This window comes from Aquarana catesbeiana, linkage group LG02 (genome assembly GCF_042186555.1).
Source record: "Aquarana catesbeiana isolate 2022-GZ linkage group LG02, ASM4218655v1, whole genome shotgun sequence".
Classification (NCBI taxonomy): Eukaryota; Metazoa; Chordata; class Amphibia; order Anura; family Ranidae; genus Aquarana; species Aquarana catesbeiana.
This window is the reverse complement of record NC_133325.1, coordinates 689142411-689203696: the sequence shown is the minus strand read 5'-3', so window position 1 is coordinate 689203696 and position 61286 is coordinate 689142411. Positions and strand designations below refer to the sequence as shown.

Genomic DNA, 61286 nt, shown 5'->3' with positions numbered 1-61286 from the left:
ACAGGCCCCTGGCGGGCTCGCTACGCTCGCCATGCTTCGGGCGTGGCCTCGCGCTCGGCATTTTAACATTCTAACTCTATGTCCACTTGGATGGTGGGGCTTTAACGTGGACTTAGGTTAGAATGAAGTGCGCAGGCGCCGTATACAGCTGACGATTAGCTGTTCTTCAGGATTTTTCGCGGCTCCGTAGTCGTTCGTACTGCGCAAGCACAGTGCAGGGGGGCCCTTATCTGCCGGGGAAACTTTCTCTGCAAGCCACCGGCCTGGAGTGTGTGAATGAAGACTTTCCACAACTTTAGAATCACCTCAGATGTGGTAACTTAACGTCCAATGGGCTCTCCGCGGTATAAAACATACATTATATAACTAGTAAAGACCACACAAAGGTATGAGCCATTGGACGTCAATTCTCAAAAATACAAAAACAAAACAACAAAAAAACACCAATTGCGGGAAGTTCGAACGTTTTTATTTGCCAGGCATTAAAAGAATGGGCGGGGCATACCCCGGTAGTGGCGGGGATTCTCCTGATACAAATCACAGAGTTCTCAAAAGGAGGTTTGTCCCGGGCGGGGCCCGTAGTGGGCGGTCCTATTATTATATAAGAGGGATGGCGGGGAGGGCTGAGCTCTGGGGATGAGATAAGCCGGAGATCAGAGTGTACTAATCATACAACAACATGGCCCCCGTCCTCCTCATCCCCGCCATAGTCGTGGCGCTGTACATCCTCATCTATTACAACTTCATCCAGGGGAGACAGTGCAAGAGCGAGCAGAGACTGAGGGGGAGGACAGTCATCGTCACCGGTGAGAGGAGGGGGGGGGGGGGGCATGGATTATAGTGACAGCAGCAGGAAGGGGGAGACATGGAGTTAAGTGACATCAGAGGGGGACATGGAGTTTAGTGACAGCAGAGGGGGGGGGGGGGGGGGGACATGGAGTTTAGTGACAGCAGAGGGGGGGGGGGACATGGAGTTTAGTGACAGCAGAGGGGGGGGGGGCATGGTGTATAGTGACAGAGCAGAGGGGGGGGCATGGTGTATAGTGACAGAGCAGAGGGGGGGGGCATGGTGTATAGTGACAGAGCAGAGGGGGGGGGGGCATGGTGTATAGTGACAGAGCAGAGGGGGGGGGGGGCATGGTGTATAGTGGACAGAGCAGAGGGGGGGGGGGGCATGGTGTATAGTGACAGAGCAGAGGGGGGGGGCATGGTGTATAGTGACAGAGCAGAGGGGGGGGGGGGCATGGTGTATAGTGACAGAGCAGAGGGGGGGGGGGCATGGTGTATAGTGACAGCAGAGGGGGGGGACAGGGAGTATAATGACAGCAGCAGGAGGGGGGGGGGGTCATGGATTTTAGTGACAGCAGAGGAGGGGGGGACATGGAGTATAATGACAGCAGCAGGAGGGGGGGTCATGGAGTTTAGTGACAGCAGCAGGAGGGGGGGTCATGGAGTTTAGTGACAGCAGAGGAGGTGGGGGACATGGAGTTTAGTGACAGCAGAGGAGGGGGGGGACATGGAGTTTAGTGACAGCAGAGGAAGGGGGGGGGACATGGAGTTTAGTGACAGCAGAGGAGGGGGACATGGAGTTTTAGTGACAGCAGAGGAGGGGGGGGGGACATGGAGTTTAGTGACAGCAGAGGAGGGGAACATGGAGTTTAGTGACAGCAGAGGAGGGGGGGGGGCATGGTGTATAGTGACAGCAGGGCAGGGGGAGCATGGAGTATAGTGACACCAGAGGGGGGGGGGGGACATGGAGTATAATGACAGCAGCAGGAGGGGGGGGGGGGGCATGGAGTTTAGTGACAGCAGGGCAGGGGGAGCATGGAGTATAGTGACAGCAGGGCAGGGGGAGCATGGAGTATAGTGACAGCAGGGCAGGGGGAGCATGGAGTATAGTGACAGCAGGGCAGGGGGAGCATGGAGTATAGTGACAGCAGGGCAGGGGCAGCATGGAGTATAGTGACAGCAGAGCAGGGGGAGCATGGAGTATAGTGACAGCAGAGGCGGGGGGCATGGAGTACAGTGACAGTAGGGGGGGGCATGGAGTACATTGACAGTAGAGGGGGGGCATGGAGTATAGTATGGAGTATAGTGACAGCAGGGCAGGGGGAGCATGGAGTATAGTGACAGCAGGGCAGGGGGAGCATGGAGTATAGTGACAGCAGGGCAGGGGGAGCATGGAGTATAGTGACAGCAGGAGGGTGGGACATGGAGTATAGTGACAGCAGCAGCAGGAGGGGGGCATGGAGTATAGTGACAGCAGGAGGGGGGGCATGGAGTATAGTGACAGCAGGAGGGGGGGGCATGGAGTATAGTGACAGCAGGAGGGGGGGGGCATGGAGTATAGTGACAGCAGGAGGGGGGCATGGAGTATAGTGACAGCGGGGGGGGGGGGCATGGAGTATTAGTGACAGCGGGGGGGGGCATGGAGTATAGTGACAGCAGCAGCAGGAGGGGGGCATGGAGGATAGTGACAGCAGCAGGAGGGGCATGGAGTATAGTGACAGCAGGAGGGGGGCGGCATGGAGTATAGTGACAGCAGGAGGGGGCGGCATGGAGTATAGTGACAGCAGGAGGGGGGGGCATGGAGTATAGTGACAGCAGGGGCGGGGACATGGAGTATAGTGACAGCAGCAGCAGGAGGGGGGCATGGAGTATAGTGACAGCAGCAGCAGGAGGGGCATGGAGTATAGTGACAGCATGAGGAGGGGGGACATGGAGTATAATGACAGCAGGAGGGGGGGCATGGGGTATAGTGACAGCAGGAGGTGGGGGGGGGACATGAAGTATAGTGACAGCAGGAGGTGGGGGGGCATGGAGTATAGTGACAGCAGGAGGTGGGGGGGGCATGGAGTATAGTGACAGCAGGAGGTGGGGGGGGCATGGAGTATAGTGACAGCAGGAGGTGGGGGGGCATGGAGCATAGTGACAGCAGGAGGGGGGGGGGGCATGGAGCATATTGACAGCAGGAAGGGGTGGACATGGAGCATAGTGACAGCAGGAGGGAGGGGGACATGGAGCATAGTGACAGCAGGAGGGGGGACATGGAGTATAGTGGCAGCAGGAGGGGGGTGGACATGGAGCATAGTGACAGCAGGAGGGAGGGGGACATGGAGCATAGTGACAGCAGGAGGGGGGGACATGGAGTATAGTGGCAGCAGGAGGGGGGTGGACATGAGCATAGTGACAGCAGGAGGTGGGGGGGGGCATGAAGTATAGTGACAGCAGGAGGTGGGGGGGGGCATGAAGTATAGTGACAGCAGGAGGTGGGGGGGGCATGGAGTATAGTGACAGCAGGAGGTGGGGGGGGCATGGAGTATAGTGACAGCAGGGGGGGGGACATGGAGCATAGTGACAGCAGGGGGGGTGGACATGGAACATAGTGACAGCAGGAGGGAGGGGGGCATGGAGCATATTGACAGCAGGAAGGGGTGGACATGGAGCATAGTGACAGCAGGAGGGAGGGGGACATGGAGCATAGTGACAGCAGGAGGGGGGGACATGGAGTATAGTGGCAGCAGGAGGGGGGTGGACATGGAGCATAGTGACAGCAGGAGGGGGGGGCATGGGGTATAGTGACAGCAGGAGGTGGGGGGGGGCATGAAGTATAGTGACAGCAGGAGGTGGGGGGGGGCATGGAGTATAGTGACAGCAGGAGGTGGGGGGGGCATGGAGTATAGTGACAGCAGGGGGGGGGCATGGAGCATAGTGACAGCAGGGGGGGTGGACATGGAGCATAGTGACAGCAGGGGGGGTGGACATGGAACATAGTGACAGCAGGAGGGAGGGGACATGGATCATAGTGACAGCAGGAGGGAGGGGGACATGGATCATAGTGACAGCAGGAGGGGGGGGACATGGATCATAGTGACAGCAGGAGGGGGGTGGACATGGAGCATAGTGACAGCAGGAGGGGGGTGGACATGGAGCATAGTGACAGCAGGAGGGGGGTGGACATGGAGCATAGTGACAGCAGAAGGGGGGTGGACATGGAGCATAGTGACAGCAGGAGGGGGGCATGGAGTATAGTGACAGCAGGAGGGAGGGGGACATGGGGTATAGTGACAGCAGCAGGTGGGGGGGACATGGATTATAGTGACAGCAGCAGGACGGGGGGGACATGGAGTATAATGACAGCAGGATGGGGGGACATGGACTATAATGACAGCAGGAGGGGGGCATGGAGTATAGTGACAGCAGGAGGGGGGGGCATGAAGTATAGTGACAGCAGGAGGGGGGGGGGCATGGAGTATAGTAACAGCAGGAGGGAGGGGGACATGGAGTATGACAGCAGGAGGGGAAGGGGGACATGGAGTATAATGACAGCAGGAGGGGGGCATGGAGTATAGTGACAGCAGGAGGGGAGGGGGGCATGGAGTATAGTGACAGGAGGAGGGGGTGGACATGGAGCATAGTAACAGCAGGAGGGGGGGGGGCATGGAGTATAGTGATAACAGGAGGGGGGGGCATGGAGCATAGTGACAGCAGGAGGGAGGGGACATGAAGTATGACAGCAGGGGGGGACATGTAATATAATGACAGCAGGAGGGGGGGACATGGAATATAATGACAGCAGGAGGGGGGGACACGGAATATAATGACAGCAGGAGGGGGGGGGACACGGAATATAATGACAGCAGGAGTGGGGGACACGGAATATAATGACAGCAGGGGGGGGACACGGAATATAATGACAGCAGGAGGGGGGGCATGGAATATAATGACAGCAGGAGGGGGGGCATGGAGTATAGTGACAGCAGGAGGGGGGCCATGGAGTATAGTGACAGCAGGAGGGGGGGCATGGAGCATAGTGACAGCAGGAGGGGGGCATGGAGCATAGTGACAGCAGGAGGGGGGGCATGGAGTATAGTGACAGCAGGAGGGGGGCATGGAGCATAGTGACAGCAGGAGGGAGGGGGACATGAAGTATGACAGCGGGGGGGGGGGGACATGTAATATAATGACAGCAGGAGGGGGGGACATGGAGTATAATGACAGCAGGAGGGGGGGACATGGAGTATAGTGACAGCAGGAGGGGGGACGTGGAGTATAGTGACAGCAGGAGGGGGGACGTGGAGTATAGTGACAGCAGGAGGGGGGTAGTGGAGTATAGTGACAGCAGGAGGGGGGGGGGGGGGACATGGAGTATAGTGACAGCAGGAGGGGGGGGGGGACATGGAGTATAGTGACAGCAGGAGGGGAGGGCATGGAGTATAGTGACAGCAGGAGTGGGGGGGGGCATGGAGTATAGTGACAGCAGAAGGGGGGACATGGAGTATAGTGACAGCAGATGGGGGGGCATGGATTATATTGACAGCAGGAGGGGGGGCATGGTGTATAATGACAGCAGGAGGGGGGGACATGGAGTATAGTGACAGCAGCAGCAGAAGGGGGGACATGGAGTATAGTGACAGCAGAGGGGGGGGGCATGGAGTATAGTGACAGCGGGTGGGGGGGGCACGCAGTATAGACAGCAGGAGGGGGGTCATGGAGTATAGTGACAGCAGAGGGGGGGGCATGGAGTATAGTGACAGCTGGAGGGGGGAACACATGGAGTATAGCGAGTGGGAGGCCTGACAATGTCTAGTGATGGGGGGCATGTACAATATACTGACAGAGGGGGAGTCGGGAAACAAACTCCCACACAGGTAGAAAATAATGACAGATTGGCACACATACAGAGTATAGTGACCGAGGAGGACGTGTACAGCCCATGCAGAGTATAGTGATAGGGAGGGACACTTACCTCTATTCTATACAGAGTATAGTGATAGGGAGGGACACTTACCTCCTATACAGAGCGTAGTGACAGGGAGGGACACTTACCTCTATTCTATACAGAGTATAGTGACAGGGAGGGACACTTACCTCCTATACAGAGTATAGTGACAGGGAGGGACACTTACCTCCTATACAGAGTATAGTGACAGGGAGGGACACTTACCTCCTATACAGAGTATAGTGACAGGGAGGGACACTTACCTCCTATACAGAGTATAGTGACAGGGAGGGACACTTACCTCCTATACAGAGTATAGTGACAGGGAGGGACACTTACCTCCTATACAGAGTATAGTGACAGGGAGGGACACTTACCTCCTATACAGAGTATAGTGACAGGGAGGGACACTTACCTCCTATACAGAGTATAGTGACAGGGAGGGACACTTACCTCTATACAGAGTATAGTGACAGGGAGGGACACTTACCTCTATTCTATACAGAGTATAGTGACAGGGAGGGACACTTACCTCTATACAGAGTATAGTGACAGGGAGGGACACTTGCCTCCTATGCAGAGTATAGTGACAGGGAGGGACACTTACCTCTATACAGAGTAAAGTGATAGATGGACACTTACCTCCTGGTAATAGGCAGACCATTATATATTTGTGGGTTATGAAGCTCATTGAAGTGTAACACTGAAGGACCTCTCTCTGTTTTCCAGGTGGAAATGTTGGAATCGGGAAGATGACGGCTCTAGACATGGCTAAGCGGGGCGCTCGGGTTATCCTTGCTTGCCGGAACAAGGAAACGGCAGAAGCTGCTGTACATGACATCCGCAGAGTGAGTGTAAAACCCGCACATGTCTGCTATATTCAGTGCTAACCTAAATATGTCTGTGTGTAGAGAGGCTTACTAGCATACAGTTCCTATGCTGGCCATATAGAATCTGATTGGCCAATCACTTTTAGATCTGCCAACCACTATGTAACATAAGCGCCTACCTGACTGGATACAGACGGCATGGGTTGTATAGCTTTGTCTTCATATTGCCTCATTTTTATGTAAAGCCAAAGGAGATGTACAGAGATTGTACAATGGGACTGTATGGTCAGCTTTACTTTATTTATTTATTACTGCAGTGAGTGGCCATTTTCCCAGATATCATTACTCCTTTTGGAAAGGCTTTATAAATAAGAGGATAACCATTGGAAGGGTTTTTTTTGGGGGGGGGGTCATATCGAGAAATTGAGACAAAAACAGAATTGTGTATTTCACACAGTGCATTCATAAGCATTTCCAAATGTTGTCATAAAAGCAGCCAGATCCTCAATACCCTTCTAATATACACACACAACCTGTAGGCTGCTTATCATTTTGTAGATAGTCTCTGTTATTTCAAAAACACAAATTAAGTGCAGCGCATATGGTATACAGTCCATATATGAGGGAAACAATTCTCCTGAAGTACAATATTCCTTCCTATTATGGGAACACCACGGGATCTTCTCCACTAATGTGCATATAAAAATGCTTACCAAATGGAAGGTTATACAAGGCATAGACACCAGAATCCTGGATGTACACAGCTCGGATCCTCCAATGATCTTCGCTTATTCCCAGCAGAAGTCTCCAATGAGCAGATGGACCATCCAACGTGTCAAATCTTTCTCAGAAGATAGGAACACAATGAAGACAGGATCCTCGGAAAGGTGAGCAGGAGGTGCAGTATCTGGAGGTCGGCTTATTGAGTAGACCCTCTGGCTGAGGAAGTCTATATGGACGATACGCGTGCGAGGGGCTCTGACGTCAGTACAGCCACCCATCTGGTTCGATTTTTATATGCTTCATACTCCTGCACTGGGAATCAGTGCTATCCTTATTGACTTTTGGATACTGCAAGTGGACCTCCGTCTTCATATTAACCCTGTGGAAGGGAATGCATGAGTGACCTTGCTGTTAGCGCAGAAGGTCTACTCAATAAGCCGACCTCCAGATACTGCACCTCCTGCTCACCTTTCCGAGGATCCTGTCTTCATTGTGTTCCTATCTTCTGAGAATGATTTGCATGTTGGATGGTCCATCTGCTCATTGGAGACTTCTGCTGGGAATAAGCGAAGATCATTGGAGGATCCGAGCTGTGTACATCCAGGATTCTGGTGTCTATGCCTTGTATAACCTTCCATCTGGTAAGCATTTTTATATGCACATTAGTGGAGAAGATCCCGTGGTGTTCCCATAAAAGGAAGGAGTATTGTACTTCAGGAGAATTGTTTCCCTCATATATGGACTGTATACTATTTGCGCTGCACTTAATTTGTGTTTTTGATATGTTATATGGGCTTGGTGTTAACCCTTAGTGTTCAGCTTGCAATATTATCATCATTATTATTTGTTTGCGCTGATTGCTACCAAATTTTGCAGTCTCCTGTTATTTGCCTGACTGGTGCTTCTCTCCTAAGTTCCCACCTGCCCAATATATCATCTTTTCATTTTTTAACGTGGTTGTAAACCCTTCCATATACCCAGTAATGTGACTGGACTCGGGAGATACAGATCACACAAATCCTTCTACATAAGTTGTACCCATTTATCTGCAGTGTTCTCTTCTCTACAGCCATTCACAGTCCAGGATTTATAAAGCTTTTCTGAGCCATGAAAAAAAAGGGGCAGAGCTGAAATTACACTCTGCAGAGCTCAGTGAGCGCATACTGGAGGGAAGTGACACACCCCCAGCACACAGGAACAGAGCTGAGGCTGTCAACCACAGGCTGTGTGCTGGAGATCCCTCTCCTGTCGCCTTTTTTCTAATGGTGTCAGGAGTAATTCATGCTTGATGGTAGAAATGAAGGCCACAGACAGAAATGACACTTTGTGCTCTGGACTGAGACAAGTACACACAATGAAGGTATATGCTTTGTTCATATTTCATGTCTGAGGTTTACAACCACTTTAAGGTTGCCCAATAAACTAAAGGGCCCGTTCACACTAATGCAGTGGCTGGTATTTTTCCACACTTCAAGAATGCCAGTCACCGTTCTCACTACAACACAGCCTGAGCTGTGACATGAATGAGGTCACACTTCACCTAAGCTTACAAAAAAGGAAAATATACATAAGCCGCACATCATGAAGCAGATCCATATGCATGATGAATGGCCTCCTCAGCCCAGGCTCCAGCCAGGCCACACCCCCAATGCTTTTCACTCCGCCCTTGGAGCTTAATCATAGGGTTCCCCATGATTAAGCTCCAAGGGGCAGAGTGAAAAGCATTGGGGGTGTGGCCTGGCTGGAGTCCAGGCTGAGGCTGCCATTCAACTCACTTTATGCACATGGGTCTGCTTCTTGATGTGCGGCTTATGGATCTTTTCTTTTGACATTGCTGCTGCTTGGAGCTGACCAAAAAAACTTTTTTGTTTGTTTTTTTTCTTAATGTTCGGTCTTTTTCTTTCTTTTTAGGAAAAAAAGAATCCAGCAGTGATTACATACCATACAAAGAAATGTGTATATGTGGATGTAAAACCACCACCAAACTTGCGCAAATGACAAAAAACAAATATGTGAAAAATATAAGAATGTAATGTAAAGAGATTAGTAAGAAAGGAATGAATTAGAAATTAATTGGAAATTAATTGGAACCGCGCTCTCCCAAAAATGCTTTTTAAAGTGCAAATGCTAAAATTGCATCAGACAATATCAACAAACACATGCATATAGTGTAAAAATGTGTAACGTCCACATATAAATTTAGTAAAGTGTCCAATCAAAAATGATCAAAAATGTGAATCTTCCAATTTTTGGTAAACAGCAAGGAATAGATCTTCCATCACCTGCCACACACTCTACTCACCAGAATCCCATGACACCCATTACACGTAGTCATATGCGCCTGTGGATAATGCCACTGGAAAAACCTCACAGCCACAGCTCCAGTCCAGGCAATCAGGATCCTACGGCACCTAGTGCAGGTCCTCATAAACACTTGTAGGAAATTCCAATGTAGAAATTTTCATAACCACAGCATCAATCCAAACAGGTATCCAAGGATTTAAAATAGAAAAAAGGGCTTCCAAGGTGAAGTATATCAAAAATGTATTCAAAAAATGTAGTTTAAAATGGGTTCAAATTAAATCTCCATATCAGCTAACACAACCATGTGTTGGAGACGCCGTTGGCGTTCCAGCTGCATCGCAAACAGCCGAAGTGACGTATAGCGCTCAATTCACCCTACGCGTTTCGTTTTCTGACGTCATCAGTAATTTCCAATTGATTTTTAATTGATTCATTTTCTTAGTGATTAAATACCACCAAAAGAGAGCTCTATTTGTGTAAAGAAAATGATTAAAAAATTATTTTTCGGTACAGTGTTGCATGACCGTGCAGTTGTCATTCAGAGTGCAACATCGCTGAAGCTGAAAAATGGCCTGGGCATGAAGGAGGTGAAAGTGCCCAGTATTGAAGTGGTTAAACGCACATCACACCTTTTCCTGCCACATGTCACAGCAACCTAAAATGTACTGCTCACCGCACATTAAACTGCTCCAGCTTGGTGTGCAGGGAAGTGTGAAAAAATAAAAGGCCCAGGCTGCAATACTCTTCTCTGGTGCTGTACTTTGCAGTAATTCCTTTTCACCACAAGATGTCCTTAGTCGTCTGTGTTCAATGACACCTAGAAGCCTGTCAGTGCAGGGTATTATGGACTCCTCTTTTATATCTTTGGTATAAGGATGCAGAGAGCGGCACAGATGTCATCACCTCAGCGCCACTTTCTGCATCACCAAGCAAAGCCTCACTGACAAAATCAGAAGTGGAGGAAAACCCTGTTCATCACATGACTGAGCTGAAGATATCTGGAAAAGGGAAGCATTTAAAAAACAAACCCTTACTGAAATGCAGGAGATCCTCCAGGGGGGAAAGAGGTGGTGGGGGAGCCAAAAGTAAGGCTTTAAGATCATTGCACACATTATAAAGTGACTGTAAAATCGCCTTTTAAATTTTCCAAAATATTGTAACATAAGGACCTACCCAGATTATCCATTGAGTTTATATCTGGTCACTCTAGTCTTTCCACTACATAGATTATACAGTCAGATTGTAATCTGCTTTGTCAGCTTTTTGCAAAGGCTCCAAAATGATTCCTGTCAATACACTGCCATTGTACTGTTATTTGTGGGGCAGTACACAGAATACGGGGGTAATTCAGCTTTCTATTATGCTGCAGATGTTTTATTCAGTCTGTCTAACCCTTTAAACAAGAGCAGGCTATCCGTGACACTCTACTCCATAGTGAAAGTAGCAGAATTGTCTCTTGCTTGTTGTGATTGGCTTTCAGCGCAGATGGAGAAATGGAAGTCATTAAAGGCACAGTCCACCCTTTACAAAATTGTAATAAATGCACCCACAATAATATAATAAAAGGTGCATTCACTACCTTCTTGAATTGAAGCCTACAAAGCATTTCAGACCTGATCAGCGCATGTGGGGGAAATGCAAAGGCTGCTGCAGACTGTTTCTCCAGCCCCGGGTCTGTACAGAGGTAGAGGTTTTCAGTTTTGGGGCTGGAGAAGAAAACAGTGGACTACATGAGCTGTGATCTTGCCACAGTTGTGCTCCATTGAGATCTGCAAGTCCCTCTGGGGCAGTGGCAGATGAGACTTGTAGTCCCTCACAAGGTCTTGTGATTGGAATATGTGGGTGAAGACTTGCATAGCTGTGCCGAATTCAAGACCAAACAGGTGTGTGTACAGGGAGAGGGAAGGACCCAGAAATTCAGGAAAGGGGGAGGGGTTGGACGGTTGTGGGCTGTGCAATGTAATCATGTTTCATGCCACACCTCTATTCAGGGCAAAAAATCAAACATGCTCAGAAAGGTGGAATCCTGCTTTAAGTAAGGCTGGGTATTCACAATCTGAATACTGGCCGGTTCAGCAGGAACCAGCCGACACTTGGACAGTGTGTACAGGTACCTGTCTCACAACCGGCTTCTGTCAATCTTGCTGGAAAACAAGCAGTTGATCAGCGCTCGCAGTCAATGGCTGAGAGTGCTGATCGGCGTGTTCTGGCTGGGGGATGGGGTAGTCAGAATACAATAGCACAGCGGCGAGATTGCTGTACTAATCTGTGATCTTAGTGCAGTAATCAGGTTTTTTTTGTTCAGCACGCTGAGTTGAACAAAATAAAAAAAGTGTGTGTACTGAGCTTAAGTATCCTGTCGCATGGATTATGACGAGATGAACCTCTAATAAAGATACAATTTGAACCGTCTAAGGGAAAACACAGGTTCTCCTAATAGATCTGCTTGCATTCAGTGTCTATAAGCACCTTTATTAGGTTGTTGGTTTTTGACATCTGCAGTAGCAGTAACAACACCTCTAATTTATTGGACTTGGTAGCTGTTCTTGTTTTATGGGCATTTTGGAATACATATCTATGAGCTTTGTGTTCTACGTGATTAAGCAGAACAAAATAACTGCAGCAGCTTCTCAGTACAGAGAGGGTAGCCAGGAAGATAACACATGCAGCTACGCACTCCATGTCACATGTCTGACTGCTTTAATACAACGGTCATGCCTTTCTTTCAGCGGGCGGGTGTGGCAGTGTATACAGTGATTGCGTGCCTTCTAATTCACATGGTTACATGATGGTTTATATAAACGGGGTCTCTCTCCTGTATATTTCTTGCAGTTATCTGGGAACAATGAAGTGCTGTTCATGAAGCTTGATCTTGCCTCAATTGCATCCATAAGGTCATTTTGCAAAACATTCCTTGATAGTGAGCCACGGCTGGATATACTAATCAACAATGCAGGTAAGGAGATGTACACAAAGGCCTCTGGGTAGAACCAGAACATTCTATTCATTACTGATACAGTGTTGTTGGGTATAAGTACTGTGTATGTCCTAGTGATTAAAGCCTAGTACCCATGTGGATATTTTCGATGGATCGAAATTTATTGGGTTCAAAATTTCCATGTGTGTTTGCCAAGCTTTAGTAACGGGTGGGCATTAATATATACAGTATCTCACAAAAGTGAGTACTCCCCTCACATTTTTATAAATATTTTATTCTATCTTTTCATGTGACAACACTGAAGAAATGACACTTTGTTACAATGTAAAGTAGTGAGTGTACAGCTTGTATAACAGTGTAAATTTGCTGTCACCTCAAAATAACTCAATACACAGCCATTATTGTCTAAACCGCTGGCAACAAAAGTGAGTACACCCCTAAATGAAAATGTCCAAATTGGGCCTGATTAGCCATTTTCCCTCCCTGGTGTCATGTGACCTGTTAGTGTTACAAGGTCTCAGGTGTGAATGGGGAGCAGGTGTGTTAAAATTGGTGTTATCGCTCTCTCTCTCATACTGGTCACTGGAAGTTCAACATGGCACCTCATGGCAGAAGAACTGAGGATCTGAAAAAAAGAATTGTTGCTCTACATAAAGATGGCCTAGGCTATAAGTAGTTTGCCAAGACCCTGAAACTGAGCTGCAGCATGGTGGCCAAGACCATACAGCGGTTTAACAGGACAGGTTCCACTTGGAACAGGCCTCGCCATGATCCACCAAAGAAGTTGAGTGCACTGCTCAGCGTCATATCCAAACGTTATCTTTGGGAAATAGACGTATGAGTGCTGCCAGCATTGCTGCAGAGGTTGAAGGGGTGGGGGATTAGCCGGTCAGTGCTCAGACCATATGCCGCACTCTGCATCAAATTGGTCTGCATGGCTCTCGTCCCAGAAGGAAGCCTCTTCTAAAGATTATGCACAAGAAAGCCTGCAAACAGTTTGCTGAAGACAAGCAGACTAAGGAGATGGATTACTGGAACCATGTCCTGTGGTCTGATGAGACCAAGATAAACTTATTTGGTTCAGATGGTGTCAAGCGTGTGTGGCGACAGCCAGGTGAGGAGTACAAAGACAAGTGTGTCTTGCTTACAGTCAAGCATCGTGGTGGGAGTGTCATGGTCTGGGCCTGCATGAGTGCTGGCAGCACTGGGGAGCTACAGTTCATTGAGGGAACCATGAATGCCAACATGTACTGTGACATACTGAAGAAGAGCATGATCCCCTACCTTCAGAGACGGGGCCGCAGGCCAGTATCCCAACATGAGAACGACCCCAAACACACCTCCAAGACGACCACTGCCTTGCTAAAGAAGCTGAGGGTAAAGGTGATGGACTGGCCAAGAATTTCTCCAGACCTAAGCCTATTGCGCATCTGTGGGGCATCCTCAAACGAAAGGTGGAGGAGCACAAGGTCTCTAACATCCACCAGCTCCGTGATGTCATCATGGAGGAGTGGAAGAGGACTCCAGTGGCAACCTGTAAAGTTCATGTGAACTCCATGCCCAAGTGGGTTAAGGCAGTGCTTTAAAATAATGGTGGCCACACAAAATATTGACATTTGGGCCCAATTTGGACATTTTCACTTAGGGGTGCACTCACTTTTGTTGCCAGCGGTTTAGACGTTAATTGCTGTGTTGAGTTATATTGAGGGGACAGCAACTTTCCACTGTTATAAAAGCTGTACACTCACTACTTTACATTGTAGCAAAGTGTCATTTCTTCAGTGTTGTCACATGAAAAGATATAATAAAATATTTACAAAAATGTAAGGGGTGTACTCACTTTTGTGAGATACTGTATATCTATCAAAAATGTGCTTGTTCTTGTAACTAAAGGTCAGGTTCTCTCAAGTATTTATAAGTTACCTTACTTACCCCCGAACTCGACTGCAGTAAGCCTATAGTCAGAAGGCCGCAAGCGTACATCTTTTTACACCCACCGATGTCTTGCATTTCACTTATTTTTACAAGTAAACTGAGATTATATAGTGAAATACAGTATTTAGAAGTCTGACAGTTTTGATGTTGAATTTTAAAAGCAGCGGTTTCTCACAGGTTTGCTAATCTGACAGAACACCGCTGATTTAAAAATTCACTGACTGGTACAAATAAGTGTAGAATGCAAGACTTCGGTGGGTGTAAAAAGATGTTTGCTTTCCGCCGTCTTTTTTTTTTTTTTTTTTTTTTTTGTAATTTCTTTATTTTTATAGAAAGTGCGTTTTAACAATCAACACAGATGGCAGAGATACATAAAAATCAGAAAAATCAAACGTGGTCATGAGATGAGGTAAACATATCAGATACTCCAGCTCTGCACAGTAAGTAAAGCACATGGGAAAAAAAAAACACGGTATAGAGATACTATCGGTGTGCAAAGCTGGGGAGGCATCCTAACAAATACTTGCGTGACCTAGAACTGATAGTAACGTATGTAAAGCTATACAATAACATCATCTTTTTTTTTTTTTTTTTAATTTATTTTAACAGTTGTTTGGGAGGCAGGGCACCCCAAAGGCCAGGTGGGCACAAACATGGGACACATGAAATAAGTAATGCACATCATCAGGATATTCACAGTATCCTGGTCAAAATAGCCCATTATTGGGTAAGAGTTATGGGGAGGGGGTGTGTACCGAAGGGGGAAAAAGGGGATGTAGAGGGTCAGACAACCATAAGAGTGGGAAAGGGACAAGAACCAGAGGAAGAAGGGAGTGAGACGAGGGGTAGGAGGGGGAGAGAAGAGGTGAAAGTATAGTGGATTGTGAAGGCAGATAACCGAAAATAGGAGAAGAGTAAAGTAAGGTAGCGCCCCCAGACTAGTGAGCGAACCAAGCCTAATGGGTCAGCCAGACTGTGCAACCTCACGGAGATAAGCGTCCTTGTATATAAAGTGTTGCCAGGGTCTCCCGAATGGTCTCCTCCCTGTTGTGCAAGGTGGCAGTGAGATCCTCCATGTTTTAGTTCTTTCTTTTTAGAAAACCACAGGGACTTCGCCTGCGGGTTCTCCGATCTCCAACAGAGGGGGGGGGGGGGGTGCATGCCTTGGCAGCATTCAGTAGCTGGATGGTGAGAGAGGCCTTGTATTTCTTGATGGGTCCTTTCCAAAGGTGAAGCAGGCAGGCCGCGGGGTTCCCCTCCAAAGAGACATTAGTCAGGTGTTTGATCGTGCGAGTCACCTCAAACCAGAAAGGGGATCGTTTGGGGCAAGCCCAAAAGAGTGCAGCATTGTTCCCTCTGCAGTGCCACAACGCCAACAAAGGCTAGAGACCTGCGGGAAGAAATGGTGCAGAGTAGTAAATACTCTGTATCATCGAGTCATAATTTTGTAGCGGGTCTCTTGGACTTTGGTGGCTATAGAGGATTTCTGAGCAAAGTCCCTCTGGGAGTGAATTGAATGCAGAGTTCCGCTTCCCACTTATAGAGGAACAGGGGAATGAACCCTCCTGCTGGTCTAGTCGAAGAGTAGATAAACGAGAGACTGTGCCACACTGGCTCCCCACGATGACAGATGTGTACTAGTTCAGTAAGTTGACGGGAGATGCCCGGGGTCCGCAGGCATCTGTGCAGAAAGTTGCGCAGCTGTATACTGCTCCAGAAGTCCAAAGGGGGGTCTGTAGCAGACACCCCCTCTTCAGAGGAGAGTTGGCCATTGGGCCCCAAAAAGTCATACAAACGGAGCCCACTGCCTGCTGCCAGTCGCTTGAAGTGAGGATTCTGATGGCCAGGTGTAAATTCTGGATTACCCAAAACCGGCACCATAGGGGAGGTTAGCTGGGACACCGAGGAGTGCCGAAAGGCATCTCTGGCCACTGATAGTGTGCTACCTAGTGTGGGGTGGTCAGCGAGGTCCCTCGGCAGAGATGGGGTGATCCAGGGCCAGCTGTTGGCCGTGTCTCTGGAATCCTCTATTTCCATGGCCACCCGGTGCTTTGCCTCTGCGTGGCAATGCCAATCCACCAACCTGGTGAGGTGAGCAGCCCTGTAATAGGCTATCATGTCCGGGAGGCCAACCCTGCCCCTACTTTTTGCAATGTGCAGGAGTTGAAGTCTAATGCGTGGCTTGCGATGGGACCAAGCGAAACAGTCAATTCGCTTGAAAAATCCTAGGGGTAGACTGATAGGAAGCGCCTGCAGCAGGTACAGTACCCTTGGCAACAAAGTCGTCTTAAGGGCACTACAACGGCCAAACCACGTCAACGTGAGGGAGTGCCAGTGGGGAAGATCCGCCTTAAGGCGAAGAAGTAGCGGGGCGAAATTTGCCGAGTACAAGTCAGCGGGGTCTGAGGTGATGTCGACTCCCAGGTATCGGATAAGGTTAGTCGCCCATCTCAGAGGGAAGGCCGATCGCAGTCATTGAACAATGTTCCATCCACCGTTATATTGAGAATGGAGGATTTGGATAGATTAATTTGAAAGGGAGAGAGCGCCATATTCCTGAAGAGATCAAAGCAGGATTGGGAGGGAAGTAAGCAGTTCCGTTAGGAAGAAGATTAGGTCGTCCGCGAATGCGGCCACATTGTGGGACCCTGAAGATTTTTGGTAACCGATGATGCCCACGTCCGCCCTTGTTCTGCACAGAAGAGGCTCCAATGAATGTATAAAGCTTAGAGGAGACAGGGGGCAGCCCTGCCGTGTGCCATTGCGGATGTTGAAGAAGTTAGACCTAGTCTCGTTAACTTTGACCGCTGCAGTGGGGTGAGAGTAAAGGGACAATATCCATCCCAGCATAGATGACTGGAGGCCAATGTGCTCCAGGGTGGCTCATATAAAGGACCAATCAACGCGATCGAAGGCCTTCTCCGTGTCGGTAGACAGTAGGAGAAGGGCCTGTTTGGATGTTCTGGCCGTATGGATCAAGTTCACCACTCGGATGGTGTTGTCCCGTGTCTCCCGTAGCGGCACAAAGCCTGCCTGATCTCTATGGATGAGACTCTGTATATGAGAGAGCAGTCTGTTGGCCAGGATTTTGGCAAACAGTTTAAGTCTGTGTTCAAAAGTGCTATTGGGCGATAATTCCAGCGCCGTAGCGGATCTTTCCCCTCTTTAGGGATAAGGGAAATATAGGCTCTGAGTGTCTACCGGGAAAGAATTACCCTCTGTAATAGAATTGAGGGCAGAGACTAGAGGTTGCGATAGCGTATCAAAAAAGGTCTTGTAGTACGTCGGAGTCGGGCCATCGGGGCTGGGAGCCTTCCTCGGCTTTGAGTTGGCTAGAGCTACTCCCAGCTCTGCTGCCGTGATGGGCTCTTCCTGTACAGCACTAGGGAGTGATGGCATGCCAGAAGCGGCTACATATGACTGAGGGGGTGGAGCTGGGGGGTCAGCAGTGGAGGGCTTGTCAAGGTTTATAGAGACCTTCATAGAAGGAACGGAACTCCGTCGCCATGTCTGACAATGTATTCAGCTTTTGTCCAGAGGAAGCCAGGAATATGAGAGATGTACGTTTTCGTGCGCAAGCCTCGCAAAGCCCTAGCCAGCAGTGACCCGGGTTTATTAGAGAATTTGTTCATGGTGCGATGCGTTCAAGCCAATTTTTGCTTCGTTTTGGGGAATAAAAGCGAGCAGAGTTCTTCACGAGCTTTGAGGAGATCCTGAAAGGTTGCACGTGCCAGATTCTCCTTATGGGAACACTCCAGGCTACGTATCAGGGCGAGGAGTTCTTCCACGTGATGGGTTCTCTCCTGTTTAAGGCGGGCCCCTATTCTAATCAGTGTGCCCCTGAGAACTGCCTTATGGGCCTCTCAGACCACCAGGGGGCTGGTAACGGACTCTCGTTAATGGAGAAGTACTCCTGCAGAGTGTTCAGTAACTCAGAACGGGTTTCCTCCAACTGAAGCAAGGCTTCATTTAGTCTCCAGGACAGGGGGGACCAGGTCATTGGCCCCAGTTGGAGTGTTTGGTGGACTAGCGCATGGTCCGAGAAAGGCATGAAGTCGATGGAGGTGGACACCACTCTGGTTAGGTCTTTATGCGACATCAGCATATAATCTAGCCATGAGTATGTGCACCTGGGAGAAAAAGGTATAGTCCGGGTCCAGTGGATTGAGCAACCACCAGGGGTCCACCAGACGCAGAGTATGGAGCTCTGCCTTCAGGCGCTTCAGACGCAAGTAGGAAGGAGAGGTGGGAGGCACCACGCGAAACGTCAAGGGACAGATCCATCACGAAATTGAGGTCCCCGCCAAAAACAAGCATTCCCTCCGCGAACTCCAGGAGCTCAGAAAGAAGTCTCCGCAGGAATTGTGGATGGTCCGCGTTAGGGAAGTATATGTTCGCAAAGGTGACCCGCACATCAAACACCGTCCCCTTCAGAAGGAGAAAATGACCTTGCACATCCGCCCGCTGCGCCTCGAACGTCCACGGCACCGATTTGGCCAGCAGGATGCTAACCCCCTTCGATTTAGAGATCCATTAGTCAGTTTAGAGATACTATCACCATGAAAATGTGTTTCCTATAAAAAGGCTACGTGAGTTTTGCCTTTGCACAAGCCAGCCAGGAGCTGCGAGTGCTTTTCCGGAGTGTTCAGGCCACGTACATGAAGGGAGGTGATCTTGAGGAGACCCATGGTGCCGCCTGGCGTGGAGATGGCCACCAATAAGTGCGTGGAGAGGCCTCACCCAGGGGGTCCCCCCCCCAGTCAGAGGGCGGTTAGTGAGAAGCAGAGAGAACAAGGAAAGGAGGAGGGAGAAAGGCAGTAGTAAGGGGAGGGAGAAAGGAAGAGAGAGGGAGGGGAAAGGGGGGAGGTATAATTGGTTTTAAAATGTGAATATGTTGTGGTCCCCTGTTGGGCACTTATGGTGTTCTACCAAGGGTCCGCCCTAATGGGGGGTGGATGAAGCGTTAGGGCCTGCTCACACTCGAGCAGTAATAGGTCAATAGAGAAAATAAACAAAGCACGTGGAGATGCACGGGGTGGGAGCATAGAGAACCATATATTAAGTAGCATACGAGCTAGCAAAGTGATAAAAAAGACATAAATAAAAAACAAAAACCTGAACTGAGAGGCTGAGTACCAATAGCTGGGGTCGTACCGTGATGGTGCACTGGGGGTTACGAACAGGTCAGCGTGACCCCGAGTGGGCAACAGGCCATAAAGGGTGGAACATGCACCAGGACCGAGGACCAATATGCACGTAAATAAACAATCTGCATGGTTAAGGCATAACACAGTGTGCGAGACAAAGGCACAGGCAGGGCCCATTTCTTTGATATCGCCATAACATCTATAGAGAAACATTGCTGTCGGGCAGGCGCTGATATCCCCTTACTAGTCATATAGCAGCAGTTAGGCCATTCTGGGGGGAGGGTCCAGAAACTGCAAGGGCTGCATAGGGGGCAGGAACCCCAAAGAGCAATACCCGGGAAGGCCAGACTGGTAACGGCCAATTGTGGCTGGGAGGGGCATGGTGTAGTGGATCCTGGTGCCTGTCCGCAGATCCTTGTAAATCACCCCAATCTCCTGTCACAAACCACTTGGCAAGCGAGCAGGGGAGAGTGGCACGTAAAATAGTAGCATTAGTCTTGCCAAGGCCTAGAACCACAAACCGTGAAAGAGTAAAGAGTTTTCCTTGTGTAACAAAAGAAGCCCCCCCCCCCCGAGATATCGGGTACTAGGGCCTTCAGGGGCAGGTGGGAATACCAACCAGGATGGCCCATGAAGTTAATGGAGACGAGACTCAGGAAACAAACAGACCAGCCCAGGTGAAGTCCACAGGAACATCTATAGCAACGGGTTACCAGTCACTGGGATAGAGGAGGAAATCAGGCCTCGGAGGACATCGGATGAGATCTGTCAGCCTAACGACTAGGGGCGTGGGAGCAGGGTCGCCTGACCCATTGCGGCCTAGGCAAAGGTGGGTCAAGCGCCTCCTGGGATAGCAGGTAGTCAAACCAGTTAGGAACACTCACGGCAGGTTTGTCGATGAAGCTGAACAGGTCTGGGAGTTGACCTGGTGACCGGAGATGGAACTCTGATCCCTGCTTTCTCACAATCAGGTGAAAAGGGTGGCCCCAGCAGTATGTAGCTTTGGCTTCACAGATTACCTCAAGGAGGGGGCGCATAAGCCCTTGCATGACCCATGTTTGCCTGGAGATATCAGGGAAGACCTGTATCTGGACTCTGTCAATGTCAGTCGAGTCTTTCTCCCAAGCCATGCGTAGGATCTCCTACTTGATGGTGAAGAAATGCACCCTGCAGAGAACATCCCGTGACAGGGCCCTGCGATGACGGCAATGGGGCCCTAAGGCCTCGTACACGGTGAACCCTGTCCAGCTCTAGCTCCGAGGTCGGGGGCTTGCCCAGGATTTGGATCAGGATAGCTACCACAGTGGCCCATAGATCTGGCCTCAGGAATGCCTCTGGGGCATAGATTGTTCCGCCTACTCCTGTTTTTGCCACCATCCAGCCACAGTTGGACTCCAACAAGATGGCGACGGAAGGCTCGTTGCTCTGTCTCCAGGCTAGTAATGCGTGCATCAGTAGTCGTGGTGGAAGACTCCCAGGAAAGTGTCTCTCTCCTCCACCGCATCTACCTGCTGGCGGAGATCATGCAGCTCCCGTGAGAGAGCATTTACAATGGAGGTTGCCATGTCATGCAGGTCCTGCTTAGTGGGCAGGCCTGCAACTATGTGCCAGAGGGAGCCCCGTGGTCGCCTGTCCCTCCTGTGGGGTCTAAGCCCAGCTGTGAGTCAGAGTGCGGGATTACAGGGGACAATATAGGGGACAGCAGTCTGTCTGTATGTGATGGCAAATACCCAACCATAGCAGCCCCCGCCTGTGTGCCCTTCTTAATTGTTGCGGCGGGGCTCGCCTGAGTAGCTTGTGGCGGCGCCATCTTGGACAGTGCAGCAGGGGCAGAAACTGCGTAATGCTGCAGGAAATAGTGGGTGATTTTAGGTCCCCTCTTCTCCCCAGTGATCGGCGGGTGTTTGCGGTCCCCGGGCATGTAAATGTAGCGTGCACGGTCAGTCCAGCGCGTAGTTCTCGGTGCTCTCCCGTGCAGAGCTCCGGAAAGCACGTCCTCACACTTCCATCGCTAAGCCACGCCCCCTGCTTGCCGCCTTCTAACTGTAGGCTTGGTGTGGCCGAGTGCGGGGTGTACCAAGATGGCCGTGACGGATGGACCATCGCTTCCGTTGCCTAATCTGACGGAGCACCAGCATCACTAGTGTGGGCACCCGGCTGTTACAGCTTGCAGCTTCACAGCTGGGTGCACATGCGCGAGTCACACTGCGTGTCCGGATTAGCCAAGCAATTTTTTGGGACCTGTGTCGTGTACCAGAAGATTGCAGGGAGAGAGGAGGAGTCGCCTAGACAGTGGGAGCTGGGTACCTGTCAAAACTAGGTCCCCCCCCCCCCGAAAAAAAATGACATGCCAAATGCGGGATGTCAGTTGGTTAGGAGTCCTTAAAGCGGAAGTTCCAGTTTTGGGTGGAACTCCCACTTTTTAAGGCATGCTATAGTTCAGATAAATTCTTAACTTTACTTGGTAAGGACAGTAATAGTTCTTCCTTAGATATTCTTGATGTCTTATTTTGTTAATCTTAGTTTTACCCCTTTTCTCTTGTGAGAAATGGGGAGTGAGCAGTGTTATGTATGATTTTAGGATATATTGCTCATTCTAACCGCTATATCTACATTCCTGAAGTAACTATATTTACTGTATAACATTTTGACTCTAAACGCTGCTCACGGCTACAATGCTATGGGAATATATGGCTACTGTCTGTCTTGTGTATTTTCCCTATTTTCTTGTTGCTTTTTGGGTTATTTTGTGTTTTTGAAAACATATAAAACCCCTAATAAAGTTATTGATTAAAAAAAAAAAATACAGTAGAAGCTATCGCTGAGAAAAATATGGTAATTTTATAGAAGCTGAAATGGTAATGGTATTCAGAACTGATGTGTAAAGCATTTAATGATGTGCAAGTATGTGCATTAATCATGTTACATGTTTTGATCCCTGCAGGCCTGCAGGCTAAAGGCAAGACAGAGGATGGCTTCAATATGGTCTTTGGCGTCAATCACCTAGGGCATTTTCTACTGACTCATTTACTTCTGGATCGCCTTAAGCAGTGTACACCAAGCCGCATTGTTGTTCTTGCGTCTAATACCCATAAGTTGGGAAGAATCAACTTTAAGAACCTAAACCCGCCTGGTGAAACCTGGCTAGAAATATTTAGGACCTATAGCGACAGCAAACTTGCAAATGTTTTGTTTGCCCGAGAGTTGGCCAACCGATTACAAGGAACTGGGGTGACTTGCTACTCTGTCCATCCAGGTATGTAACAAAGCTCAGTGGATAAGCAGGGTATAGAGTAGTAGCAGTATTCTCCTACCTATGGCAAATTTACCCTTAGCTTGCTTCTTCTTTTGTCAGTTCCCCATGGTTTCAGGGGGATTTGCACCTTTTTGAAGATAACTGGTATACCGCTTTAATAATTTGACACTTTCCCTAAAACAGATATTATGGGGTGTGAAGTAAAAAATATGCATTTTTTTCATATTGACCGGTGACAATTTTAGCCCTTTTGCTGCTAAATATGTGGCCTACACTTTTACAGCTGGCTGAAGTGCGGGGTCACTCCTCTTGCAACAACATGGGTCCCTGGTCTCTACTACTCCTTCTGGAGCAGCTTTTGTTGGAGGTAGAAGGGATAGTGCCTAATCTGAGACTATATAAGTAGTTCCTGCCCATGTAGCAGCCTATGGCATTCACTGCCCAAAGTGCAAGCACACCTGGAATCCTAGATCAGGACTAACTTGCAGTGTACAAAGACAACTGTCTGCCACCCAGCCTCCATGCAGCATTCTCCAGTCAGGGAGAAAAGAATATTCTTTAGGCAAACTTCCTTCAGACCCTTAGCCAAGCACATGCTGAGATCCAACAGCAGCTCTTCTTAGTAGTACACACTGGCTACCCTTTAGGGGCAGTAGCCACTTTAGAATGACCCTGCTGCACAGCCCTCCCAAATATTTATCTTCTCCACATCCACCTTCTGGGCACCCCTACCCAGGCATTGACAAAGGTCTGAAAAATATTCATGTGACTGACCCTTCCATTCATTCACTGGGAGCTTCTTCGAGAGGCAGACAGGAATAATCAACCACCAAGCTTGGGGGGGGGGGAACCTGGCCAGGCCTGGAAAGTGGATTGCTACTCCACTTTGTACAGCAGAGCCAAAAACTTTTTTTTTTTTTTTTTTTTTTGGACCATGTGAAGAAATACTGTAAAGAGTAAGAATGCTCTCAAATATATATTTTAATGGTCTATTATAAATTTACAGAGTGCAAAGTGATTGGAAAAAAGTAATCTAAATCAAATCAATATTTGGTGTGACTACCCTTTGGCTTCATACCAGCATCAATTTTTACACTTGCACACTTTGTAAACTTGCACAGAGTCAGGTGTGATTAACCAGTTATCCCAAGCAGGTGCTAATGATCATCAGATTTATATGTAGACTGAAACAGTCATTAACTGTATCCAGAACCGCCATTTAGGAGGCTTTTAACTGGGTGAGGAACAGCCAAACACTGCTATGAAGGGGAGGTTGTGGAGAAGTCTGTCCAAGAGTGGTATACGTGGAAGAATTGCGGTAAAAAATCATCACATCCGACGTGGAAACGAGACTAAGAGACTCGACTGCACAAAAACAGAGAAACTGGGCTGCAGAAACATGACCGTAGGTGCTCCTGTACTGATGAGGCAAAATTTCCAATCTGGCAGTAACAGGAGGCAGTTTATTTGCTGAAGGGCTGGAGTGCGGTACTATGAGTGTCTGATTTGGTCAGAATCAGTGGTGTCCTCAAGGCTGAGAAATACAGACAGATACTTATTAATCATGCCATATCATCAGAGGCATGTGATTGGCCCCAGATTTATTCTGCAGCAGGGCAACAACCCCAAACATACAGCCAATGTTATTAAGAACTATCTTCAGCGTAAAGAGCAAGAAAGTCTGTCTGGGATTACATGAAGAGACAGAGGGATTTGAGGCAGCCTACATCCACAGATGATCTGTGGTTAGTTCTCAAAGGTGTTTGGAACAACTTCCCTGCAGAGTTCCTTCAAACTGTGTGCACAAGCACTGTCAGGTTGATTTTAATAAAACCGGAGATTGCAAAATCTGGTTAAGCTGTGCATGGTAGCCAATCAGTTTCTAACGTCAGCTTGTTCAATTAGGCTTTGACAGAAAAAAATTAAAGCTGTTTCTATGCAGAGCTGCACCAGATTTTGCACTGTTTTAGTAAATCAACCCCAGTGTGTACCTAGAGGAATTAATGCTGGTTTGAAGCCAAAAGGTGGTCACGCTAAATATTGATATTGATTTCTCTTCCGTTTATTTACTTTACATTTTGGTAATTGATAAAAATAAACTAACCCTTCTATTTCTGAAAGCATTCTTAATTTACAGCATTGTTTCACAACTGCCTAAAATGTATGCACAGTCGTGTGTGTGTATCGTTACCCATGGTTGTGATTATAGTGGGAGGTGAACATTTTAACAATATAAATTTTGGAAAGGGGGAAAATAAAAAATACGGTGATTACATGTGTTAACTATGTTCAGTAATCCTTACTATAATTTTGACAGTAGCCATCTGTTTCATCTGCATATGTGGCTAGTTGTGCTTTGGAGGAGACTTGTGTCAGTAGTGGGTACTCTGGAGGCATAGAAAAAATAATTATTTGTGTAATCTAATCTCTCTCCCCTCTTTTCACAGGGGTAGTTCTCACAAATTTAGGACGCAGCTTCCCATCCTGGCTTCAGGTGGCACTTTTCCCCTTTCTTTGGCTCTTCCTTCGGACACCGATGGATGGTGCACAGACCTCCATTTACTGTTCTGTAGAAGAAGACATTGAACAGTACAGTGGACGTTATTTTAACAACTGCCAGGTTGAACAGGTCCCGGCCCACGCCCGTGATGACGCTGTGGCGAAGAAGCTGTGGGAAGTTAGTGAGGATCTCCTGGGCCTGAACAAATAATTATTCATCATATCCTTTAACTTCAGGGATGTTCCAAATTCTGCCTAAACCTTTGTAGTCATTTACTGTTTCATATTTCAGGGAATAACCAAGTTTGGTTTAAATGAAAGGTTTAAATATGGTACCTAAACTCGGTTATGTAATGCTAGAGTAAAAGTTCTTGAGTTTATGAAGGATTTTTTATTTTTTTTCCTGGTTGTAGAGCTCTGGTTATTTTAGAGCAAGTAGGCCAAAATCTTTAAAAGCTCCCCCCCCCCCCCCCTTTTTATGAGTAGACCACATTCCTCGCTCATGCTCATCTCTGTATAGACCTGTAGATCTCACCCCTTTAAAAAACAGCTGATTTGGCTGAGGTTCTAAATGGTTTCATAAAATGAACACACACTGTATACATATCTGGAACCACTGAATAGTTTCTCGTGTCTCTCTGGAATTCTGGTGGCAAAACCTCTGTTCTTCAGCTTTGTGTTGCTGTTATAATAACACAGTCTGACTCTCCCTCCTTAAATTTTTGATTATTTTACATTTTGGAGAATGAAAACTGGAAAAGGGGAAAACCCTGCACGAAGAGCGAGACTATTGTAAGAGTGAAAACACAGCCAGCAACAATAGCAGGGAATGTCCAGTAGTGGTTCATTCCACTACTTTACCTATAGCTGACATCTATCTTTTAGGTGGACGGACTATAGTAAAAGCGTTTCTGTGGCTGTTGCAATTTTAGGATCTGTTCAGCCTTTTCGACGTGACACTGTCTTTATTTTCTGAAATTTTGTTGTGGATGGATTTTTTTTTTTTTTTTTATCGGGTCACTGGTCCCCATAAAGTGTCAGTGTCCAATTTTGTCCGCCGCAATATTGCAGTCCCGCTAGTAAGTAAAAAAAAGAGAGCTCAGTCTGTAGGCGCTATAACTTTTGCATAAACCAATCAATATATGCTTATTGGAATTTCTTTTACCAAGCATATGTAGCAGAGTGCACATTGGCCTAAAATAATTAAGACTTTTTTTTAATGTATTTCTTTTCTTCAAAATTGTCGTCTTTTTGTTTTGAATCTCTATTCGGGGGGGGGGGGCGCATAAGTTTTTTTTTTTTTTTTTTTTTTTTTTTTTTTTTTTTTGGGTACAGCATCGCATGACTGCGCAATTGTCAGTTAAAGTAACGCAGTGTCGCAAAAAATGATCTGGTCATGAAGGTGGGTAAATCTTTAAGAGCAAGTGTGTTTGTTTTTTTTGTTTTTTTTTTTTTTCCTTTTGCCTCTAGGACCTGTCATCCTTATTTCTATTACAAGGGATGTTTACATTCCTTGTAATAGGAATAAAAGTGATTCAAAAATAAAATTTAAGTGTTTGAGCACGGAAGAAAACGCGTATGCAAGTCGCATACGTAAAGGGTATTCGCACCACAAATGTGAGGAATCACTGCAAACATTGGAGCCAGAATGTTCTTATCCTCAAAATCAATTTAACTTAAATGAAACACATACAAGCGTTGGATATAAAAGGCCACGGCTGTTTATTATTGGTACCGTATTACTTCCTTATATAAAGACTAAATAAATAAATAAGCAACCTAGCCACTATGACTCAGGCTGCATATAATAACTTATCAACTTTAACCACTTGACAAGTGGGCACTTAAACCCCCCTCGTGACCAGACCAATTTTCAGCTTTCAGTGTTCTCACACTTTGAATGACAATTACTCAGTAATGTAATACTGTACCCAAATGAATTTTTTGTCCTTTTTTTCATACAAATAGAGCTTTTTTTTGGTGGTATTTGATCACCTCTGGGTTTTTTATTTTTTGAGCTATAAATGAAAAAAGACTGAAAATTTTGAGGAAAAAAAACGCATTTTTCTTTGTTTCTGTGATAAAATTTTGCAAACTATTAATTTTTCTTCATACGTTTTGGCCACAATTTATACTGCTACATATCTTTGGTAAAAATAACCCAAATTAGTGGATATTATTTGGTCTGTGTGAAAGTTGGAGAGTCTACAAGCTGTGGTGCAAATCATAAAAAATTGATCACACCTGATGTACTGGTGGCTCATTTCTTGCGACCCGAACAAGTCAGGACAGTACAAATACCCCCCAAATGACCCCTTTTTGTAAAGTAGACATTCCAGGGTATTTAGTAAGATGCATGGTGAGGTTTTTTATGTTTTTTTTCCCACAATTCTTTGCAAAATGAAGATTTTTTTTTTTTTCCACAAAATTGTCATTGTAGGTTATTTCTCTCACATGGCATGTGTATACCACAAATGATGCCCCAAAATACATTTTGCTACTCCTGAGTATTATGATAACACATGTGTGGGACTTTTTCACAGCCTAGCCACATAGAGAGGCCCAACATGCAGGGAGCACCATCAGGTGTTCTAGGAGCATAAATTACACATCTAACGTGTTGACTACCTATTACACTTTTGAGGGCCCTAGAGCACCAGGACAATGACACGTGGCACTGATACGTGGCACTGATGACAGATGGCACTAATACGTGGCACTGATGACAGATGGCACTAATACGTGACACTGATGACAGATGGCACTAATACGTGACACTGATGACAGATGGCACTAATACGTGGCACTGATGACATGTGACACTGATGTGGCATTGATGACAGATGGCACTGACATGTGGCACTGATAACAGATAGCATGTGACACTGACAGGTGGCACTGATGACAGATGGCTCTGACAGGTGGCACTGGGGACAGATGGCTCTGACAGATGGCACTGATAGGTGGCACTGGGGACAGATGGCACTGTAAGGTGGCACTGGGGACAGATGGGCATGTGTGTTTGTGTGTGTTAGTGTTCTCTCATGTTTCACTGACGCTGCAGGGCGCTCTCCCTCCTCACACATGGTCTCTGTGTGAGGAGAAAGAGCTGGCAATGAGAGATGATCTCATATGTTTACATATGAGATCATCTCTCATTGGACACTCTGATCGAGTGCTAAATGGCCGCTGTGATTGGCCATTTAGCACGATCTGTGATTGGCTGTGTCCAATGGACACCACAGCTATGTCTTCTGCGGCGATTGAGCTTCACTGGACGGAACCCTCTTTAGATAGCCCTTTTATGGGCCAGATAAATCCAGATTTTCCCAGGCTAATACATGAGACCCTAGGAGAGATCACCTGTGACCTCTCTCAAGCCACGTGAGTACTGAAGGAAGTGAAACTGCCTAATCCTGCCGCTCTCCCATGAGGAAAAGGGGAATTGAAACCGCCTTCCCATTTTCCTATCATGGGACAGCAGGCAGGAATGATCTTATCCTCAAAATCAATTTAACTTGAATGAATACAAGAGTTGGATATAAAAGGCCGCGGCTGTTAATTATTGGTTTCAAAACAATATTACTTTCACATATAAAGAATAAATAAATAATCTTTAAGCAACCTAGCCACTACGACTCAGGCTGCATATAATAACTTATCGACTTTAATTACTTTTCAAAAGACAAGTGTTTTATAACCACCTGTCCCCAGAACCCCAGACAGCAGCCATTTTAACACAGGAACTCAGGTCAGTATTGAAAATATCCAAACCAATGTTAGATAAATGGATAGCCTCCTTTCTGTATAAACCTTTTAATCCACCCTCTAAATCTACATGTCTGAAAGATATAATACCCGACCCTAATAGCAACTTGGACACTGCTCTATTCACCCTTTTTCAATTTTTTTCCAAGGGGCGCAATGCGGCAGGATAAAGCCAACAAAACCTTTGCACTACCTCAGAAAAAACGATAACAGAGTGAGGAAAAGATGACTGTATTCTGATTAAATCATCCCTGATTCTATAAATGATATCTAGGGTCTTTTGTTTTCCAATGGCATTCCCTCCAAGATGTATAATCAATACATCCGGTAGGGGAAAACGCTGAATAAGCTTTCTTAATTCTATATTTAAATCTGCCCAACGCATACCCCTTCTACCATACCAAAAAACCCTAAATTTATCTGGATCCAAGCCCAGGTTTTCAGTATATACTCTTTCTCAAGCTCTTAGTTGTGCCCAAAAAACGTACGAATGTCCAATAATCCAAATCACTCGGCATTTACCTGTAATGAATCAAAAATTTTTATTAGGACGAATATATAACAAATGGCTATTAGATTTCCATCTACCTACTTTCTTAATCATTTATCCTCTAGCCCCAACCTGGAAGCCTCCGTAGCTGCACCAATTCTAAATTAATGAGGTGAGAATCTTGTAAGTTTAAGGTTTGTAAACATTTCTTCAGTATGCAAGCAAATTGATATTTAGTTAGAGGGGAACCTAAATCGTGAATGAAAAAGCTTGACCCCCTTAATGGCCTAATAAGAAAATAATTGTGTAATAATGTAACTGGACAAATGGGAGAACCCTTACAGGCGTATAAATTGATCCAAGTACCTTTTACAAATTGATCTGTTTTTGACCTCCCAATAAAAGTTTTTACATTTTTATTAGAAATAATAATGTCAGAAAAATGAATTGAAAATAACTCAAACTCTAAGAGCAGCTAAAAAGGTGATGGCAAATACTGCTTGAAATAGCACTGACTTGAATAAAGAGAAACAAACCCTGTCTGTAACTGAGCAAATTTTTTCCAAAACCGTAGGGGTAATAGGTTTCCGTTTTTAAAATGAGCCTTTTTTTATCCTTTCAAAGCCTGTTTAACAGAAAAAAACTGCATACAAGAAGGTAAATGATTAATTTTAAGAAAAAAAATGACTCCAGACAATGTTTTTGAACATAGGCCCACAAATATTTTTTAGTAAATAAAAAATTCAAAAATAGCAACACTAAACCTTCCGAAAAAGAACCATTTTATTCTTGGATCGAATTTAAAAACGAAAGCCATAATAACCAGGCCGATTGATATCCAGCCCATGTCGAAGGTGCCACGGAATTCTTAATACTTTCGTAAACGGGCCTTAAACAAGGTCCCATAAATTTTGTGAACACTTCACTCCCACTTGGTCTGCATCCGTAAACAGCTGGAAGAAACTCTCCATCTGTAGACGAGATAAAGAATCTGCCAAGTCATTGTCCTTTCCAGCAACATGAATTGCTTTTAACCAAATATTCAAACTCAGACATTTGAATATCAAATGGTGCAATAGGACCATGACCGGTGGAGACTTAGATGTTAAGCAATTGACAGCATAAATGACTCCCTTTTTGTCAGTCCTGACCAAAATCTGCCTATTCATAAAATACAGGCTTCAAATTTCCAATGCTACGATAATTGGGAATAGTTCTAAATTTCCAATGCTACGATAATTGGGAATAGTTCTAAGAGAATAATGTTTTTTAAATAACCTTTCTTATGCCATTTAAGACTCCATCGTTCTGCGAACCAATGGGATTGCTATATTGCAGCGAAACCAAAAGATCCAGCGGAGTTAGTAAATAGAAGAAAATCTTTGTCTAAAATAAATTCTTCCTGCCACATCACCCTACCATTAAAATGAGTAAGATATTGAAGCCAAACTAGGAGATCCTCCCTCATGTCATATGTAATCCTAATATGTGAAAATGGGGATTTTAAGCCAGAAATTGCAAGATTATGGGGGTTATTTACGAAAGGCAGATCCACTTTGCACTGCAAGTGCACCTAAAAATTCCAGACAAGTAGAAGGCTACGCTGTCATTTCTAAAGCCAAAGGAATACCGCAATGAGAACAAATTTTTAAAAATATATCTAATAAAAAGGATAATTCAGTCGAATTAGATGGGCCTAGAAAAACAAAATCCTCTAAATAATGAATTATGAAGTTTGAACCAGATTCTAAAATAACCACCCATTCTAAAAAAGTAGAAAACGATTCAAAGTAGCAGCAAGATGGAGAGCAACCCATAGGTAAACACTTATCAAAAGAAAAAACCTAATGAATTAAAAGATAACGGGTTAATAGGTAAAAGGGGAAAGGCCGATTTAACATCAGCCTTAGCCAAAAGATCACCCTTCCCTAAATAACAAAGCTTTTTTTATAGCGTCCTCAAAAGTAGCATAAGTCACTGACGCAAAGTTCTCCGAAATCTGATCATTAAGACAATGACCTTTTTTAAGAAATGACAGATGTATTAATCAAAAATAATTTTTATCTTTTTTAGGGACAATACCCAAAGGAGAAATCCTAAAATTCCTAAATATGGCGGGGGGGGGGGGAGCTAAAAGGACCCTCCAATCTCCCTCTAATTTCTTTCTAAATCTTTTCCGAAACTATATACGAAAAATAATCTACCGATTAATTTTTTTTTTTTTTTTTCTAAAGTACATCCCTGACCCGAAAATGTGGGTGATAAAAACCCCTCTTGAAAACCTTTAATTAGAAGCTTGGCCGTCAACTTGTCTGGAAATTTTCTGAGCCATGGGAGTATATTTTGCAATTTCACCGGCATGAATGCTTTTTGAAAAATTCCCTGGTTGTTGTGTTGTGGACATTTTTTTAAAACATTTCGCCACTGGATGCGTTCCTGCAGAAAAGGCACATTCATGCCGGTACTTACATGAGTTTGGCCACTTGCATTGGCTATTGTTGAAATTAAAACAGATTCCTTTTTTATACCCTTAGTTGCTGGAGAGTTGAGTATTTGTATTCTGCCTGGCATAAATTGATCTTTGGGGTAGAAAAAGGTTAAGCCATAAGCCAGCGTCCTTTACTCCCCATTTCAAGTCAGGATGTACCGATTAGTTTTTGGCGAAAAGCTTCATCATAACTATACCATGCAGAACCTGAAATTCTTGAAAGCTTCAAGCACAATGTCCAAATGCTAAAAAAGGCCAACACTTTTTTCCAGATATTTTTCACACAAAATTCCTGCAAAAGTACAAAAAGCCTGCAGCCAGTTGTTAATAGACTTGGGTATATGTCTCCTTCTATCCTCCTCTTTTTTTTGTCAGATTTACGAACTAAATTTTTCCAGACAGTAATAGAGACAAAATATCCATAAACTCTCCTCGCCAAATGTTTTCTTTAAATTTAGAATGGAGTTATTTCACAAGAAAGAGATTCTTTCAAACATGTTTCTGGTAAATTTTGCATTTTTGCTGTTTGATATAAGGAAGGAATACCAGTATCAAAATTAACTTGAGAAGTCTGGACACCATTAGCCGATATACCATTAGATGGCGACCATACTCCCATAACAGATCATTTATCTGGTCAGCATAATGTGGCATAGCTTGAGCTTGCCTAGCAGCTGGCTGCATATCTTTAGCCAGCTTAGCCAATAGCTCAGCTATATTAGATAAAATGGACAACGAAGATGACTCACCAGCTCCTTGTTGCTGAGGGTGGGGAGCAGGCGAAGCTTGTATCTTGTATTAACGGTGCCAAGCCACTAGCACCAATGGAGACTGTTCCTGCTCCGGCGTCCGGTGTCCTTTGTTGCCATGGAGTTTCTTCAGCTGCAGAAGGCGGCCTCTGTGTTGCAGCTCCGCCCCTTTGAAAGCAGGCCGACCCGCCTCAGTTTCCGCCTCCAGCTGTGGACACGGCGAGTCGGCAAGCTGAGGATTGCGCCACCCCTCTTGACCCAATGTTGGGCATGCCTCTAGCCCCACCTCCTGTAACTCATACAGGATCCAGAGAAGCCCGCCTTTTCCTTCCATTCTCCCACAAACGAGGCAGGGGAGTGTCTTTGACGCAGGACACACCTCCTCTTCGCTGTTTCACCCACCAGGGCAGGGTTGGTGCCTCCTCTTCTCCTCTGACACGGATCCTCTTCCTGAAGATCCGCCTGTTGTTCTTGTTGCTGCGCGGGCTCCCAAATGGAGGTTTCTCTTCTGGTCAGTTACACTTTGGCCGCCGAGATCCAGGCTTCTTCGGCAGCTGTTGCGGCTCCCTCCAGAGCCTCTTGACCCGCCGATCTAGGTAGGTCCAGGCACTACCGAATCCAGGCTTCTCCTTCTCCAGCCCGCTCTATTAGCCGCCTTATCAGGCTCATCTTGTGGCCGCAGAGGACACTGTTCAATGGAGGATACCTCCTAGAACACCACAGCTACGTCTTCTGTGGTGATTGAGCCTGACTGGACGGAACACCCTTTTATATAGCCCTTTAATGGGCCAGATAAATCTAGGTTTAACCGGATTCTCCTGGGCTAATACACAAGGCCCTAGAAGAGGTCACTTGTAACTTCTCCCAAGCCACGTGAGTACCAAAGGTCCCCCTGAGAGCAGAGCTCCCAGGGGGAACTTAAAACTGCCTAATCCTGCCTTTCTCCCATGAAGAAAAAGGGTATTGAAACCGTGTTCCCCTTTTCCTATCATTCTAGTGCTAGACCACCTCTAAGGGTCCTTTCCATTCATGTCCATTTTCACGGACTCCGCTTGCTCAGCAGGGATTGATCCGTTGATCTCCGCTGAGCCGGGGATCGGTTGAAAACAGATCCGCCTGTCCGTTTTCGTCCGATCCGCCAGACAGATGGAAAATCGGGTTTCAATCCTTCTGGATTTAGCGGATCTGATGTCAGCGGACATGTCACAGCTGACATCCGTCGCTCAATAGTTATATGGACTGTTCAGGTCCACCTGAAAAACTGACAGGCGAACCTGAACAGTCCGCATGTGTGAAAGAGCCCTAAGGCTGGGTTCACACTAATGCTTTCACTAATGTTCACACTAATGTGCATTGGATGCGGGTTTCCCAGCATCCAGTTTGCATGTCAGGTAACTGTGACTGGCTCTCAATGGAGCAAGTTCACACAGATCCAGGTCAGCTGTGGAGCGAATTGCACAGGAGTCCTGTGCGTCTTCTGGTTCGAATTCAGCCAAAAATTTCGGACTGAAATGGTGAACAGGGACGCATAGGACCCCTGCTGTGAGCCGCTCCATACAGCAGTGTGAACCCAGCCTAACTAAACAGGTAACCTGTAAAGGCGTTAAAAATCTCCATAGGTGGCGTTTTAAAGTACCGTAGTTTGTCACCATTACATGAGCATGCGCAATTTTAAACGGTCTCTGTTTACTCGGCGTAACATCATTTTTCACATTTTATTAAAAAAAATTGAGGTATATACTTTTTTTCATTAACCACTTGCCTACAGGCCATTTTTTAGCTTTCAGCACTGTCGCACTTTGAATGACAATTGCGTGGTCATGCTACACTGTACCCAAACAAATTTTTTTATCGTTTTCTTCACACAAATCGTGCTTTCTTTTGGTGGTATTTAATCCCTGCTGGGTTTTTTATTGTTTACTTAAAAAAAAAAAAAAAAAAAAAAAAAACAAATGTTGAGAAAAAAAAAATTTTTTTACTTAGTTTCTGTCAGTAAATTTTGTAACTAAGTCATTTTTCTCCTTCACTCATGTGCACTGATGAGGCGGCACTGATAGGCTGAACTGGTGAGCATTGATGAGGTGGCACTTATGGGCACTGGTGGGCGACACTGGGCATTGATGGGCAGCATTGATGGGGCAGCACTAATAGGCGGCACTGATAGCCAGCACTGACTTGAATTGCTAATGGGCACTGACTGGTGGGCACTGATTGCTGCCACTGGTGGGCACTGATCGGTGACACTGGCGCTAAATTGTAATCGGGGCACTGATCCTTTCCCTGATTACATTTGGAGATGCCGCTGTTCGGCTCTCCTCGCCACACAGTCTGTCAGTGTGAGGCGAGGAGCGACGATTACCGGCATCTCCGTGTTTACACAGCCGATCACATGGTTAACCACTTGCTTACTGGGCACTTAAACCCCCCTTCTGTCCAAACCAGCTTTCAGCACTGTTGCATTTTGAATGACAATTGCGCGGTCATACACTGTACCCAAATGAAATTTTTATCATTTTTTTCCCACAAATAGAGCTTTCTTTTGATGGTATTTTATCACCTCTGTGGTTTTTATTTTTTGTTAAAATTTAAAAAGACCGAATTTAAATATATATTTAAAATATATATATATTTTTTTTTGTTATAAAATTTTGCAAACAGGTAATTTTTCTCCTTCATTGATGTACACTGATGAGGCTGCACTGATGGGCACCGATAGGCTGCACAAATGGGCTGCACTGAGAGGTGGCACTGAAGGGCATTGATAGCTGGCAGTGATGGACACTGATGGGTGGCAGTGATGGGCAGCACTGCTAGGTAGCACTGATGAGGCACTGATTGGCACCACTTGTGGGCATTGATAAGTGGCACTTGTGGGCATTGATAGGTGGCACAGGTGGGCACTGTGGCAATGGCGGGTAACACTGGCAGATGTGCCTCCTTCCTCTTCAGAACCGATGTCCCTTGAGCATAAGCCGGTGATCGGCTTTTTTTTCTGTGGAGAAAAGAAAAACTATTACCGAGCTTTTGTTTACACACGTGATCAGCTGTCATTGGCTGACAGCTGAACACTTGGTAAGGGCCGGGATCGGCCCCTTACTCAGATTGGTGATCACCCGAGTCTCAGTGATCACAGCGCGCACCTGCAGGAAGTTTGAAGACGGCCTCCCTCAAATTCAGGTCCACGCTGTGGCCGTTATTCGGCTATAGCGCGGACCTCAAGTGGTTAAAGAGCTGCGGACGCGCTCTTTACAGAGATAGCAACACAGGGCCGTGATCGCCACGCTGCGCGCCCCCGCTCTGGGACGCCGTCATATGATGTCGTCCCAGAATGAGAGCCGCCCCATCGTCGTTTGACGGTGGGCAAGCGGCAACTAGTGAAAGTGTGTTTTTTTTTCCCAAAAAATTGCGTTTGCAGAACTGCTGCGCAAATACCATGCGACATACAAAAAATAGCAACTATCGCCATTTTATTCCCTAGGGTCTCTGCTAAAAAAAATGTATGTTTGGGGGTTATAAAGATTTTTTTGTCAAATACTACTTTCAACATGACAAAAAAAGCCTGGTCTTAAAATTATTACATTTACCCATCAACAATTTCCAGTATTCTTTCCTCCCTTTTTTTTATTTATTTTTATTTATAGATATAAAAAATGTAGTTGATCTGTCACCTTCTGGTTTCATTTTACTGTAAACCTCTTTCAATGGTTACTTAGTGACATCTCTTGGCTATCCACAAATTGACTTGGAAGATTCTTCTTCTGGAGTTTCTGGTTGTGCCCATTCCTACCATGGAGTCTCACAGGCACAATGAGATCCCTTCATGATTTGTGTAGTGGGTTGGCAGACCTTAGGACTCCTGTACTGATACCCTGATTCCGGATTCCCCCAGAGACCTAAGAAGCCGTTCCCCAGGTTGTCAGTTACACAAACTGAAGCTCTATTCACATCTATGCATGTTGCTTTTGAGTGTTTCTGCAGTGCTTTCTGCATTTTTCTAACCACGATTTGTGTGTTTTGTTTTGTGTTTTTTTTTTTACACTGTATATAGCTGGTTACCAAAGAGCAGGTTGGGAAGCTGGCTGCCGCGTTTTTGGCAACGGATGAGTCATCAGCTGTCAGCGGGCTTCCCTGCTGAAAGCTGAATGTAAAAAATTAAAATTGCCAGCTAAAAATGTCGGGAAAAAAAATGGTGTGGGCTCCCCCCAAATTTCATACCAGACCCTTATCCGAGCATGCAGCCCGGTGAGTCAGGAAAGGGAGGGGATGTTGATGGGGACAAGGGCCACTTCCTGACAACCCTGGCCGGTGGTTGTCGGTGTCTGCGGGGGGCTTATCTGAATCTGGAAGCCTCTTTTAACAAGGGGGGCCCCCAGATCCCCCCCCCCGATCTGAATGGGTATCAGGTACATTGTACCCCTACCCATTCACCAGAAAAGCAGTGAAACGTAAAAAAACAAGAGCCGGTTTATGACAAATCCTTTATTTTTCACAAACAGGGGGGCTTCCAGATTCGAAAAAGCCCCCTGCAGACCCAGACAACCACTAGCAAACCAGCTATATACAGTGAAAAAAAAACACATTGCAAAATCGTGGTAAGACCGCAGTACTTGCGTTTTGGATGTGGGTCCATTGAAGTCTATTACATGCAAAATGCTGCATTTTGCAGGAAAAAGTCCCTGACCCTTTCCAAAAACAGGGGCACAAAAATGTATTGATGTGAAAGTGTTCCATAGGTACCCATGTTGAAAAAGATTTACGGCATTTCGAAAAAATGCATCAAAAAACGTGTTAATGGGAATCAAGCCTAAAGTATCATTTTTAAGTCCCCATCTTGGCTGAATTAAAGTAGCTAAAGTTATTTTTTCAAGTATATATTTTGTCTGATGTCGCATTCCTGCTTCCTCCTCAAATGTGTTTTACACTAATAAGCACTAAAGGATAATATAATCTAGACATCTCTGATTTAGGGAGATTAAAATAGATAGCATTCTAGTTTTTGTTAATGTACCAGATATCTGAGCTGCCGGCATGATGGACAGTATTTTTTGGAAAGAGTCCTGTAGCTTGCAAAGCGGCTTCATCATATTTAGAGCCACTGAACTTCAGTTCCTTAAACAAGCCTGCATTGCAACAGAAAAGGCTGGACAGAACACTCTTAGACCCCTTTCACACTGAGGTGTTTTAGCGCTAAAAGTAGCGCCTGTAAAGCACCTGGAAACTGCCTCCCACGCCGCCCGAGTGCTTTCACACTGGGGCGGTGCGCTTGCAGGACGTTAGAAAAAGTCCTGCAAGCAGCATCTTTGTTTGGGAGCAGTGTATACAGCGCACCTAAACCACCCCTGCCCATTGAAATGAATGGGCAATGCCTAGAAAAGCACTTTTAACATCCGCTATTGGCCAGTGAAAGGGTTAAAAGCAGCGCTGAAACAGCAGTAAAGCGCTGTTAAAATTAGCGATGCTTTACTGCTAACGCAACCTGCGCCCCAGTGTGAAAGGGGTTTTTGGAGCAAATACGTGGATTTTCGATTTTCTGCATAACTGATTCTTCTTGATGGTCTAAAATACTGATGCTGGTATACCTCTAACTGTTTTTTTTTTTTGTTGTTTTCTTTTATTCAGATGTCTAGTGTTATATAGCACCCACGGGTAAAGGTTCAGGAATAGGAGCAAAAGATCTAAGGAACTGATATTGCAGTGATATTTTTTGGTATGCTCTTGGCTTCCTGTCCAGTTTTCCCCTTATAGGAGAACTAACAATTATAATGTTGTTACTACCAAAGACAACTGACCAAATGCTACACAGCAAAGTTGCGTAGAAGTCTAAATATGTATTTTTCTATACATTTTATAGAACCTTTTACTCTGGTATGAATATTAAAGTAACCCTGTCACCACATCGCCAGTTGTAGAAGGAACAACCTGTAAATAGGGACATGATAACCCTCCTGGAAGTCTGTGTTCCGTTCTTCCCTGGCTGCAACAGGTATACCATACTTTTGGGTGTAGAGGATACCTGCTCTCCTGTGATACCTACTCCCAACTCGTACATACTAAAGGACTTAAGAGCCCCTAGGAACAACCACTGCATGTGGCTGGGGAGCAGGTATTCAACTCACCTGAAAGGTCGAATACTTGCAACGGCTAGGATGAAAGAAAGCAATGGCATTAACACACAGACCACATCAGAAAGGTACGTTTATTTCCTTTCGTACCGGGTGTTCCCTTTACAGGTGTGACCCTGTGGTGGTAGGGAGCGGGTCTTGTAACAACACTATGGACATACAAGGGATTTACTTGGGGTCTTTGTCCTTATGCCTGCTGGTGGTTTATATTTGGATATGTTTTACTGATGCTAAACCTGCCTTTGACTTTTGTGAGTGCATATGGTTTTATTTTAATAAAGCAAGCATAATAATATTTCACTATTGTATGTCTCTTATTCCTTTTGGAGAGAGGGAGAAATGGAATTCAGGTCCATAAAATATGGTTTTTATCGTCAGAAGTCCAGTTGTAAGTAGAGCTGTTGCCTTTTGGATGGATCATTTCAGCATTGTTTTATCTTCCTTGATGTTTAACTTTGTTTCAGGATTCACTTTACACTATATTTTATACTGGTGTGTGTGTGTGTATGTATGTATGTATGTATGTATGTATATACAGCATCTCACAAAAGTGAGTACACCCCTCACATTTTTGTAAATATTTTATTATATATTTTTATTTGACAACACTGAAGAAATTACACTTTGCTACAATGTAAAGTAGTGAGTGTACAGCTTGTATAACAGTGTAAATTTGATGTCCCCTCAAAATAACTCAACACACAGCCATTTAATGTCTAAACCGCTGGCAACAAAAGTGAGTACACCCCTAAGAGAAAATGTCCAAATTGGGCCCAAGTTGTCGATATTTTGTGAGGCCACCATTATTTTCCAGCACTGCCTTAACCCTCTTGGGCACGGAGTTCACCAGAGCTTCACAGGTTGCCACTGGAGTCCTCTTCCAATCCTCCATGACGATATTAAAGGCCTGGTGGATGTTAGAGAACTTGTGCTCCTCCACCTTCCGTTTGAGGATGCTCCAAAGATGTTTAATATGGTTTAGATCTGGAGACATGCTCGGCCAGTCCATCACCTTTACCCTCAACTTCTTTAGCAAGGTAGTGGTCGTCTTGGAGGTGTTTGGGGTCGTTATCGTGTTGGAATACTGCCCTGTAGCCCAGGGAGGGGATCATACTCTGCTTCAGTATGTCACAGTACATGTTAGCATTCATGGTTCCCTCAATGAACTGTAGCTCCCCAGTGCCGGCGGCACTCATGCAGCCCCAGACCATGACACTCCCACCACCATGCTTAAATGTAGGCAAGACACACTTGTCTTTGTACTCCTCACCTGGTTGCCGCCACACATTGAAAATTACTAATTGGGCCCAATTTGGACATTTTCACTTAGGGGTGTACTCACTTTTGTTGCCAGCGGTTTAAACATTAATGGCTGTGTGTTGAGTTATTTTGAGGGGAAAGCAAATTTACACTGTTATACAAGCTGTACACTCACTACTTTACATTGTAGCAAAGTGTCATTTCTTCAGTGTTGTCACATGAAAAGATATAATAAAATATTTACAAAAATGTGAGGGGTGTACTCACTTGTGTGAGATACTGTATATGTGTTTCCAAAACTTATTCAGTTTGGATAGAATTGGGAAGCATTAGAACCTTTTGTCACCTTTTTATTGCTGTCTATGTTAACTCTGTGTAAAGTTAATCGATTACATTACCCTGTAATCAGGTTAATAATTGTCTCCAGTATTTGTAACCATTACTGGTTTAGTGATAACACAGTTGTTATAAAATAGACCTGCTGCAATCTTTTTTAATGTATGTGCTGTATGTGTATTTTTTTGTGTAGTGTTTAATTTGTGGAGGCTTATTTAATACTAAATCTTAGTGGTCATTTCTGATAACCAGCCATACTTGGTAGCTGAAGGCGATCAAATGTAAACTAACTCCAAAAATGCACATTATTATACATTGATCAGCCATAATATTATGGCCATCTATTATAACCCATTGACATATTTATTATTCAGGATTTATATAGCGCCAACAGTTTGCGCAGCGCTTTACAACATGAGGGCAGACAGTACATTTACAATACAAATCAATACAGGAGGGATCAGAGGGCCCTGCTTGTTGGAGCTTACAATCTAGAAACGGACTCCACTACACCTCCAGAAGGTATGCTGGGGTATCTGGCAATAAGATTCTTTACATCCTGTAGGTTGCAAGGTGGGGTTGGATTGGATTGAGATCTGGAGAATTTGGAGGCAAAATAAACACCTCAAACTCATTGTTGTGTTCCTCAAACAATTCCTTAATTCCCACAAGCCACCACCCTCCATTGCTCCTGCGGTCCAGTTCTGATGTTCATATGTCCATTGTAGGAGCTATTTCCTGTGGACATGGGTCAGTATTGGCTCCATGAGCAGTCTGCAGCTATGCAGCCCCATACGCAACAAACTGCAAATACTGTGTTCTGACATCTTTCTATCAGAACCAGCATTAAAGGATAAGTTCACCTTTTGTAACATGTTACACATGGACCGCCCCCGCACCTCCCCAATCTGACAGCTAGCAGGGATCTTTGAGGCCCACACACTAGCTGTCGCAATTTTAAAAAGTGTCTGAGTGGGGCTTCGCCTGCCTGGCCGCGTTACTCATTCACAGTGTCCTGTGAATGGGAAAAGTACAGTATCCGGCAGCCTTTGTGGCTGTCGGCTTGAAGTTTTCAATGAACTACCATAGTGCTGTGGAACGTCGTGATAGTTCATTCTCTCTTCCTGTCAGATTGTATCTGCTTATCCGTACGGGCACACAGATACACTGCGAGATCTGCTGGAGACCTGCATCATCAGCTTGCTGGTGCAATGCTTTAGAGGCTCAAAAAAAAAAAAAACATCATAATAAATGTACTTTTTTTTTTTTTTTTTTTTTCCTCCATGATTTATAAGATTATGAGCAGGGGGTGGTCTACACATACAAGAAAGCCGAGAGGCTACACTCCATTCTGAAAAATAAACAGAGACGCAGACGCAATACTCAGACACGTGAGCTTCAGCTCCCTGAAACACCCTGATTCATTATCAGATGTGGCTGGTGTCGGCTCTCCACGAGCCTCCATGTCATCTGTTTTTTCAAGAGGATTCCAGCACTGCCCCATCAAAAAACTCCTCTGTGACCCAGGACTCCAGAGACAGAAAAGGAAAACAAGGAGGGGGACTTGCGGCTCCAAAGACAAACAGAACAAGTTACCCACAGAAAGCACGGGGCAAGTAACACAAGGACAGGTAGATAATGAGACAACTTGCAATGCCACTAATGTTAATCTATTGGACAGTCCACTTACCCCCTTTTGAGGTTTCTCTGCTTTCCAAAGGACTTTCTTTTTCCCCCACTTTTCACTTTGATGCCTTTTCTACTATTTTAGACGTTAACAGGTTTGTCTGCAATATTTTGTTAAAAAAACACTTTTCCGCTACCATTGAATCACCTGTGCCTGCCCCTTTTGGGGTTCATGACTGCATTGACTCTCTGGCCAATTTTGATTTTCAAAATCTCAAGGCCAAATCTATACTAGAAAACCTGCAGTCTGAATCCTCAGGGGGCATGTATGGCATATCCAAAGATACTACCTATACTGGTGATAAACTTTTTTTATCCTGTACATTCCAGAGGGAACACAGTAAACCTCTTTCAATAGGTTGTGGAGAAGGAACACCTGTCTTTGAAAGAAACGACTGACAGTACTGCATCACAAATGTTTAACAACATCAGTACATCCAAAAGACAGGCTCTTGCAGAACTTAAAAATTGCAAAGGTATTATTATTCGAGAGGCAGATAAGGGGGGCGCTATAGTGGTACTTAATGATAATGATTACATAATTGAAGCCTTGCGGCAACTTAATGACTATTCGACGTACAGCTCCCCTTAGATCTGATCCCACTCCAGCCTTTAAGAGTAAACACAAACATCTCTTGGACACAGGTGTGGAAATAAGAGTACTGACAGGTTGCGGAGCACCTTTTCATTGAACATCCAGTTGTCCCTGTGTTCCATCACCTCCCCAAGATACACAAACCTGAGAGACCTGTAAAAGGTCATCCAATAGTAGCAGGTATCAGTTCACTCCTTGAGAGATTACGTGAATGGGTAGACCAGTATCTGCAACCTTTAGTGACAAGACTGCCGGGCTATTTAAAAGACACAGCATCATTCCTAAAACATAAATTAAGTACAATGGGCAGAGCATTTTTTTTTGTGGGTTACTTTAGACGTTAAGTCTCTCTATTCATGCATACCACATCATCTTGCTCTAGACACACTACAATATCACTTGTCCAAATATAGTTTCTATGACCCCCAGCCCAAAGAATCATGGCTGTCACTTTTTTATTACAACACAATTATTCCTTCTTTCACGATTCCTTCTATGTACAAAGCTGTGGAGCCTCTATGTGAGCTAAATTTTCTCCATCATTAGCTAATTTGTACATGGGATGGTGGGAAGAATGTTTGTTTTCTTTTTTCACATATCAATCTTTATGCACTCCACATCTATTGGTATGGGTGCTACATAGACTACCTGATTTTAATATGGGGCGATACTGATTCCTCTTTAACTTCTTTTATCTCATACCTCAACAACAGCCTTAATCTTGAATTCTCTTATGTGAGCAATAAGACCACGATTGACTTTCTAGATATCACACTCAGGGGTGACTCCAGCACTGGCCTTACAAATACTGGAGCCTTCCGCAAACTTCTGGCCTCTAGCTGCCATCCATCCTATACTATTTATTCTATCCCGGTGAGTTTATTAGAGCCAAGCGCAACTGCTGTACCCCAGAAAGTTTTCAGCTACAATGGTCCAACATCTCAAAACAATTAAGTGATAAAGGCTATCAGCAGTGGCATATCAATAGAGCAATTTCAATAGCCTCAGGGAAGGACAGGAACAATCTAATATATAACAAAGAGAAATCCCCTTACTCTTTAAAACATACAAAACACATAAATCAAAAGAACAAGGACAAAAGTTCCCTTACCTTTTGTCACCACTTTTTCCAGAGAGTTTAACCACTTCAGCCTGGAGGGATTTACCCCCCTTCCTGACCAGAGCACTTTTTGCGATACAGCACTGCGCCGCTTTAACTGACAATTGCGTGGTCACGCGACGTTGCACCCAAACAAAATTGATGTCCTTTTTTTCCCACAAATAAAGCTTTCTTTTGGTGGCATTTGATCACTATTTTTTGCGCTATAAACAAAAAAGTGACAATTTTGAAAAAAAAAGCAATATTTTTTACTTTTTGCTATAATAAATGTCCCCAAAAAATATATAAAAAAACAAATTTCTTTCTCAGTTTAGGCCAATCTGTATTTTTCTACATATTTTAGTAAAAGAAAATTGCAATAAGCATATATTGATTGGTTTGTGCAAAAGTTTTATAGCGTCTACAAAATAGGGGATAGATTTATGGCATTTTTATTATTCAGTTTTTTTATTAGTAATGGTGGTGATCTGCAATTTTTATCGTGACTGTGACACAGCAGACACTTTTGACACTGTTTTGGGACTTTTGTCATTTATACAGTGATCAGTACTATAAAACTGCACTGATAACTGTGTAAATGACACTGGCAGGGAAGGGGTTAAATACTAGGGGGCGATCAAAGGGGTGAAGTGTGTCCTAGGGAGTGATTCTAACTGGGGGGATGGGCTACCGCTGACATGACAGCGATCACTGCTTCCAGTGACTGGGAGCAGTAAATCCCTGTCATGTCACTAGGCAAACCAGGGAAATGCCTTGTTTACATAGGCATCTCCCCGTTCTGCTGCTCCGTGACGCAATCGCGGGACACCGGCGGACATCGAGTCCACGGTCACTGAGTACGCGGCAGGGGTGCGCATGCGCCCACAATGCCGCGATTTAAAGGGGACGTACCTGTACGCCCATTTGCTCAGCCGTGCCATTATGCCGACATACATCGTCGTGCACTGGTCGGCATGTGGTTAATCGGATAAAACAGATCATTAACAAACATCTTCCCATCCTCTATGGTGACAAGGACCTAATAGATGTGCGTTCCCAAGACCAAGGGTGCAATTTTTCTTGTCGTCGTGCCCCAACTTTAGGTAACTCTTTGTAGCCCAGTCTACATCAAACCACCACTATTCCCAAAACGTGGCTCAGTGTTAATGGCTCATATAGTTGTGGTTTGAATACTTGAATCACAAGTCTATCACCTTGTACCATAACAATAAGGTATTCCCTATTATATTTATAAATTGTAGTACTCAATATGTAGTCTACGTGATAGAATGTGATGTTTGTAAATTACAATATGTAGGATGCACCATAAGGCCCCTTGGTTATCCAATGTATCAAAACACTTCAAATGTATTCATGAAGGTAACATGGATTCCTTCTTTCTCTGCAGTTCAAAAAACCAGAATGTCGGTATGTGGAGACAAGCACAGAAGACTATTAGAACAGGAAGTTAAGTGGATTTTCCTGTTGGGGAAACGCACCCCCACAGGCATGAACCACAGATGGGATGTGGATCTATTTCTCATCCTGCCATAAATCTTGACTTTACATTGTGTTACTACCACAAAGTATTTTACTTGAATATTAGTCTATACTTTCACTTTCGTCTAAGGAATACATTTTTCCCTTGGAATAATAAGGGCTTAACATCTCATGTAGCATTTTTACACACTTCTCTTTAGGCTGAACAATTTTTATACTGTTTCCTTTCCTCTCCCCTTTCTCTTGCTGGCTGAAAACAGGTGTAGTCACCGACCACTTGAATGATTGGTATCCATTAAATATGCTAATTTTCTGTGACACTAACCTGATAGGCCAATCATGTAGAGGTGGAGCTTGTATATGTGATATATATATATATATATATATATATATACTATATCTGTTTCAAACTAGCTAGGACTAAGGCTATTGCCGAAACGCATCAGCATTATTGTTTTATTGTCACTCTGATGTACCAATAGATGACACTTCAAGGATTACAGTCTTGCCGGCTCTTCTTACTATACCTGCAAAAGAAGTGCATTTATTTATTTTTTTCTAAAAAGTGAACTTATTGTTTAAATTTTTCAGCAATTTGAGCTACAGTAGCTCTTCTATTGGATCAGACAACATGGGCCAGTCTTCGCTCTCCACATTCATCATTGAGCCTTGGCTGCCCATGACCCTGTTGCTAGTTTTTCGGTTTTCCTTTCTTCATATATAGTAGTTCCTGATCACTGCAAATGGGGAACATCCCACAAAAGCTGCAGTTGTGGAGTTGCTCTGACCCAGTCATATAGCCATTACAATTTGGCCCTTGTGAAAGTCCCTCAAATTCTTACACTTGCCCATTGTTTGTTTTTTCTGCTTTCAACAAATCAACTTCAGGGACATTATGTTCACTTGGCTCCTAATACAGTCTAAGGAAAAAGTATATGGACCCTTTGGAAATAACAGATTTCCTGCGGTAATTTGCCATAAAGTGTGATCTGATTCTCGCTAAGTCACAACAATAGACACATGCAATATGCTTAAGCTGAAGACGCATAAATAATTCTAATTTCTTGTCTCTTTATTGAAGTCCAAACTAATTTTAATGATAAAATAGCACAATAAAGCCAACACATTTGGGGGCCAAACACACTCCCCCTTCATCAGGGCTACAAACGAGTGCAAATAATACAGGTCATGAAACTAAAAGGTCATAAATGATTACGGTGTATATACAAGTAAAGAGTAATACATATAAAAGGCAAAGGGTATGGGGGGCGTGGCCTGGACGGCAATGTGAGCGGACGCGTCTGAGCAGAGCTCCGCTAGTGTTATATCCTGTTAGCGATCTCCTGCACATCTCTTACCGCCAAACCGACCCACATCAAGGGAAACTACTCCAGCTGCCCCTGGTCTAGCATGTCTCCACCGAAGAGGAGTAATGCGGCATCCTCCTCCCTAGACAGGTACCGCCGTGTAGACCGGGACCTGGGGGGACAAGATGGCGCCTCGGCAACATCTCCTGCAGCACAACAAGCAGAACACGAGGCAGCAGACACTAATAGAGTCCTGGAGGCGATCTCGGTATGCCAAGCCACACTGACCTCTAAAATAGAGGAAGTAAAGGTGGACATTTCGCTGATTCGCCAGGATATGACTAAGATCCGGGAACGGGTCACAGAAACGGAGACCAGGATAAGCCGCGCGGAGGACATAATTCACCCCCTACAGCACAGCCAGGAGGATATGCAGCGTCAACTTCAACAACTCGCTCAGAAACATGACGAGCTTGAGAATCGGGCCCGCAGATCTAACATACGGTTCATTGGTTTACCGGAGGGCTTGGAGGGCCCTGACCCAGCCACCTTTTTGGAAAAACTCCTCATTAATGCATATGGCAGAGAGGCCTTTTCTAATACATTTGTCGTGGAACGTGCCCACCGTATGCCTGCCCGCCGTCCCCCTGAAGGCGCACCGCCGCGCACATTTATAGCAAAGCTACTGAACTTCAGGGACCAGGATGCCATTCTCCGTCTGGCAAGAACCAAGGGGAATATACCGTTCCAATCGGGTCACGTGATGGCCTTCCCGGATTTCTCAGCAGAAGTTCAAAAACAGCGGGCTCGCTTTGGAGAGATTAAACGACGCTTAAGGGCCCACAACCTGAAGTATGCAATGTTGTTTCCGGCCCGCCTTCGGGTAGTGGGAGAGGATCGTGCACATTTCTTTGAAGACCCGACTCAAGCAGTGGCCTGGCTGGATCAGCGAGAAGCAGAAAGGAATCGCCCAGCCAGCTAATCTTTCGGCCCTACAGGTCCGGCGTTTGTAAGTTGCCTTATTTACTTCTCTCTCCCCATGAACAGTGACTTCCATACTATACCCACAAAGGGCCTTTAGGCTACACATGTGACCATTATGTGTATGGGATGATTTACTATACACATCTGAGGAACTCAGGGATTGCATGTCCAAAAGGATTTGCCTAAAACACATCAACATGAGTCTGTGAAGTGCACAAGCGAAACTTCTTCCTTTCCCGGTGCACGGTCCTGACTGGCAGACTGTACTTTTACACGATAACATCCTTGCTAGAAAGGCCCTTTACAGTTCTCGGAGGGATGGGAGGGGAGGACATATGTTATTTTGAGCTGTTGATTTTCCTTTTTCTTTCAGTTACCAATTTATAGATATGTCATGTATGATTACTATATATCACGGCGGAGTGGTCGGTTGGAAATATCTATATACCGACCACTGCTAAGTAATGCCGTTTGTCACTTGCATTGCTAATTTTACACCAGCGTTTGTTCGCCCTCACTGGTGGCGCGTATTCTGCTAATTAAAGCGGTGTCGTGCCCCCAGTGGACGAAGGTTAAGATGGTGCGTGATATATTTGTCTATATGAGTGGACGGATACTCTTGCACAATCGCACAGGTTTTGGGATGTATGCCCCAACCAAGTTCGGGAGGTGGAGGGCAGGGAGGGGGAGGGGAAATGTTATATGTTAATTTTATGGTTATTGATAGATGGCACAACAGCAAGTACTGATAGATACCCTATAAGACACAGTATACGATTGTATGGATGGGGGACCTCTGGGTAGTGGACATCAGTGTCCCGGGCACACCTCAGTGACATGCGTCTCAATAATTTTAAACAACTTAAACATGACTAGCATAAAGTTCCTAACTTGGAACGTTAGAGGGATCAGAGATGAGATCAAACGATCGGCGATTTTTGGTTGCCTCAAATCATATCGTGCCGCCATTACGGTCCTGACTGAGACGCATGTCACTGGACATCTTCAGAGCGCCTTAAAACGCCGTGGATAGGATGGTCATATCATGCCACCCACACCCCATACTCACGAGGGGTCTCAATCCTAATAGCTAAGACCACCCCATTCAGCTGTATATCAGTAAAGACTGACCCTCAGGGCAGATTTATCTTCCTGCACTGCACCATATCAGGTACACAATATCTCATATTGGCGTTTTATATACCCCCACCGTACACTTCTACTTTGATTAATGAGGGACTTCTATACATGACACAACACCCCTTATTACCAGCCATCTGGCTTGGGGATTTTAATATGGTATTGGATCCATCCGCGGATAAGTTACAGGTGAACCGGGACGCTCAGCCCTCTAGCACTACCAGACTTGGACGCACACTGACAGAATTCTCTCTTACAGACACGTGGAGACACCAACACCTGGGTGATAGAGCATTTTCCTGCTTCTCTGCGTCACACTCCTCCATGTCACGAATAGACATGATACTCCCCTCAGACACTCTACTCCCTTAACTAACAGACTCAGGCTATCACACAAGATCCCTCTCCGATCACGCCCCATGTTGGGCCTCTTTGACATTATCCCCGCCGACGGGGCCTAGGTTGTGGCGCCTCCATCCCTTCTGGCTGTCGGCTTTGGGGGATCAGGAAGACATACCAGGAGAATGGCAACATTTCTTTAACACCAACAATTACACCGCTTCCATGGGCATGGTCTGGGAATCATTCAAACTGCACGTTAGGACCCTACTGACAGTTCGCATAAATAGACTAAAAACCACCTCGAGCACACTACTCCACGAGACGACCGAGAAACTAGACGAGATTACAAACGAATTCAACACAGACCCCACACCTGACAAAGCCTCAGCACTTAAACTGTATACCCGAATGTTAGATCAACTGCACTTTGAAAGGGCTATACAAAAACTATTTTTCACAAAACAAAAAGTATTTGAACAAGGTGAACGGGCAGGTAAACTATTGGCGTATTTGGCTAAACAGGATACTAGGCCCCCTGTGGTTGTCTCCCTGAGGGGCACAGGTGATGCATTGTTCACTGATCCCAAAGCGGTGGCGGATACTTTTAGGGCATACTTTGCAGATCTGTATTCATCTGAGGTGCAGGTCACCGCAGAGGAAACTAGGGTATTTCTGCAGGATGTTCCCTTTCCCCAAATCTCGGAATCACAATTGGAGACCCTTGAGGCCCCGCTTACCGTGGACGAGATCATGGCGGCTGTGGCATCCCTGGCGCCAGCTAAGGCCCCCGGGATGGATGGCCTGCCACTAGACTTCTATGCGGCCTACTCAGAGGTACTGGTGCCTGAACTATTAAGGTTATATAGTCACATTTTTGAATCTGAGTCCCTTCCCCACTCACTTAGACAAGCGGTGATTATAGTGCTTCCCAAACCAGGTAAGGACCCCCTGTATCCTGAATCCTACCGCCCAATTTCATTACTCCAGGTCGACATCAAGATATTGGCAATGTGCTTAAACCAGATCATTTTATCCCTAATACACCCGGATCAGACGGGATTCATGCCCGGGAAAAACACGGCTATGAATTTACGTTGATTATATATGAACGTCTCGGCGGTGCATGAGGAAATTGGAGGTAGGGTAGTGGTGACATTAGACGCCGCCAAGGCGTTCGACTCTGTGGAGTGGGGATACCTTTGGGAGTGTCTGAGGGGGTTTGGGTTTGGACCTAATTTTATAAAGTGGGTTAAGTTACTTTACTATTTACCTGAGGCCAGAGTGTCGGTGAACGGGAGAACATCGGACCCATTTCCCCTTGAAAGAGGGACTAGACAGGGCTGTCCACTTTCCCCGCTCCTGTATGCTTTGGCAGTGGAGCCACTCGCCATATCCCTTAGGAACAACCCAGAGATACAGGGCCTTAGAATGGAAAATTTGACGGAAAAGGTCAGTTTATACGCTGACGACATGCTCCTATATCTGGAGGATTCAGGACCATCATTACAGGCTGCCCTCAACACAATTGAAAACTTTGGAAAACATTCGAGATTACGAATGAACTGGTCAAAGTCACAAATTCTCCCCCTAGATATTTCGCCGCCCACTAAAATATCAGCAAATCTTCCTTTGCAGAGGGTGGCATGCATTCAATACCTGGGAATTAAAATAACTAGGGACCCCATGGAATTTTTAGACAACAATATAGAACCACTCTTTTCCTACCTTAAATCACACATGCAGGTATGGGCACGGCTCCCATTGGGGATCATGGGTAGGATCAACCTTATTAAAATGATCATAATGCCAAAATTTCTATATGTTTTCTGGAATTCACCAATACTTATTCCCCTCAAAGTCTTTAAAACAATCGACAAGCTCATCAACTCATTTGTCTGGGGCTCATGTAGACATAAATTGGCATGGAACACTCTTAAAAACCCTACCACATCAGGAGGAACAGCCCTACCCGACTTTCACTCATACTATATAGCCGCACAACTGTCTCATTTTTATTACATTCACAACACAGACAGTGCCAAGTACCAAACTCTGGTTTGCAACAAACCCAATAAGGATACCCATACCCCCTTGCAGGTTTTGTTCAGGGGTAGATCAGGTGGGAGGGGAGCAGTTGGACGAGGACCCCTACTGAAACAGCATCAATGCGTATGGGAGATAGCATTAAAATTGATCGGTGCAGATTTTTTTCATTCTCATACTCCTTTGTGGCACAACCCGCAATTAAGAGAATTGCTTTCGATTCCTGGGGTGGTCAGATGGGCTACGAAGGGTATAATTTTCCTCCACCAGGTAATCACCCCATCGGGAGTAAGAGACTTTAACTCTTTGAGAACTGAGTTTCAATTGCCTCCACATATGCTATTTAACTATAGACAACTCACACACGCCCTACAAACACAATTTGCTACCGGATACCCAAATCCACAAGTGTTGCCCCTGGTGGATGTTATAACGGGTGCAGAACCAACTAAATTGATATCAACTTTGTACTCAGCCCTTCGGGCGTGCGCGGTTGCGGGCATAATTGACACAGCAAAAATTAGATGGGAAGAGGATATAGGCCCAGTGGAGAATGATGATTGGGACGAGGTCCTAGAAAATGTTAAAAAGGCCTCCCCCAGGCTTCCAGAGCGTATGACGCAGTTATACATAATCCACAAATCTTATCTCACAGCTAGAATAGCCAAATTCTCCCAAACCCAAGACACTCAATGTCCAAGATGCACAAGCTCATCAAGCTCTTTCTTCCACCTTATATGGGTTTGCCCAGTTATCCAAACTTATTGGAATCAAATTATTAAATTCCTCCATGATGAAATGGGCTCCCCTGTTCAGGTGGATCCAAGGTTATGTGTACTAGGGCTGCTCCCAGATGTTACCATAGACAAATTCACTGCTACTCTTCTATATGAAACACTCTTTTGCGCCAGAAAATTGGTGGCAAAACACTGGATGAGGGCCTCCCCTCCTACTTTTCAGGAATGGATTAAAACGGTGAACCTGTCCCTACCTTACAAAAAGGTTATATATAAACACAGGGGAAGTCCGGCTAAGTACAATAGGATATGGGATAAATGGCTTAACAATACCAACACATGTGATGCATAGATAGATGTATAATAAGAGGATCGGTGCTGGGAGCTGCCCTGGGATCTTTACAGCTGTGTTAATATACCCTGGGAAGGAAAATCGGGGAAAGATTGTGTCTTATCAGCAAGCTTTTGATTGCCATTATATAGTTACATAGTAGGTGAGGTTGAAAAAAGACACACGTCCATCAAGTCCAACCTATGTGTGTGATTATGTGTCAGTATTACCTTACATATCCCTGTATGTTGCGGTCATTCAGGTGATTATCTAATAGTTTCTTGAAGCTATCAATGCTCCCCGCTGAGACCACCGCCTGTGGAAGGGAATTCCACATCCTTACCGCTCTTACAGTAAAGAACCCTCTACGTAGTTTAAGGTTAAACCTCTTTTCTTCTAATTGTAATGAGTGGCCCCGAGTCTTATTAAACTCTCTTCTGCGAAAAAGTTTTATCCCTATTGTGGGGTCACCAGTACAGTATTTGTAAATTGAAATCATATCCCCTCTCAAGCGTCTCTTCTCCAGAGAGAATAAGTTCAACGCTCGCAACCTTTCCTCATAACTAAGATCCTCCAGACCCTTTTTTAGCTTTGTTGCCCTTCTTTGTACTCGCTCCATTTCCAGTACATCCTACCTGAGGACTGGTGCCCAGAACTGGACAGCATACTCCAGGTGCGGCTGGACCAGAGTCTTGTAGAGCGGGAGAATTATCGTTTTATCTCTGGAGTTGATCCCCCTTTTAATACATGCCAATATTCTGTTTGCCTTATTAGCAGCAGCTTGGCATTGCATGCCATTGCTGAGCCTATCATCTAATAGGACCCACAGGTCCTTTTCCATCCTAGATTCCCCCAGAGGTTCTCCCCCCAGTCTATAGATTGCATTCATATTTTTGCCACCCAAATGCATTATTTTACATTTTTCTACATTGAACCTCATTTGCCATGTAGTCGCCCACCCCATTAATTTGTTCAAGTCTTTTTGCAAGGCTTCCACATCCTGCGGAGAAGTTATTGCCCTACTTAGCTTAGTATCGTCTGCAAATACAGAGATTGAACTGTTTATCCCATCCTCCAGATCGTTTATAAACAAATTAAATAGGATTGGTCCCAGCACAGAACCCTGGGGAACCCCACTACCCACCCCTGACCATTCTGAGTACTCCCCATTTATCACCACCCTCTGAACACGCCCTTGTAGCCAGTTTTCAATCCAGGTACTCACCCTATGGTCCATGCCAACAGACCCTATTTTGTACAGTAAACGTTTATGGGGAACTGTGTCAAATGCTTTTGCAAAATCCAGATACACCACGTCTACGGGCCTTCCTTTATCTAGATGGCAACTCACCTCCTCATAGAAGGTTAATAGATTGGTTTGGCAAGAACGATTCTTCATGAATCCATGCTGATTACTGCTAATGATATCGTTCTTATTACTAAAATCTTGTATATAGTCCCTTATCATCCCCTCCAAGATTTTACATACTATTGATGTTAGGCTAACTGGTCTGTAATTCCCAGGGATGTTTTTTGGGCCCTTTTTAAATATTGGTGCTACATTGGCTTTTCTCCAATCAGCTGGTACCATTCCAGTCAATAGACTGTCTGTAAAAATTAGGAACAACGGTCTGGCAATCACCTGACTGAGTTCCCTAAGTACCCTCAGCCATCTGTTCCCGGTGATTTATTAATGTTAAGTTTTGGTTACTGAAGCCCCCGATTCACTCGTGAAGACTGAGGAGAAGAATAAATTCAATACCTTTGCCATCTCCCCATCCTTTGTAACCAGATGTCCTTCCTCGTTCTTTATGGGGCCAATATGGTCTGTCCTCCCTTTTTTACTGTTTACATACTTAAAGAATTTCTTGGGATTTTTTTTGCTCTCCTCCGCTATGTGTCTTTCATGTTCTATCTTAGCCGTCCTAATTGCACCCTTACATTTCTTATTGCATTCTTTATAAAGTCTGAATGCTGAGGATGATCCCTCAACCTTGTATTTTTTGAAGGCCTTCTCCTTTGCTTTTATATGCATTTTTACATTGGAGTTAAGCCATCCAGGATTTTTGTTCGCTCTTTTAAATTTATTACCCAATGGGATACATTGGCTAATGCCCTTATTTAATATGCTCTTAAAGCAAACCCATCTCTCCTCCGTATTCTTTGTTCCTAATATTTTATCCCAATTTATGCCTTTTAGCAAGGTTTGTAGTTTAGGGAAGTTGGCTCTTTTGAAATTCAGTGTCTTTGTATTCCCTTTATGTTTCCTATTTGTGTGATTTATGCTGAAACTAATTGACCTGTGATCGCTGTTACCTAAATTGCCCTGTATTTCCACATCTGTGATCAGGTCTGTATTGTTGGTAATCAGTAGATCCAGTAATGTTTTATTTCTAGTTGGTGCGTCTACCATCTGACCCATAAAATTGTCCTGCAAGACTTTAAGGAACTGGCGAGCCTTAAATGAATGCGCGGTTCCCTCCGCCAAGTCTATGTCTGGATAATTAAAATCCCCCATTATGATAACACTTCCCATCCTTGCTGCTAATCCAATTTGTGATAGGAGATCCGTCTCCACTTTCTCCTTCAGGTTAGGGGGCCTATAGCATACTCCCAGTATTATTTTCCCCTTAGTTTCATCCCTTTGGAGCTCTACCCATAAGGATTCCACCTCCTCTCTAGCTCCCTCAGTGATGTCATCTCTCACATTCGCTTGTACATTATTCTTGATATATAGGCATACCCCTCCCCCTTTTTTACCCTCTCTATCCTTGCGGTATAGGGTATACCCTTGAATGTTTGCCAGCCAATCATGAGAGCTGTTGAACCAGGTCTCTGAAATTCCCACAAAATCCAAATCCTCCTTGTACAACAGTATCTCTAGTTCACCCATCTTGTCTGCCATGCTCCTGGCGTTGGTGAACATGCCACATAGTTTAGACCGGTCGCATATTGTCCTCGTATTGGGTGTTTCAAAATTGCAACTAGGACTTGCTACTATACTCACCTTGTGTTTTTGTGCTTTGGTTAACCTACCACTAATGCCCCCAACACTACCCTCTGGAATATCATCCGCGCTGGCTATCACTGTCTCTGGACCCTCCCCCCCATCGCCTACTTTAAAAACCCCTCTAATTTTTTGGCCATCTTCATTCCCAGCAGATCTGCACCCTCCTCATTTAGGTGCAGTCCGTCCCTTCTATAGTACCGGTTACCGACTGAGAAGTCAGCCCAGTCCTCCAGGAACCCAAACCCCTCCTTACTACACCAGCTCTTCAGCCACTTGTTTACTTCCCTAATCTCCCTCTGCCTTTCTGGTGTGGCTCGATGTACCGGTAGTATTCCTGAGAATACTACCTTGGAGGTCCTTTTCCTCAATTTAGCACCTAAGTCCCTAAAATCGTTCTTTAGGACACTCCATCTGCCTCTGACTTTGTCATTGGTGCACACGTGCACCATGACAGCCGGGTCTTCCCCAGCCCCTCCCAGTAATCTGTCCACAAGATCCGTGATGTGTCGAACCCGAGCGCCCGGTAGACAACAAACTGTTCGGCGCTTCAGGTCTTGGTTACAGATTGCCCTCTCTGTCCTTCTAAGAATTGAGTCCCCTACCACCAGAATCTGTCTTTCCTTTCCCTTTGCTGCCCCCCCACTCTCACTGGAGGAGTTCTTCCCCTGGCAGCTAGGAGAGTCCCTCATCTCCAGCAGTGCTGGTCCCTGACTGGTTTCACCAATGACACTCAATGGAGCGTACTTATTGGGATGCTCCAGTCCTGGATCGGCCTCTCTGGCACTTCCCCCTCTACCCCTCCTGACTGTCACCCATCTACTCTTTGCTAGTGCCTGCGCCTCTTTGTCTCCACCCGCCTCTGTGCTGGCCCCTGCCGGCACCTGCCGTGTACATTCCTGGCTCACCTTTAGTATGGAGGGACTTCTCAGTGCAAAAAGTGCCAGAGTTTTTATTCTTAGTTTTCTTTAGATATTTTACAAAAAGTCTGTACATGCATGTAAAAACTACATAACCACTCAGGAAATAAGTATAGAGTATAATATGCTTGTATGCTATGTACATGTATGTTTTTTTACCAATAAACTTGTTTATTAACAAAAAAAAAAAAAAAAAAAGGCAAAGGGTATATACCCATTTGCATATAATATCTCATTTCATGACAGGCCAGGCCATGGCAGTTGCATGCATTACTTGTTTTTTTTTTTAACAATTGTACCTGATAATTCCAGGTCTTTCTGAAGCTCTCCTCAAGTGGTCATTGGTTCTTGGACAACTCTTCTGATAATTCTTTTCACTCCTGTGAGAAATCTTGTGAGGAGCACCTTGTGGTGGCCGGTTTATGGTGAAATTATGTTCTTTCCACTTCCTGATTATGGCCCTGACAGTGCTCACTTAGCACTCACTTAGCATATTTAGCAGTTTAAAAATCCTTCTGTAACCAATGCCATCAGTACATTTTGCAACAATAAGGTTGCAAAGGTCTTGAGAGAGCTCCTTGCTTTTACCCATCATGAGATGGTTAAACTCCCTCTCAAATTCTTTGACTGTATCCAATATGATTTGTCAATGCTACTCCCTATTGACTAGAATTTTTAAACCCCTATCCACATATTGTTGGTTATCTATGACAATAATGTTTCCTCCTTTTATCGAATTGTTTGATGACAATATTCAGTCAAAATGTCCACACACACAGACAAGATTGCAAATAGGGAAATTTAGTCAATTTAATTACTAAAGGGCTGTCTAATGCTTTTTGGTTCCACACAGTTGCCCATTTAACCATGTACCTCCCAAGGTCCAGTAGGACCATTAGTACCCTCTTTTGATTCTATTTCCACAGAGGAGGAGTTATTTTCTTCCAATAATTGCATAAGATCTCACAAAGCACAGAAATCGTTCAATGTATATCCCTTAAACTCATCTCGTCCAGTTTGTTCTCGTGCGCCCCCATTTGTCATAAAGGTACTTATTTATAGGCTAATTTGCAGTAAATAAATACACATCCATAATTGCATTAAATATGTCAGGTTTTTGGGAGTGGCAATACCTCAGGCCTAATCTATGGAGCTGTTTTTCCTAGTTAAATTCATCTGACTAATCAAAATCTGTAAGGCATTATTGATCTCCTTCTTTCTATGTGGGAGTGTAGGGAATCCTGTGTGTGATCATAATCTGAGGATTGTGCATCAGAGGAACCATTATAGCCATCACCACTAGACAGTGCTTTAAGTGTAGAAAGAGCCATGAACTCTTCATTCATTTTCATTGAGGCTACTTATCCATCAGGGAGGCATGTGATTGGCCCAAAATGTATTCTGCAGGAGGCCAACAACCCCAAACATATAGCCACTGTCATTAGGAACCATCTTCAATGTAAAGAAGAAAAAGGAGTACTAGAAGTGATGGTTTGGCCGCCAGAGAGCCCTGATGATCTCAACATCATTGAGTCTGTCTGGGATTACATGAAGAAACAGAAGGATATGAGGTGGTCTACATCCACAGTTCTGTGGTTGGTTCTCCAAGATGTTTGGAACAACCTACCTGCCAAGTTCTTTCAAATACTGTGTGTAAGTGTACCTAGAAAAATTGATTCTGGTTTGAAGCCAAAGGGTAGTCACGCCATATATTGATTTGATTTAGATTTTTCTTATGTTTGCTCACATTGATTTTGTAAATTGATAAAAATAAACAATTAAAAATAATGTATTTTTGAAAGCATTCTTACCTTTACAACATTTCTTCACGCCTGCCTAAAACTTTTGCACAGTACTGTATATTGTGTAAAGCCGGCCATAGATGGTTCAAATCTGGACAGGTTCAGCAGAGCCCGGCTGTGGTTCTAACAATCTATGAGCGTGCTGAATGTACCCAAGTTGATCCAGCATGTCGGATTTTCGGCATGTGATTATTGCCTGCCCGGAGAACACAAAAGCTCAGTGGGAGTGATTTTCCGATCAACATTGGCTGTGTTGATGGGGGAATCGAGTTATTTTTGTTGCAGGAAAGAAAATTGCACCATCTATGGCCTGCCTTACACTCTCTGTTAAAAAGGGGTTTACAATGGCTAATCCTGACCAACGTCTTTGGCACATGCGAACTGAAGCAACAGCACATACGTGCCATTGCTTCAGTGAGTGTGCCATGACCAGCGGCTCCTGCGCGGGAGTGATGTAATCGCGGCTCTGGTCAATCACAGCGCCAGAGCCCGCGACACCCGGAAGTAACTCCGGGAGCGATGTCGGCCGCCGGAGCGGTGTACAAGGATGGCTGCAGGGGCTTCGATCTCAGGTAAGTAATTCATAATGAGCTAGTATGCTATGCATACTAGCTCATTATGCCTTTTGTCTTTCAGGTTTTTTTTTTTTTCTAGGGTTTACAACCACTTTACAGAGGAAGTAAACCCTGATGGGTTTTACTTCCTCTTTTTTCACCTGCAAAGTAAAAGCATAATGGGCTAGTATGCGTCGCACCGATGATGTCGGCGCAAGCGTATATGGTAAATATCTCCTAAACCGTGCAGGTTTAGGAGATATTTCCGGTACCTACATGTAAGTCTTATAGGCTTACCTGTTGGGAAAATTAATGTGTAAGGGTTTACAACCACTTTAAGAAAGACCTTTTCTGCAGACCATGCCACAGAAATCTGCCCATAGGATAATTTGTGCATTTACAGTACTTTATGCAAGTTGTTTACCAATAAAAGCCTCCCTTTTGTAGACATCCAAAAGAGCAGAGGCTGCCACTAGGTGCTGCCATCTTGGCTGTGATGTCAGCAGCTCCAGCAGACTCAGAGCTGTCAATCAGGTGCCCTCTATAGCATTTCACTTCACTCCCATCATGGCATCTAAATAAAAGGTTATGTAGGGAGTTGAATAGCACAGTCAGTTTAGACAGTAATTTTTTATTTATATAGCACCAACAATTTATACAGTTTACCTGTACATTCCCATCAGACCCTGCTGTCAAAAAAGCTTACAATCTAAGGTCCTATTTTAGATGCTTTAAAAGTGAAAATCTCTACGCAACCCACAATATAACACAAACTTACACGTTTTCCAACCAATATTCTCAATAAATTAATTGCTGCAATGCACAAAACGTGTTCCCACTTCAAAGTAATTAAATATATTATATAAAGTGTTGCGCTTCATTAAAAACTCAGTTGCACATTATTACAAAAGTATAATGCTGCATGAAGTGACTGTTGTAACAATATCTTAATACATACACACACAATACCTGTGTATAATATGCCAATATAAATATACATAAAATACAAAAAAGTCCAGTATGTATGTGAGAAGGTGTCGCCACCACTATACTATTGCAAATCAAACATATAGTCTGTGACATCCAAAATATGCTCTGATGTAAGGTACAGGCTGATCAACGTGAACCAATGTGATCCCTTTCAGTGTGATCCACCAGCAATCACTCTCCATGCTCACCTTAATTTTGGATCTTGACGCTTTCCCCTTTAAGGGGTCAAAAATTGGTCACTCCAAATCTCCAACTCCCTGCTCCTGATTAATATCTCCAGAGCTCTATATATCTGGTAGATCAAGCAAGCTCTCCACCACCCCAGTTTCTCAAAAGGAATAGAAAACACACATAGTGTTTCTTGCTTACAAAACCATTAAATATTTATTAAAAAGTTCATAAAATCCACTGTAGCGCACCACTTTAAAAATGAATGAATAACTTATGCAGGTACATGCCCCCTGTAAAAGAACGATCACAGCATCACCAAACTCCAGTATCCAGGTCGCTCCTTCCTGGTAGCGTGATGACATCACTAAGCCCTGCACTGACGCGTTTCATCACTTCCTATGACTTCTTGTAAAGGTACACCAAATCCCTGACCTTTTAATTAAAGTATCCTGCCAGTTTGTCGTTGCCTTCTTTAACCATCTGGAAGTGACGTGAGTGTGCACCAAGTTTCCTTATTGTTATTTGTAGTTGAATTTTGTTTAAGTATAATATGGGTATTTTTTAACACATTTTTTTCATAGGTCACACTCTTCTGATCCTGAGTGAAGGTCCTGAGGAAGCATTTACATGAAACACAATGACCTCTCTGGATTTTGTGATTTTGGAGACATAAAGGAATGTATAATGTTCTAATAGAGTGGTAAACATATTTTAGGAGGTATTTCCCCAATGTTTTTAACAATTTTTATATTTGCTTTTATTTTAATCATGTAATAAAAACTTTGATTTTAAAAAAACATTTTGTCGTTATCCTTGGTACCAGTAAAGTTTGTTCAGTTTTTTTTCTTGGTTTTGAATACTCTTTAGTAGGATGTGGTACAGAGCCGGGCGGCTACTTTTATAGATTAATAGAAAGTGATAATAGGACCTAGAGGAAGCCAACAGAGATGTTTATGGGTTCACCCTGGCACAACTCAGACATTATCAGTTCCAGCAAATGGTCCTATTTGGGTTATAAAATGCATGTGACTGGTTGACGTGTATGGGTATTATTGTGGAACACATTGGGCCCTGATATACAGTAGCTAGAGAAAGACTGTATTTGTTATTGGGGTCTATCTCGCTGTTGTACAATAAACGTTTTCAGTATTTACATGTGAACACATCAGTTTCCCTGATTTGTGCAAACTTCAGTCAGGAATAAGCCAATCTGGTAAGCTTCTTTTTGAATTTTGTTATATAACGGAATGGTGAGATCCAAATACGCCAAGCCTTTCTGCTGAGAATAACAGAACTAGTAGCTGCAAAGAACATTGGAAAAAAGAGAAACTCTATCATCCATAGCCGCCACCAGCATTTCTACACTACCTATAACTTATCTGTTATTAAACTGGTTAGCAAATTCTGATTAGTCTGCACTTTTCTTTTTTAAGAGATAACATTCAGATGCAGCAACATCCCAGAATAAATCTGGATGGGGTCATTTTGTCACTTTGGCCTAAACATGGAAT

The 61286-nt window shown here is 44.8% G+C and overlaps 1 protein-coding gene across 1 annotated transcript; it reads left to right on the top strand.

Moving 5' to 3' along the window:
- Positions 1-630: 630 nt before the first annotated feature.
- On the top strand, positions 631-39266 carry DHRS13 (dehydrogenase/reductase 13; the record flags this gene model as incomplete). The annotated part of the gene is given in 5 exon segments (XM_073616799.1): positions 631-806; positions 6452-6570; positions 12412-12535; positions 22544-22855; positions 25303-39266. Coding segments are annotated over 5 exon segments (945 nt in total). The 3' UTR covers positions 25566-39266.
- Positions 39267-61286: the final 22020 nt, after the last annotated feature.